At 49.4% G+C, this 71,797-nt stretch overlaps 2 pseudogenes; both read right to left on the bottom strand.

The window, feature by feature from the left end:
• Window positions 1–29,608: 29,608 nt before the first annotated feature.
• LOC144252177 (ribosome quality control complex subunit TCF25-like) lies at window positions 29,609–52,447 on the bottom strand (annotated as a pseudogene).
• Window positions 52,448–55,045: 2,598 nt separating this feature from the next.
• Window positions 55,046–61,756, bottom strand: LOC144252176 (heat shock cognate 71 kDa protein-like; annotated as a pseudogene).
• Window positions 61,757–71,797: the final 10,041 nt, after the last annotated feature.

Below are 71,797 nucleotides of genomic sequence, written 5' to 3'. Positions count from 1 at the left end.
CAGCAGAGTTTTACAAAACCTTTAAAGAGGAACTAACACCAATACTTTTCAAGCTATTTCAGGAAATAGAAAAGGAGGGAGAACTTCCAAATTCGTTCTACGAGGCCAACATCACCCTGATTCCGAAACCAGACAAAGACACTTCAAAGAAAGAAAACTACAGACCAATATCTCTAATGAACCTTGATGCAAAAATCCTCAATAAAATTCTGGCGAATCGGATTCAAATACATATCAAAAAAATTATACACCATGATCAAGTAGGATTCATCCCTGGTATGCAAGGTTGGTTCAATATACGGAAATCAATAAATGTTATCCACCACATCAATAGACTTAAAAATAAGAACCATATGATCATCTCGATAGATGCAGAAAAAGCTTTCGACAAAGTACAGCATCCCTTTATGTTCAAAACTCTAGAAAAATTAGGGATAACTGGATCATACCTCAACATTGTAAAAGCAATCTATGATAAGCCACAGGCCAGCATCATTCTGAATGGAGAAAAATTGAAGGCATTCTCTCTAAGGTCTGGTACAAGACAGGGATGCCCTCTCTCACCACTTCTGTTCAACATAGTCCTCGAAACACTGGCCAGAGCAATTAGGCAGACGAAAGAAATTAAAGGCATAAAAATAGGAAAAGAAGAACTTAAATTATCACTATTTGCAGATGATATGATTCTATACCTAGCAGACCCAAAAGGGTCTACAAAGAAGCTATTAGAGCTAATAAATGAATTCAGCAAAGTGGCAGGATATAAGATCAACACGCATAAATCAAAGGCATTCCTGTATATCAGCGACAAATCCTCTGAAACGGAAATGAGGACAACTACTCCATTCACAATATCCCCCCAAAAAATAAAATACTTGGGAATCAACCTAACAAAAGAGGTGAAAGATTTATACAATGAAAATTACAGAACCCTAAAGAAAGACATAGAAGAAGACCTTAGAAGATGGAAAAATATACCCTGCTCATGGATAGGCAGAACCAACATCATCAAAATGGCGATATTACCAAAAGTCCTATATAAGTTCAATGCAATGCCAATCAAAATCCCAACAGCATATCTTGTAGAAATCGATAAAAGAATCATGAAATTCATATGGAATAATAAAAGACCCAGAATAGCAAAAACAATACTAAGCAGGAAGTGTGAATCAGGCGGTATAGAGATACCAGACTTCAAACTATACTACAGAGCAATAGTAACAAAAACAGCATGGTACTGGTACCAAAATAGGCGGGTGGACCAATGGTACAGAATAGAGGACACAATAACCAATCCACAAAACTACAACTATCTTATTTTTGATAAAGGGGCTAAAAGCATGCAATGGAGGAAGGATAGCATCTTCAACAAATGGTGCTGGGAAAACTGGAAATCCATTTGCACCAAAATGAATCTGAATCCCTATCTCTCGCCGTGCACAAAAGTTAACTCAAAATGGATCAAGGAGCTTGATATTAAATCAGAGACACGGCATCTGATAGAAGAAAAAGTTGGTTATGATCTACACGCTGTGGGATCGGGCTCCAAATTCCTCAATAGGACACCCATAGCGCTAGAGTTAACAAATAGAATCAACAAATGGGACTTACTCAAACTAAAAAGTTTTTTCTCACCAAAAGAAACAATAAGAGAGATAAACAGGGAGCCTACATCCTGGGAACAAATCTTTACTCCACACACTTCAGATAGAGCCCTAATAACCAGAATATACAAAGAACTCAAAAAATTAGACAATAAGATAACAAATAACCCAATCAATAAATGGGCAAAGGACCTGAACAGACACTTCTCAGAGGAGGACATACAATCAATCAATAAGTACATGAAAAAATGCTCACCATCGCTAGCAGTCAGAGAAATGCAAATCAAAACTACCCTAAGATACCATCTCACTCCAGTAAGACTGGCAGCCATTAGGAAGTCAAACAACAATAAGTGCTGGAGAGGATGCGGGGAAAAGGGCACTCTTGTTCATTGCTGGTGGGACTGCAAATTGGTGCAGCCAATTTGGAAAGCAGTATGGAGATTTCTTGGAAAGCTGGGAATGGAACCACCATTTGACCCAGCTATTCCCCTTCTCGGTCTATTCCCTAAAGCCCTAACAAGAGCATGCTACAGGGACACTGCTACATCGATGTTCATAGCAGCTCAATTCACGATAGCAAGACTGTGGAACCAGCCTAGATGCCCTTCAATAGATGAATGGATAAAAAAAATGTGGCATTTATATACTATGGAGTATTACTCTGCATTAAGAAACGACAAAATCATAGAATTTGGAGGGAAATGGATGGCATTAGAGCAGATTATGCTAAGTGAAGCTAGTCAATCTTTAAAAAACAAATACCAAATGACTCCTTTGATATAAGGGGAGTAAACAAGGACAGGGCAGGGACGAAGAGCTTGAGAATAAGATTTACATTAAATAGGGATGAGAGGTGGGAGGGAAAGGGAGTGAGAAGGGAAATTGCATGGAAATGGAAGGCGATCCTCAGGGTTATACAAAATGTCATATAAGAGGAAAGGAGGGGCAAGACAAGATAATACAAATGGAAGAAATGATTTACAGTAGAAGGGGTAGAGAGAGAAAAGGGGAGGGGAGGGGAGGGGAGGGGAAGGGAGGGGGGATAGTAGAGAATTGGACAGACAGCAGAATACATCAGAAACTAGAAAGGCAATATGTCAATCAATGGAAGGGAAACTGATATGATACAGCAATTTGTATACGGGGTAAAAGCGGGAGTTCATAATCCACGTGAATCAACCGTGTAATATGATGTATTAAGAACTATGTAATGTTATGAACGTCCAATAAAAAAAAAAAAAAAAAAAAAGAAGAAACCACACCTAATTCTAGATTAAATAACATAGGAGAACAGTTAACAGCTCACCAGAAGAATTAATCCCCTCACCCCAAGTGCTGCTCTCCGACTCCATAGCCACTCCACTGGTATTTCAATTCTGCCATTGCCAAGACAGATTCTGTTTCCTTGTGCTACTGCTGGGGATCCTCGGGGGCAAGAGGTTCAGTCTGTAGTCAGGATAGCTGATTACTCATTCCAGGGGAGCCTCAGAGTTTTTCCTATCTGAAGCAGCTCAGTCATCACCAACTGAAATGAAAGAAATTAATGAGTGGAAAACAAAAATCTGCAGCATCCTTTAGAACTTTGGTGTACTTGGATGATAAAGGCAGTATGGTGCCCTACAGGGTCCTGATGTCACATTCTTCAGAACTTTTAGTTCATCAAGCACACCATCTGTGCTGAGTTTCTTCTCAAACCTTTATAAGTACACAAGACTGCTCCTTTGGAACAGTTCAAATGAAAATCTCCATGAATATGACAAATGAGGTAGAAAATAAGGAACTGTATAATACCAGTCATGTAATATTGTGAAGTACACAAAAATAGGAGAAAATGTAGTATGAGAAATGATAAAAATATTTAGAATCTTAAAAACGTAACATAATAAGTACTAAAAAGGCTCAATATATAGCACTTACAAGTTCAAGCTGGCTCTAATATATCCCTTCCAATGAAGTATATCTGGGCAATGCTAACCAAACATAAGGGATCTCTACACTCAAATCTCAGAGCACCTTATCTATCACTGTCTTATGGTGCTTATAATCTATAAATGCACTTATTTTACTTATTAAATAAAATCAGTGAATTCCTTAGAATTCATCCATAAAAGCTAATTCATCACCAAATTGGATGCCTCAAACAATGAAAGTTGGAACCGCAGATGGTTCACAAGTTTTCCAAAATGGCAAAAATTATAATTAGAAGTCTATTCCCCTATTCTTACCTGCCATCACCTCAAACCAGATGTCTAATCAGAAGCTCAGGCAGCCACATCTAAAACATACAATTTTCACAGAGAAGCTGCAGCCCTGTGGTTGGTCTCTGGCCTTCCACCTAGATAATGAACATGCCACCGCTTCTACTTTCTAGTCTCTGCTACCAGTACAGAGGTCAAGTCTATATATGCAAACTTCCAAAATCCTGGGTGCAGCCTACATTCCCATGAAAAGTTTTCACTCTGAATACTAGCTTCCACTTCTTTCAAATTGTCCCAACACATCCTTCACCAAAATGATATGCTTTTTCCTTCAGTTGAATTTAATACTAACTCTGGAGAATAAACAAAAAGGACAAAGATAATAGGCCACTTCATGATATACAAAGTGAAGGAGAGAGAAAGTAACTCACAGAGAGTGAAAGAGAAGGCCTTCCAGACATGACAATAGCAAAGGCACAGTGAGGAGTCCAGACCGTCCAAGTTTTCATCCAGAAGCTTGCATCCCCTCCTTAACTCAGTGAATTCTTCTGCAAATCACCATTCTGGGCAGAATGAGGGATAAAAGGTCACTGGGTTTAGGGTTGGTATGTTTTTTCCCATTATTTTTTGTACTATGTTTTTTAATTTTTATTGGTTCATTACTATGATACATAAAATGAGATTTTCACATATCTGAACATGCACACAATATAACAGTATGATTTGGCCAATTTCATTCCACAATATTTCACTTAAGTGTCCCTCTTCCCTGGACATTTATCTAATTTACTGGTCTACCTTCCATGTTCATGAGATCCACATCATCTTTTCTTTCTCTCTAGCTTCAACATAAAACAGAAAACAGATGTCCCCTGTTTTTCTATACTAGGCTTATTTTGCTTAATATAATGTTCTCATGTTTCATCCATTTTCCTGCAAATGACATAATTTCATTTTTCTTTATGCCTGAATAAAAGTATATATATATATATATATATATATATGTATTCCTCTTTAGATGTCATTAGGCTTTCAAAATAGAATTGAAATAATAATACAGTACCATATAAGTTTGTTCCAGACAACACAGCTAAGCGACACAGCTCCCACTTTTCCTCTGAAGCCCAAACATGCATAATAAACAATTTAAAAGAAGTAAGAAGGAGTTACTCAAGAGGAGGATATACACATAGGACTAGCTAGAAGAGGCATGGTGGGCATGGGTACATTAGCAATAGTTGACAGCAGATTTTCCAATTTTACCAGTACAGATTGAACATCCCTAATCCAAGAATCAAAAATCTGAAACTTTCTGATGTCAACTTGATGCCATGGGTAGAAAATTCCACACCTGACCTCATGCGACAGTTAAATGCAGGTTCACAAGAATATGGTATAAAGTTATTCTCAGGCTATGGGAATAGGGTGCAAATGAAGCATAAATGAATTTCATGTGTAGCTCTGGGGCCCATCCCTAAGATATCTCATTTTGTATATGCAAATATTCCAAAATCTAGAGAACATCTGAAATACTTCTGGTCCCCAGCATTTAGGTAAAGGGACAGTATTAACAACATTCAGGGTTAGATACACCCTGTTGATAATATGGTTGAGATTGAAAGAGTCTTGCACAGTGATGGACATTGTGAGCTCCATGCCTGGTAGAGAACAGGACTAGGGCCAGGGCATTCCCAGCTGTGAAAACCAAAATGTTCCAGATAATGCCAAATTTGCTCTGGAGTATGGTTACCATATTTAGCAACACATACTAAAAATGTACTCACCCCTTTTCTGAAATTCAAATTTAATGGGTGACCTGCATATTATCTGGCAAGCTATCATTGGGGGAGGAGCAAAGCTGTTGCCCTGGTTCACAAAGAAAGACTGGGTTAGAGTCAAACCATGGAGCTCCCATGGAAGCAACGTGCACCTCCAGCTTTCTTGGACTGCCCCACCTCTCCTATCCTGGGCTGGGAGGCTCACTTCTCCAAACACACTTCGATGGGCAGCTGTGCAGATGGCTCTGCAGTGACATGCCTCTCAATAGCCCCAGTTTACAGAACTGAAAGCACCTTCCCCTGTAAAACCTGCCTGATCTCCCTGCCTCCTCCATGGGTCTCTTCTGCCACCCTCAACTCCCTGCCTTTTCCTTTCTAATTAAGAGGCCTCCCAGGCAAGCCAGTCAGGAGACAAGGCAGTACTCACTTTGATTCCATTATCAACTGGCATCACTTGACTGCTTCCTTTAATGGCAGTCGTCATGGCAATGGGAAACCAGTCCCTACTCACTGTGGGAAACAAAACAAAATTAAGTGGTGTCAGGGGTATGTGCTAGTCAGGACAGAACCAAGGTAGAGCGTGTTGAACTTAAACAGAGGAAATCATGCTGAGGTCACCCAGGCTCCATCTTTAGCTTGGTGGCACATAGGGAAGAAAGAAAAGCTAAAACCTTGCCCTGGAAAAGCTCAGGGAAATGTGGTAGGTGTTTTCACATGGTTTATCCAACCATCTAAGTAATTTTCAATCTCATTATAAATAAACCCACACTTGAGAAGGTAAAGACAGTGCTTATCTAAGAAAGTACAATGAAGGAGCCATCAGCCTCAGCTCCACTCCCTTCCCTCCATATTCCCAGGATCCTCTCCATTCTTTCCCCTTTGCTCTTAGACTAAGACCACACAATCTGCTTCCTCTACAGCCAACACAGTTCTCTGCTCCAGCTTCTTCAGTTCCATCAAATTCACCATGTTCCACCAAACAACAAAGCCTCTGGCACATACAGTTCCCTGTCTGGAATGGATTTCTCTCTTCTCTAGCTACTTTACACCTCCACATACAAAGCCTACTCATATTTCCAGCATCTTCTTCAACATCACACCCTCAGGGAAGCCTTCCCTGATCCTCTATTCATGTGCAATTCTTCCTGTATTTCTGTGTGGCTCCTTTCTTTCTTTTTCTGAGGAGGTGATGGTACCCAGGGCTTCCTGCATGCTAGGCAAATGCTCTACCACTAAGCTACACCACTACCCACGTTTGGTACTCTTATGGTGACAAGTGCCCTCTGTAATTACTGTCATAATTATTCTTGAGAATCTTCCAGGGTCTCTCTTCCAGGAGAATGTCAGCACCAGGAGGGCAGGGGTTGAGCCTGTCTGGTTCACTGCTGGACCTATAGTACAAAACTCATGTCAGACACAAACCCCTCTAAAACTATTTTTAAGAGCCTCCAGGATTTGAACCCAGTTCTGGCTGAAGTACCTTGTGCTGATTCATTGGTCCGGGGACCTGATGGCTTCCTAGGTCAGCACTGGACAGATTTTCCAGGTTCGTAGCCTATACAAACTCCTTAGTGGCTTCAGAGACTCAGGCCAAGCTTGCAAGCTGATTAAGACACCCCTTTCAGAAAAAAAATGGTGAGGCTGTGGCAGTCAAGGACATGGCTCCTCTGAACCCAGAGGAAGGGGAAAGGGAAAACCTGATTTGGTGCTCAGATTTCTAAACAAGTGTTTTCAAATCTATCCCACTGAAAACTGGCTCTCTGACATTGGAAGAGATGTTCCTTGCCAAGAAAGTGAACAAAGGAAAAAAAATGGAGGAGGTCTACTGTGGGGACACAGATATTATTTTTTTAAAACCAAGCCTTTAGGGGAACCCATGCTCAAAAGAGAGCTCAAAGATTGCAAATCTGAACCAGTTCCCTTCCACTGGCCCTGTGTCCTCCAATCATTGCTTACTCTCTCCAGGCCTCAGGATTCCCATCTATATATCACAAAATATGCCCCCTCACATTCCAAGTTTGTGGCACTGTGTAGGAGGGGATGGAAGCCCTTGTGGTATGGATGGGTGAGTAAAAGCTTGGCTCTGATGTCAGACCTGGATGGTAACTCCTGAATTTTCCCATTCTTGACTGGATGATCTTGATCAAGTCATTGCCCCCTCTGAACCTCAAACTACCCACCTCATAAGCCTACTGTACATTCAGAGTATGGTACATACTATTCACTGGTAAATGGAAACTCTTATTCCCCAGCAACGCAGAATTTAGAAAGCACCACCAATATGCAACTTGGTGATGATTCCAGATCTAGAGTTCAACATATCTGTCCAATGTAGCAAGGTTAGGCCCCTGACCCTCCCAGGCACCAAGCAGGGCAACTACAGATCTCTCTGAGCATGATGAGTAGGCCTCAGTCTATAGCCAAACAGAAGGCTCATTCCAACCCCAAACATGTCTGACCACAGGAAAGAGTCCCAGACTTCTGGTCACTATGTGCAATGCATGCACCATAGCCTGTCCTCTAAACCAAGCTACACTGAGAAGAACTGTATTGGGACATTAGGACAATTGCATCCTACGTGTGAAAATTGAGTCCTAGAGAAGAGAAGAAACTGAGACACAGATCTGAGAGAGCTGGTGGCAAAGCTAGAACCAGGACATGAGCCAGAGCCCTCCCAGAAGCTTTGCTGACACTCTCCTGCCTGCCATTTCTCAATTCTGCCCTTCTGAATTAAACCAACCTGCAATTTCCTTATAAAACAGGGGTAATCAGAAAACCTCTAGGCCATTCCAAGGGATCCTGGATACCTTGCAAATTTCCTTATTGGAAAACACTAGAATGTACCACCAATCCTGGAGCTGATTCATAAAATAAAAGGGTAAAATCCAAACACAGAGACACATACAAACAACACATACACACCCATGCTCCCTGTGCAGAGGGCAGCAACAGATCCCAGTCTCCACGCTGCCCTAGAGGGCTGTCTGCCTCCACAGGGAGGGGATTCCTAGTTGTATTTGGTTCTGCCACTACATGCTTCAACCCCTAATACACACATACACACACACATGCACACACAACCATGCATCATCTTGGGCTGACCACTTGTAAGATGCAAAAATGCCTGCAGGGTGATGCCAGACTGAGTGATGGGGGGCTGACAAGGCAATGGTTATACACACATGACACACACACACACACATATACACACATAATCATAGCCTTATTCATTCACACATACTCATCATGAATCAAAGAAATACCGACTCACAAAAACAGTTCACACACAATCCTATATACACATACTTTCTAATACATGCATACTCCAGCCACATATCCTCACAGCCATGTGTGTGCACCCACTCACTCTGGGACCAGACATGGGAATGCTACCCTGAGCACCCACAACTATAAACAATCCCTACATCTACAGGCACCTGGGAGTTGGTTGGCGATGAATCCAGAAGCCAGAATAAGCTCCATGTGGGCCCAGGGGATCCCACACTCTTGAGGCGGCATGGGCTGCCAGGGTTCCTGTGCACCTGCAGCATCGCTCCGACATGGCGTTGGCTCTACAGATTCTTGTGCTCTGACGGCTACAGCGTGGGTTCAGGGCAGCAGCAGCGGCGGCACTGGATTCCCGCGGTGTGGGCTCCAGCGACAGCCTTGGCGGCGGTTCGGGCCGCTTCCGTGGCGGCTACAACTCCAGCTGGAACAGTTCCAGTAGCGCAGCTCCTCTGGCGCTCCAGCCCAGGCAACGGCTGCAGGGGCGGCATGGAGGGCTCCTGCTCTCAGGAAGCCACAAGGAAAGTGAGGGGGGCTGAGCTAACGGTCCTCCGGAAAGGGACTCACTCTCTGCCCTCACTACCGGTTTCTCATCAAGGGGCGTGGTGACATGCGCAGTTTATAAATTTGGACCAAGGCCTGGGTCAGGGATGGGGGGCTGTCTGTGGAAGCAAGACCTGGGTCAGTGATGGGGAGCTGGGTGGAGCAAGGACAAGGTCAGGGATGGGGAGCTGGGTGTGCAAGCAAGGCCTGGGTGAGGGATGGGGGGCTCGGTGGAGCAAGGCCAGGGTCAGGGATGGTGAGCTGGATGGAGCAAAGCCGGGGTCAGGGATGGGGGACTGGCTGTGGGAGCAAGGCCAGGGTCAGTGATGGGGGGCTGTCTGTGGGAGCAAGACCTGGGTCAGTGATGGGGAGCTGGGTGGAGCAAGGCCAAGGTCAGGGATGGGGAGCTGGCTGTGCAAGCAAGGCCTGGGTCAGGGATGGGGGGCTGGGTGGAGCAAGGCCAGGGTCAGGGATGGTGAGCTGGTTGGAGCAAGGCAGGGGTCAGGGATGGGGGACTGGCTGTGGGAGGAAGGCCAGGGTCAGGGATGGGGGGCTGGCTGTGGGAGCAAGGCCAGGGTCAGGGATGGGGGACTGGCTTTGGGAGCAAGGCCAGGGTCATGGATGGGGAGCTGGGTGGAGCAAGGCCCAGGTCAGGGATGGAGAGCTGGGTGTGGGAGCAAGGCCAGGGTCAGGGATGGGGGGCTGGGTGGATCAAGGCCATGGTCAAAGATGGGGAGCTGAGTGTTGAACAAGGCCATGGTCAGGGCAGGGCTCTGGCTGTGTGAGCAAGACCTGGGTCAGGGATGGGAGCTGGGTGGAGCAAGGCCAAGGTCAGGGATGGGGAGCTGGGTATAGGAGCAAGGCCTGGGTCAGGGATGGGGAGCTTGGTGGAGCAAGGCCTGGGTCAGGGATGGGGGACTGGCTGTGGGAACAAGGCTTGGGTCACGGAGGGGGAGCTGGGTGGAGCAAGGCCTGGGTCAGGGATGGGGGACTGGTGTGGGAACAAGGCCAGGGTCAGGGATGGAGAGCTGGGTGGAGCAAGCTCTGGGTCAGGGATGGGGGACTAGTGTGGGAACAAGGCCTGGGTCAGGGATGGAGGGTTGGGTGGAGAAAGGCCAAGGTCAGGGATGGGGAACTGGCTGTTGGAGCAAGGCTTGGGTCAGGGATGGGGAGCTAGGTGGAGAAAGGCCAAGGTCAGGGATGGGGAGGTGGGTGGAGCAAGGCCTGGGTCAGGGATGGGGAGCTGGGTGGAGCAAGGCCAGGGTCAGGGATGGGGAGCTGGCTGTAGGAGCACGCCTAGGTCATGGATGGGGAGCGGGGTGGAGCATGGCCTGGGTCAGAGATGGGGAGCTGGCTGTGGAGCAAGGCCAAGGTCAGGGATGGGGAGCTGGGTATAGGAGCAAGGCCTGGGTCAGGGATTGGGGTCGGGCTGTGGGAGCAAGGCCTGGGTCAGGGATGGGCAACTAGCTGTGGAGCAAGGCCTGTGTCAGGGATGGGGGGCTGTCTATGGAGCAAGGCCTGGGTCAGGGATGGGGGGCTAGCTGTGGGAGTAAGACTTGGGCCAGGGATGGGGGACTGGCCTTCGGAATAAGGCCTGGGTCAGGGATGGGGAGCTGGGTGGAGCAAGGCCTGGTTCAGGGATTGGGGAATGGCTGTGGGAACAATGCCAGGGTCAGGGATGGGGGACTGGATGTGGGAGCAAGGCCAGGGTCAGGGATGGGGGACTGGCTGTGGGAGCAAGGCCAAAGTCAGGGATGGGGAGCAGGCTTAAGGAGCAAGGCCAGGGACAGGGATGGGGGGCTGGGTGGAGCAAGGCCAAGGTCAGGGATGGGGAGCTGGGTGTGGGAGAAAGGCCAGGGTCAGGGATGGGGAGCTGGGTGGAGCAAGGCCTGGGTCAGGGATGGGGGACTGGCCTTCGGAACAAGGCCTGGGTCAGGGATGGGGATCTAGGTGGAGCAAGGCCAGGGTTAGTGATGGGGAGCTTGCTATGGGAATAAGGCCAGGGTCAGGGCAGGGGGCTGGGTGTGGGAGCAAGGCTTGGGTCAGTGATGGAGAGCTGGGTGGAGCAAGGCCAAGGTCAAGGATGGGGAGCTGCATGGAGCAAGGCCTGGGTCAGGGATGGGGAGCTGGGTGGAGCAAGGCCAGGGTCAGGGATGGGGAGGTCGCTGTGGAGCAAGGCCTGGGTCAAGGATGGGAAGCTGTGTGGAGCAAGGCCTGGGTAAGGGATGGGGAGATGGCTGTGGGAGCAAGGCCAGGGTCATGGATGGAGACCTGAATGGAGCATGGCTTGGCTCAGGGATAGGGGACTGGCTGTGGGAATAAGGCCAGGGTCAGGGATGGGGAGCTGGGTGGAGCAAGGCAAAGGTCAGGGATGGGGAGCTTGGTGGAGCAAGGCTAGGGTCAGGGATTGGGAGCTGGGTGGAGCAAGGCCAGGGTCAGGGATGGGGAGGTTGGTGGAGCAAGGACAAGGTCAGGGATGGGGAGCTGGCTGTGGGAATAAGGCCAGGGTCAGGGATGGGGGGCTGACTGTGGGAGCAAAGCCAAGGTCTGGGATGGGGAGCTGGCTGTGTGAGCAAGGCCAGGTTCAGGGATGGGGGCCTGGCTGTGGGAACAAGGCCTGGGTCAAGTTTGGGGAGCTGGGTGGAACAAGACCAGGTCCTGGATGGGGAGCTGGGTGGAGCAAAGCCAAGGTCAGGGATGGGGAGCTGGGTGGAGCAAGGCCAGGGTTAGGGATGGGGAGCTGCTGGGGGAATAAGGCCAGGGTCAGGGCAGGGGGCTGGCTGTGGGAGCAAGGCCTGGGACAGTGATGGGGAGCTGGGCGGAGCAAGGCCAAGGTCAGGGTAGGGGAGCTGGGTGGAGCAAGACCTGGGTCAGGGATGGGGAGCTGGGTGTAGCAAAGCCAGGGTCAGGGATGGGGAGCTGACTGTGGGAGTAAGTCTGGGTCAGGGATGGGGGGCTTGCTGTGGAGCAAGGCCTGGGTCAGGGATGGGGTGCTGGCTGTGGGAGTAAGCCTTGGGTCAGGGATTGGGGGCTGGCTATGGGAACAAAGCCTGGGTCAGGGATGGGGGACTGGCTGTGGGAGCAAGGCTTGGGTCAGGGATTGGGGTCGGGCTGTGGGAGCAAGGCCTGGGTCAGGGATGGGCAGCTGGCTGTGGAGCAAGGCCTGGGTCAGGGATGGGGGACTGTCTGTGGAGCAAGGCCTGGGTCAAGGATGGGGGGCTAGCTGTGGGAGTAAGGCTTGGGCCAGGGATGGGGGACTGGCCTTCGGAATAAGGCCTGGGTCAGGGATGGGGAGCTGGGTGGAGCAAGGCCTGGTTCAGGGATTGGGGAATGGCTGTGGGAACAAGGCAAGGGTCAGGGATGGGGGACTGGCTTTGGGAGCAAGGCCAGGGTCAGGGATGGGGGACTGGCTGTGGGAGCAAGGCCAAGGTCAGGGATGGGGAGCTGGCTCAGGCAGCAAGGCCAGGGACAGGGATGGGGGGCTGGGTGGAGCAAGGCCAAGGTCAGGGATGGGGAGCTGGGTGTGGGAGAAAGGCCAGGGTCAGGGATGGGGACCTGGGTGGAGCAAGGCCTAGGTCAGGGATGGGGGACTGGCCTTCGGAATAAGGCCTGGGTCAGGGATGGGGATCTGGGTGGAGCAAGGCCAGGGTTAGGGATGGGGAGCTTGCTGTGGGAATAAGGCCAGGGTCAAGGCAGGGGGCTGGCTGTGGGAGCAAGACTTGGGTCAGTGATGGAGAGCTGGGTGGAGCAAGGCCGAGGTCAAAGATGGGGAGCTGCATGGAGCAAGGCCTGGGTCGGGGATGGGGAGCTGGGTGGAGCAAGGCCAGGGTCAGGCATGGGGAGGTGGCTGTGGAGCAAAGCCTGGGTCAGGGATGGGAAGCTGTGTGGAGCAAGGCCTGGGTAAGGGATGCGGAACTGGCTGCGGGAGCAAGGCCAGGGTCAGGGATGGAGACCTGAATGGAGCATGGCTTGGGTCAGGGATAGGGGACTGGCTGAGGGAACAAGGCCTGGGTCAGGGATGGGGAGCTGGGTGGAGCAAGGCAAAGGTCAGGGATGGGGAGCTTGGTGGAGCAAGGCTAGGGCCAGGGATTGGGAGCTGGGTGGAGCAAGGCGAGGATCAGGGATGGGGAGGTGGGTGGAGCAAGGACAAGGTCAGGGATGGGGAGCTGGCAGGGGAATAAGGCCAGGGTCAGGGATGGGGGGCTGGCTGTGGCAGCAAAGCCAAGGCCTGGGATGGGGAGCTGGCTGTGTGAGCAAGGCTAGGTTCAGGGATGGGGGCCTGGCTGTGGGAACAAGGCCTAGGTCAAGGTTGGGGAGCTGGGTGGAGCAAGGCCAAGGTGTGGATGGGGAGCTGGGTGGAGCAAAGCCAAGGTCAGGAATGGGGAGCTGGGTGGAGCAAGGCCAGGGTTAGGGATGGGGAGCTGCTGTGGGAATAAGGCCAGGGTCAGGGCACGGGGCTGGCTGTGGGAGCAAGGCCTGGGTCAGTGACGGGGAGCTGGGCGGAGCAAGGCCAAGGTCAGGGTTGGCGAGCTGGGTGGAGCAAGACCTGGGTCAGGGATGGGAAGGTGGGTGTAGCAAGGCCAGGGTCAGGGATGGGGAGCTGGGTGTGGGAGCAAGGCCTGGGTCAAGGATGGGGAGTTGGGTGGAGCAAGGCCTGGGACAGGGATGGGGGACTGGCTGTGGGAACAAGGACTGAGTCAGGTATGGGGAGCTGGGTGGAGCAAGGCCTGGGTCAGGGATGGGTGACTGGCTGTGGGAACAAGGCCTGGGTCAGGGATGGGGAGCTGGGTGGAGCAAGGACCAGGTCAGGGATGGAGAGCTGGGTGTGGGAGCAAGGCCAGGGTCAGGGATGGGGGGCTGTGTGGATCAAGGCCATGGTCAGGGATGGGGAGCTGAGTGTTGAACAAGGCCATGGTCAGGGCAGGGCACTGTCTGCGGGAGCAAGACCTGGGTCAGGGATGGGAGCTGGGTGGAGCAAGGCCAAGGTCAGGGATGGGGAGCTGGGTATAGGAGCAAGGCCTGGGTCAGGGATGGGGAGCTTGGTGGAGCAAGGCCTGGGTCAGGGATGGGGGACTGGCTGTGGGAACAAGGCTTGGGTCACGGAGGGGGAGCTGGGTGGAGCAAGGCCTGGGTCAGGGATGGGGGACTGGTGTGGGAACAAGGCCAGGGTCAGGGATGGGGAGCTGGCTGTGGGATCACGCCTGGGTCAGGGATGGGGAGCTGGGTGGAGCAAGGCCTGGGTCAGAGATGGGGAGCTGGCTATGGAGCAAGGCCTGGGTCAGGGATGGGGGACTGGCTGTGGGAGCAAGGCTTGGGTCAGGGATTGGTGTCGGACTGTGGGAGCAAGGCCTGGGTCAGGGATGGGCAGCTGGCTGTGGAGCAAGGCCTGGGTCAGGGATGGGGGGCTGTTAGTGGAGCAAGGCCTCGGTCAGGGATGGGGGGCTAGCTGTGGGAGTAAGACTTGGGCCAGGGATGGGGGACTGGCCTTCGGAATAAGGCCTGGGTCAGGGATGGGGAGCTGGGTGGAGCAAGGCCTGGTTCAGGGATTGGGGAATGGCTGTGGGAACAAGGCAAGGGTCAGGGATGGGGGACTGGCTTTGGGAGCAAGGCCAGGGTCAGGGATGGGGGACTGGCTGTGGGAGCAAGGCCAAGGTCAGGGATGGGGAGCTGACTCAGGGAGCAAGGCCAGGGACAGGGATGGGGGGCTGGGTGGAGCAAGTCCAAGGTCAGGGATGGGGAGCTGGGTGTGGGAGAAAGGCCAGGGTCAGGGATGGGGACCTGGGTGGAGCAAGGCCTAGGTCAGGGATGGGGGACTGGCCTTCGGAATAAGGCCTGGGTCAGGGATGGGGATCTGGGTGGAGCAAGGCCAGGGTTAGGGATGGGGAGCTTGCTGTGGGAATAAGGCCAGGGTAAGGGCAGGGGGCTGGCTGTGGGAGCAAGGCTTGGGTCAGTGATGGAGAGCTGGGTGGAGCAAGGCCAAGGTCAAGGATGGGGAGCTGGGTGGAGCAATGCCAGGGTCAGGGATGGGGAGGTGGCTGTGGGGCAAGGCCTGGGTCAGGGATGCGAAGCTGTGTGGAGCAAGGCCTGGGTAAGGGATGGGGAGCTGGCTGTGGGAGCAAGGCCAGGGTCAGAGATGGAGACCTGAATGGAGCATGGCTTGGGTCAGGGATAGGGGACTGGCTGTGGGAACAAGGCCTGGTTCAGGGATGGGGAGCTGGGTGGAGCAAGGCCAAGGTCAGGGTTCGGGAGCTGGCTGTGGGAATAAGGCCAGGGTCAGGGATGGGGAACTGGGTGGAGCAAGGCCAAGGTCAGGGATGGGGAGCTTGGTGGAGCAAGGCTAGGGTCAGGGATTGGGAGCTGGGTGGAGCAAGGCCAGGGTCAGGGATGGGGAGGTGGGTGGAGCAAGGACAAGGTCAGAAATGTGGAGCTGGCTGTGGGAATAAGGCCAGGGTCAGGGATGTGGGGCTGGCTGTGGGAGCAAAGCCAAGGTCAGGGATGGGGAGCTGGCTGTGGGAGCAAGGCCAGGGTTAAGGATGATGGCTGGGTGGAGCATGGCCAAGGTCAGGGATGGGGACCTGGGTGTGGGAACAAGGCCATGGTCAGGGCAGGGGACTGGCTGTAGGAGCAAGACCTGGGTCAGGGATGGGAGCTGGGTAGAGCAAGGCTAAGGTCAGGGATAGGGAGCTGGGTGTGGGAGCAATGCCTGGGTCAAGGATGGGGAGTTGGGTGTAGCAAGGCATGGGTCAGGGATGGGGGACTTGCTGTGGGAACAAGGACTGAGTCAGGTATGGGGAGCTGGGTGGAGCAAGACCTGGGTCAGGGATGGGTGACTGGCTGTGGGAACAAGGCCTGGGTCAGGGATGGGGAGCTGACTGTGGGAGTAAGTCTGGGTCAGGGATGTGGGGCTTGCTGTAGAGCAAGGCCTGGGTCAGGGATGGGGTGCTGGCTGTGGGAGTAAGGCTTGGGTCAGGGATTGGGGGCTGGCTGTGGGAACAAGGCCTGGGTCAGGGATGGGGAGCTGGGTGGAGCAAGGCCTGGGTCACGGATGGGGAGCTGGGTGCAGCAAGGCCTGGGTTAGGGATGGGGGACTGGCTGTGGGAACAAGGCCAGGGTCAGGGATGGGGGACTGGCTTTGGGAGCAATGCCAGAGTCAGGGATGGGGAGCTGGGTGGAGCAAGGCCAAGGTCAGGGATGGGGAGCTGGCTGTGGGAGCAAGGCCAGGGTTAGGGATGATGGCTGGGTGGAGCAAGGCCAAGGTCAGGGATGGGGACCTGGGTGTGGGAACAAGGCCATGGTCAGGGCCGGGGACTGGCTGTAGGAGCAAGACCTGGGTCAGGGATGCGAGCTGGGTAGAGCAAGGCTAAGGTCAGGGTTAGGGAGCTGGGTGTGGGAGCAAGGCCTGGGTCAAGGATGGGGAGTTGTGTGGAGCAAGGCATGGGTCAGGGATGGGGGACTGGCTGTGGGAACAAGGACTGAGTCAGGTATGGGGAGCTGGGTGGAGCAAGGCCTGGGTCACGGATGGGTGACTGGCTGTGGGATCAAGGCCTGGGTCAGGGATGGGTGACTGGCTGTGGGAGCAAGGCCCAGGTCAGGGATGGAGAGCTGGGTGTGGGAGCAAGGCCAGGGTCAGGGATGGGGGGCTGTGTGGATCAAGGCCATGGTCAGTGATGGGGAGCTGAGTGTTGAACAAGGCCATGGTCAGGGCAGGGCACTGGCTGCGGGAGCAAGACCTGGGTCAGGGATGGGAGCTGGGTGGAGCAAGGCCAAGGTCAGGGATGGGGAGCTGGGTATAGGAGCAAGGCCTGGGTCAGGGATGGGGAGCTTGGTGTAGCAAGGCCTGGGTCAGGGATGGGGGACTGGCTGTGGGAACAAGGCTTGGGTCACGGAGGGGGAGCTGGGTGGAGCAAGGCCTGGGTCAGGGATGGGGGACTGGTGTGGGAACAAGGCCAGGGTCAGGGATGGAGAGCTGGGTGGAGCAAGCTCTGGGTCAGGGATGGGGGACTAGTGTGGGAACAAGGCCTGGGTCAGGGATAGAGGGTTGGGTGGAGCAAGACCAAGGTCAGGGATGGGGGACTGGCTGTTGGAGCAAGGCTTGGGTCACGGATGGGGAGCTGGGTGGAGCAAGGCCAAGGTCAGGGATGGGGAGGTGGGTGGAGCAAGGCCTGGGTCAGGGATGGGGAGCTCGTGGAGCAAGGCAGGTTCAGGGATGGGGAGCTGGCTGTGGGAGCACGCCTGGGTCAGGGATGGGGAGCTGGGTGGAGCAAGGCCTGGGTCAGAGATGGGGAGCTGGCTGTGGAGCAAGGCCTGCGTCAGGGATGGGGGGACTGGCTGTGGGAGCAAGGCTTGGGTCAGGTATTGGGGTCGGGCTGTGGGAGCAAGGCCTGGGTCAGGGTTGGGCAGCTGGCTGTGGAGCAAGGCCTGGGTCAGGGATGGGAGGCTGTTAGTGGAGCAAGGCCTGGGTCAGGGATGGGGGGCTAGCTGTGGGAGTAAGGCTTGGGCCAGGGATGGGGGACTGGCCTTCGGAATAAGGCCTGGGTCAGGGATGGGGAGCTGGGTGGAGCAAGGCCTGGTTCAGGGATTGGGGAATGGCTGTGGGAACAATGCCAGGGTCAGGGATGAGGGACTGGCTTTGGGAGCAAGGCCAGGGTCAGGGATGGGGGACTGGCTGTGGGAGCAAGGCCAAGGTCAGGGATGGGAAGCTGGCTCAGGGAGCAAGGCCAGGGACAGGGATGGGGGGCTGGGTGGAGCAAGGCCAAGGTCAGGGATGGGGAGCTGGGTGTGGGAGAAAGGCCAGGGTCAGGGATGGGGACCTGGGTGGAGCAAGGCCTAGGTCAGGGATGGGGGACTGGCCTTCGGAATAAGGCCTGGGTCAGGGATGGGGATCTGGGTGGAGCAAGGCCAGGGTTAGGGATGGGGAGCTTGCTGTGGGAATAAGGCCAGGGTCAGGGCAGGGGGCTGGCTGTGGGAGCAAGGCTTGAGTCAGTGATGGAGAGCTGGGTGGAGCAAGGCCAAGGTCAAGGATGGGGAGCTGGGTGGAGCAAGGCCTGGGTCAGGGATGGGGAGCTGGGTGGAGCAAGGCCAGGGTCAGGGATGGGGAGGTGGCTGTGGAGCAAGGCCTGGGTCAGGGATGGGAAGCTGTGTGGAGCAAGGCCTGGGTAAGGGATGGGGAGCTGGGTGTGGGAGCAAGGCCAGGGTCAGGGATGGAGACCTGAATGGAGCATGGCTTGGGTCAGGGATAGGGGACTGGCTGAGGGAACAAGGCCTGGGTCAGGGATGGGGAGCTGGGTGGAGCAAGGCCAGGGTCAGGGATGGGGTTGTGGGTGGAGCAAGGACAAGGTCAGGGATGGGGAGCTGGCTGTGGGAATAAGGCCAGGGTCAGGGATGGGGGGCTGGCTGTGGGAGCAAAGCCAAGGTCTGGGATGGGGAGCTGGCTGTGTGAGCAAGGCCAGGTTCAGGGATGGGGGCCTGGCTGTGGGAACAAGGCCTGGGTCAAGTTTGGGGAGCTGGGTGGAGCAAGGCCAAGGTCCTGGATGGGGAGCTGGGTGGAGCAAAGCCAAGGTCAGGGATGGGGAGCTGGGTGGAGCGAGGCCAGGGTTAGGGATGGGGAGCTGCTGTGGGAATAAGGCCAGGGTCAGGGCAGGGGGCTGGCTGTGGGAGCAAGGCCTGGGTCTTTGATGGGGAGCTGGGCGGAGCAAGGCCAAGGTCAGGGTTGGCGAGCTGGGTGGAGCAAGACCTGGGTCAGGGATGGGGAGCTGGGTGTAGCAAGGCCAGGGTCAGGGATGGGGAGCTGACTGTGGGAGTAAGTCTGGGTCAGGGATGGGGGGCTTGCTGTAGAGCAAGGCCTGGGTCAGGGATGGGGTGCTGGCTGTGGGAGTAAGGCTTGGGTCAGGGATTGGGGGCTGGCTGTGGGAACAAGGCCTGGGTCAGGCATGGGGAGCTGGGTGGAGCAAGGCCTGGGTCACGGATGGGGAGCTGGGTGCAGCAAGGCCTGGGTTAGTGATGGGGGACTGGCTGTGGGAACAAGGCCAGGGTCCGGGATGGGGGACTGGCTTTGGGAGCAATGCCAGGGTCAGGGATGGGGAGCTGGGTGGAGCAAGGCCAAGGTCAGGGATGGGGAGCTGGCTGTGGGAGCAAGGCCAGGGTTAGGGCTGATGGCTGGGTGGAGCAAGGCCAAGGTCAGGGATGGGGACCTGGGTGTGGGAACAAGGCCATGGACAGGGCAGGGGACTGGCTGTAGGAGCAAGACCTGGGTCAGGGATGCGAGCTGGGTAGAGCAAGGCTAAGGTCAGGGATAGGGAGCTGGTTGTGGGAGCAAGGCGTGGGTCAAGGATGGGGAGTTGGGTGGAATAAGGCATGGGTCAGGGATGGGGGACTGGCTGTGGGAACAAGGACTGAGTCAGGTATGGGGAGCTGGGTGGAGCAAGGCCTGGGTCAGGGATGGGTGACTGGCTGTGGGATCAAGGCCTGGGTCAGGGATGGGGAGCTGGGTGGAGCAAGGCCCAGGTCAGGGATGGAGAGCTGGGTGTGGGAGCAAGGCCAGGGTCAGGGATGGGGACCTGGGTGGAGCAAGGCCTAGGTCAGGGATGGGGGACTGGCCTTCGGAATAAGGCCTGGGTCAGGGATGGGGATCTGGGTGGAGCAAGGCCAGGGTTAGGGATGGGGAGCTTGCTGTGGGAATAAGGCCAGGGTCAGGGCAGGGGGCTGGCTGTGGGAGCAAGGCTTGAGTCAGTGATGGAGAGCTGGGTGGAGCAAGGCCAAGGTCAAGGATGGGGAGCTGCATGGAGCAAGGCCTGGGTCAGGGATGGGGAGCTGGGTGGAGCAAGGCCAGGGTCAGGGATGGGGAGCTGGCTGTGGAGCAAGGCCTGGGTCAGGGATGGGAAGCTGTGTGGAGCAAGGCCTGGGTAAGGGATGGGGAGCTGGCTGTGGGAGCAAGGCCAGGGTCAGGGATGGAGACCTGAATGGAGCATGGCTTGGGTCAGGGATAGGGGACTGGCTGTGGGAACAAGGCCTGGGTCAGGGATGGGGAGCTGGGTGGAGCAAGGCCAGGGTCAGTGATGGGGTTGTGGGTGGAGCAAGGACAAGGTCAGGGATGGGGAGCTGGCTGTGGGAATAAGGCCAGGGTCAGGGATGGGGGACTGGCTGTGGGAGCAAAGCCAAGGTCTGGGATTGGGAGCTGGCTGTGTGAGCAAGGCCAGGTTCAGGGATGGGGGCATGGCTGTGGGAACAAGGCCTGGGTCAAGTTTGGGGAGCTGGGTGGAGCAAGGCCAAGGTCCTGGATGGGGAGCTGGGTGGAGCAAAGCCAAGGTCAGGGATGGGGAGCTGGGTGGAGCGAGGCCAGGGTTAGGGATGGGGAGCTGCTGTGGGAATAAGGCCAGGGTCAGGGCAGGGGGCTGGCTGTGGGAGCAAGGCCTGGGTCAGTGATGGGGAGCTGGGTGGAGCAAGGCCAGGGTCAGGGATGGGGAGCTGACTGTGGGTGTAAGTCTGGGTCAGGGATGGGGGGCTTGCTGTGGAGCAAGGCCTGGGTCAGGGATGGGGTGCTGGCTGTGGGAGTAAGGCTTGGGTCAGGGATTGGGGGCTGGCTGTGGGAACAAGGCCTGGGTCAGGCATGGGGAGCTGGGTGGAGCAAGGCCTGGGTCACGGATGGGGAGCTGGGTGCAGCAAGGCCTGGGTTAGTGATGGGGGACTGGCTGTGGGAACAAGGCCAGGGTCAGGGAAGGGGGACTGGCTTTGGGAGCAATGCCAGGGTCAGGGATGGGGAGCTGGGTGGAGCAAGGCCAGGGTTAGGGATGATGGCTGGGTGGAGCAAGGCCAAGGTCAGGGATGGGGACCTGGGTGTGGGAACAAGGCCATGGACAGGGCAGGGGACTGGCTGTAGGAGCAAGACCTGGGTCAGGGATGGGAGCTGGGTAGAGCAAGGCTAAGGTCAGGGATAGGGAGCTGGGTGTGGGAGCAAGGCCTGGGTCAAGGATGGGGAGTTGGGTGGAGCAAGGCATGGGTCAGGGATCGGGGACTGGCTGTGGGAACAAGGACTGAGTCAGGTATGGGGAGCTGGGTGGAGCAAGGCCTGGGTCAGGGATGGGTGACTGGCTGTGGGAACAAGGCCTGGGTCAGGGATGGGGAGCTGGGTGGAGCAAGGACCAGGTCAGGGATGGAGAGCTGGGTGTGGGAGCAAGGCCAGGGTCAGGGATGGGGGGCTGGGTGGATCAAGGTCATGGTCAGGGATGGGGAGCTGAGTGTTGAACAAGGCCATGGTCAGGGCAGGGCACTGTCTGCGGGAGCAAGACCTGGGTCAGGGATGGGAGCTGTGTGGAGCAAGGCCAAGGTCAGGGATGGGGAGCTGGGTATAGGAGCAAGGCCTGGGTCAGGGATGGGGAGCTTGGTGGAGCAAGGCCTGGGTCAGGGATGGGGGACTGGCTGTGGGAACAAGGCTTGGGTCACGGAGGGGGAGCTGGGTAGAGCAAGGCCTGGGTCAGGGATGGGGGACTGGTGTGGGAACAAGGCCAGGGTCAGGGATGGAGAGCTGGGTGGAGCAAGCTCTGGGTCAGGGATGGGGGACTAGTGTGGGAACAAGGCCTGGGTCAGGGATGGAGGGTTGGGTGGAGCAAGGCCAAGGTCAGGGATGGGGGACTGGCTGTTGGAGCAAGGCTTGGGTCAGGGATGGGGAGCTGGGTGGAGCAAGGCCAAGGTCAGGGGTGGGGAGGTGGGTGGAGCAAGGCCTGGGTCAGGGATGTGGAGCTGGGTGGAGCAAGGCCAGGGTCAGGGATGGTGAGCTGGCTGTGGGAGCACGCCTGGGTCAGGGATGGGGAGCTGGGTGGAGCAAGGCCTGGGTCAGAGATGGGGAGCTTGCTGTGGAGCAAGGCCTGGGTCAGGGATGGGGGACTGGCTGTGGGAGCAAGGCTTGGGTCAGGGATTGGGGTCGGGCTGTGGGAGCAAGGCCTGGGTCAGGGATGGGCAGCTGGCTGTGGAGCAAGGCCTGGGTCAGGGATGGGGGGCTGTTAGTGGAGCAAGGCCTCGGTCAGGGATGGGGGGCTAGCTGTGGGAGTAAGGCTTGGGCCAATGATGGGGGACTGGCCTTCGGAATAAGGCCTGGGTCAGGGATGGGGAGCTGGGTGGAGCAAGGCCTGGTTCAGGGATTGGGGAATGGCTGTGGGAACAAGGCCAGTGTCAGGGATGGGGGATTGGCTTTGGGAGCAAGGCCAGGGTCAGGGATGGGGGACTGGCTGTGGGAGCAAGGCCAAGGTCAGGGATGGGGTGCTGTCTCAGGGAGCAAGGCCAGGGACAGGGATGGGGGGCTGGGTGGAGCAAGGCCAAGGTCAGGGATGGGGAGCTGGGTGTGGGAGAAAGGCCAGGGTCAGGGATGGGGAGCTGGGTGGAGCAAGGCCAGGGTCAGGGATGGGGTTGTGGGTGGAGCAAGGACAAGGTCAGGGATGGGGAGCTGGCTGTGGGAATAAGGCCAGGGTCAGGGATGGGGGGCTGGCTGTGGGAGCAAAGCCAAGGTCTGGGATGGGGAGCTGGCTGTGTGAGCAAGGCCAGGTTCAGGGATGGGGGCCTGGCTGTGGGAACAAGGCCTGGGTCAAGTTTGGGGAGCTGGGTGGAGCAAGGCCAAGGTCCTGGATGGGGAGCTGGGTGGAGCAAAGCCAAGGTCAGGGATGGGGAGCTGGGTGGAGCGAGGCCAGGGTTAGGGATGGGGAGCTGCTGTGGGAATAAGGCCAGGGTCAGGGCAGGGGGCTGGCTGTGGGAGCAAGGCCTGGGTCTTTGATGGGGAGCTGGGCGGAGCAAGGCCAAGGTCAGGGTTGGCGAGCTGGGTGGAGCAAGACCTGGGTCAGGGATGGGGAGCTGGGTGTAGCAAGGCCAGGGTCAGGGATGGGGAGCTGACTGTGGGTGTAAGTCTGGGTCAGGGATGGGGGGCTTGCTGTAGAGCAAGGCCTGGGTCAGGGATGGGGTGCTGGCTGTGGGAGTAAGGCTTGGGTCAGGGATTGGGGGCTGGCTGTGGGAACAAGGCCTGGGTCAGGCATGGGGAGCTGGGTGGAGCAAGGCCTGGGTCACGGATGGGGAGCTGGGTGCAGCAAGTCCTGGGTTAGTGATGGGGGACTGGCTGTGGGAACAAGGCCAGGGTCAGGGATGGGGGACTGGCTTTGGGAGCAATGCCAGGGTCAGGGATGGGGAGCTGGGTGGAGCAAGGCCAAGGTCAGGGATGGGGAGCTGGCTGTGGGAGCAAGGCCAGGGTTAGGGCTGATGGCTGGGTGGAGCAAGGCCAAGGTCAGGGATGGGGACCTGGGTGTGGGAACAAGGCCATGGACAGGGCAGGGGACTGGCTGTAGGAGCAAGACCTGGGTCAGGGATGCGAGCTGGGTAGAGCAAGGCTAAGGTCAGGGATAGGGAGCTGGTTGTGGGAGCAAGGCGTGGGTCAAGGATGGGGAGTTGGGTGGAGTAAGGCATGGGTCAGGGATGGGGGACTGGCTGTGGGAACAAGGACTGAGTCAGGTATGGGGAGCTGGGTGGAGCAAGGCCTGGGTCAGGGATGGGTGACTGGCTGTGGGATCAAGGCCTGGGTCAGGGATGGGGAGCTGGGTGGAGCAAGGCCCAGGTCAGGGATGGAGAGCTGGGTGTGGGAGCAAGGCCAGGGTCAGGGATGGGGACCTGGGTGGAGCAAGGCCTAGGTCAGGGATGGGGGACTGGCCTTCGGAATAAGGCCTGGGTCAGGGATGGGGATCTGGGTGGAGCAAGGCCAGGGTTAGGGATGGGGAGCTTGCTGTGGGAATAAGGCCAGGGTCAGGGCAGGGGGCTGGCTGTGGGAGCAAGGCTTGAGTCAGTGATGGAGAGCTGGGTGGAGCAAGGCCAAGGTCAAGGATGGGGAGCTGCATGGAGCAAGGCCTGGGTCAGGGATGGGGAGCTGGGTGGAGCAAGGCCAGGGTCAGGGATGGGGAGCTGGCTGTGGAGCAAGGCCTGGGTCAGGGATGGGAAGCTGTGTGGAGCAAGGCCTGGGTAAGGGATGGGGAGCTGGCTGTGGGAGCAAGGCCAGGGTCAGGGATGGAGACCTGAATGGAGCATGGCTTGGGTCAGGGATAGGGGACTGGCTGTGGGAACAAGGCCTGGGTCAGGGATGGGGAGCTGGGTGGAGCAAGGCCAGGGTCAGTGATGGGGTTGTGGGTGGAGCAAGGACAAGGTCAGGGATGGGGAGCTGGCTGTGGGAATAAGGCCAGGGTCAGGGATGGGGGACTGGCTGTGGGAGCAAAGCCAAGGTCTGGGATTGGGAGCTGGCTGTGTGAGCAAGGCCAGGTTCAGGGATGGGGGCATGGCTGTGGGAACAAGGCCTGGGTCAAGTTTGGGGAGCTGGGTGGAGCAAGGCCAAGGTCCTGGATGGGGAGCTGGGTGGAGCAAAGCCAAGGTCAGGGATGGGGAGCTGGGTGGAGCGAGGCCAGGGTTAGGGATGGGGAGCTGCTGTGGGAATAAGGCCAGGGTCAGGGCAGGGGGCTGGCTGTGGGAGCAAGGCCTGGGTCAGTGATGGGGAGCTGGGCGGAGCAAGGCCAAGGTCAGGGTTGGGGAGCTGGGTGGAGCAAGGCCAGGGTCAGGGATGGGGAGCTGACTGTGGGTGTAAGTCTGGGTCAGGGATGGGGGGCTTGCTGTGGAGCAAGGCCTGGGTCAGGGATGGGGTGCTGGCTGTGGGAGTAAGGCTTGGGTCAGGGATTGGGGGCTGGCTGTGGGAACAAGGCCTGGGTCAGGCATGGGGAGCTGGGTGGAGCAAGGCCTGGGTCACGGATGGGGAGCTGGGTGCAGCAAGGCCTGGGTTAGTGATGGGGGACTGGCTGTGGGAACAAGGCCAGGGTCAGGGAAGGGGGACTGGCTTTGGGAGCAATGCCAGGGTCAGGGATGGGGAGCTGGGTGGAGCAAGGCCAGGGTTAGGGATGATGGCTGGGTGGAGCAAGGCCAAGGTCAGGGATGGGGACCTGGGTGTGGGAACAAGGCCATGGACAGGGCAGGGGACTGGCTGTAGGAGCAAGACCTGGGTCAGGGATGGGAGCTGGGTAGAGCAAGGCTAAGGTCAGGGATAGGGAGCTGGGTGTGGGAGCAAGGCCTGGGTCAAGGATGGGGAGTTGGGTGGAGCAAGGCATGGGTCAGGGATCGGGGACTGGCTGTGGGAACAAGGACTGAGTCAGGTATGGGGAGCTGGGTGGAGCAAGGCCTGGGTCAGGGATGGGTGACTGGCTGTGGGAACAAGGCCTGGGTCAGGGATGGGGAGCTGGGTGGAGCAAGGACCAGGTCAGGGATGGAGAGCTGGGTGTGGGAGCAAGGCCAGGGTCAGGGATGGGGGGCTGGGTGGATCAAGGTCATGGTCAGGGATGGGGAGCTGAGTGTTGAACAAGGCCATGGTCAGGGCAGGGCACTGTCTGCGGGAGCAAGACCTGGGTCAGGGATGGGAGCTGGGTGGAGCAAGGCCAAGGTCAGGGATGGGGAGCTGGGTATAGGAGCAAGGCCTGGGTCAGGGATGGGGAGCTTGGTGGAGCAAGGCCTGGGTCAGGGATGGGGGACTGGCTGTGGGAACAAGGCTTGGGTCACGGAGGGGGAGCTGGGTAGAGCAAGGCCTGGGTCAGGGATGGGGGACTGGTGTGGGAACAAGGTCAGGGTCAGGGATGGAGAGCTGGGTGGAGCAAGCTCTGGGTCAGGGATGGGGGACTAGTGTGGGAACAAGGCCTGGGTCAGGGATGGAGGGTTGGGTGGAGCAAGGCCAAGGTCAGGGATGGGGGACTGGCTGTTGGAGCAAGGCTTGGGTCAGGGATGGGGAGCTGGGTGGAGCAAGGCCAAGGTCAGGGGTGGGGAGGTGGGTGGAGCAAGGCCTGGGTCAGGGATGTGGAGCTGGGTGGAGCAAGGCCAGGGTCAGGGATGGTGAGCTGGCTGTGGGAGCACGCCTGGGTCAGGGATGGGGAGCTGGGTGGAGCAAGGCCTGGGTCAGAGATGGGGAGCTTGCTGTGGAGCAAGGCCTGGGTCAGGGATGGGGGACTGGCTGTGGGAGCAAGGCTTGGGTCAGGGATTGGGGTCGGGCTGTGGGAGCAAGGCCTGGGTCAGGGATGGGCAGCTGGCTGTGGAGCAAGGCCTGGGTCAGGGATGGGGGGCTGTTAGTGGAGCAAGGCCTCGGTCAGGGATGGGGGGCTAGCTGTGGGAGTAAGGCTTGGGCCAATGATGGGGGACTGGCCTTCGGAATAAGGCCTGGGTCAGGGATGGGGAGCTGGGTGGAGCAAGGCCTGGTTCAGGGATTGGGGAATGGCTGTGGGAACAAGGCCAGTGTCAGGGATGGGGGATTGCCTTTGGGAGCAAGGCCAGGGTCAGGGATGGGGGACTGGCTGTGGGAGCAAGGCCAAGGTCAGGGATGGGGTGCTGTCTCAGGGAGCAAGGCCAGGGACAGGGATGGGGGGCTGGGTGGAGCAAGGCCAAGGTCAGGGATGGGGAGCTGGGTGTGGGAGAAAGGCCAGGGTCAGGGATGGGGACCTGGGTGGAGCAAGGCCTAGGTCAGGGATGGGGGACTGGCCTTCGGAATAAGGCCTGGGTCAGGGATGGGGATCTGGGTGGAGCAAGGCCAGGGTTAGGGATGGGGAGCTTGCTGTGGGAATAAGGCCAGGGTCAGGGCAGGGGGCTGGCTGTGGGAGCAAGGCTTGGGTCAGTGATGGAGAGCTGCATGGAGCAAGGCCTGGGTCAGGGATGTGGAGCTGGGTGGAGCAAGGCCAGGGTCAGGGATGGGGAGGTGGCTGTGGAGCAAGGCCTGGGTCAGGGATGGGAAGCTGTGTGGAACAAGGCCTGGGTAAGGGATGGGGAGCTGGCTGTGGGAGCAAGGCCAGGGTCAGGGATGGAGACCTGAATGGAGCATGGCTTGGGTCAGGGATAGGGGACTGGCTGTGGGAACAGGCCTGGGTCAGGGATGGGGAGCTGGGTGGAGCAAGGCTAGGGTCAGGGATTGGGAGCTGGGTGGAGCAAGGCCAGGGTCAGGGATGGGGTTGTGGGTGGAGCAAGGACAAGGTCAGGGATGGGGAGCTGGCTGTGGGAATAAGGCCAGGGTCAGGGATGGGGGGCTGGCTGTGGGAGCAAAGCCAAGGTCTGGGATGGGGAGCTGGCTGTGTGAGCAAGGCCAGGTTCAGGGATGGGGGCCTGGCTGTGGGAACAAGGCCTGGGTCAAGTTTGGGGAGCTGGGTGGAGCAAGGCCAAGGTCCTGGATGGGGAGCTGGGTGGAGCAAAGCCAAGGTCAGGGATGGGGAGCTGGGTGGAGCGAGGCCAGGGTTAGGGATGGGGAGCTGCTTTGGGAATAAGGCCAGGGTCAGGGCAGGGGGCTGGCTGTGGGAGCAAGGCCTGGGTCTTTGATGGGGAGCTGGGCGGAGCAAGGCCAAGGTCAGGGTTGGCGAGCTGGGTGGAGCAAGACCTGGGTCAGGGATGGGGAGCTGGGTGTAGCAAGGCCAGGGTCAGGGATGGGGAGCTGACTGTGGGTGTAAGTCTGGGTCAGGGATGGGGGGCTTGCTGTGGAGCAAGGCCTGGGTCAGGGATGGGGTGCTGGCTGTGGGAGTAAGGCTTGGGTCAGGGATTGGGGGCTGGCTGTGGGAACAAGGCCTGGGTCAGGCATGGGGAGCTGGGTGGAGCAAGGCCTGGGTCACGGATGGGAAGCTGGGTGCAGCAAGGCCTGGGTTAGTGATGGGGGACTGGCTGTGGGAACAAAGCCAGGGTCAGGGATGGGGGACTGGCTTTGGGAGCAATGCCAGGGTCAGGGATGGGGAGCTGGGTGGAGCAAGGCCAAGGTCAGGGATGGGGAGCTGGCTGTGGGAGCAAGGCCAGGGTTAGGGCTGATGGCTGGGTGGAGCAATGCCAAGGTCAGGGATGGGGACCTGGGTGTGGGAACAAGGCCATGGACAGGGCAGGGGACTGGCTGTAGGAGCAAGACCTGGGTCAGGGATGGGAGCTGGGTAGAGCAAGTCTAAGGTCAGGGATAGGGAGCTGGGTGTGGGAGCAAGGCGTGGGTCAAGGATGGGGAGTTGGGTGGAGCAAGGCATGGGTCAGGGATGGGGGACTTGCTGTGGGAACAAGGACTGAGTCAGGTATGGGGAGCTGGGTGGAGCAAGGCCTGGGTCAGGGATGGGTGACTGGCTGTGGGAACAAGGCCTGGGTCAGGGATGGGGAGCTGGGTGGAGCAAGGCCCAGGTCAGGGATGGAGAGCTGGGTGTGGGAGCAAGGCCAGGGTCAGGGATGGGGAGCTGGGTGGATCAAGGCCATGGTCAGGGATGGGGAGCTGAGTGTTGAACAAGGCCATGGTCAGGGCAGGGCACTGGCTGCGGGAGCAAGACCTGGGTCAGGGATGGGAGCTGGGTGGACCAAGGCCAAGGTCAGGGATGGGGAGCTGGGTATAGGAGCAAGGCCTGGGTCAGGGATGGGGAGCTTGTTGGAGCAAGGCCTGGGTCAGGGATGGGGGACTGGCCTTGGGAACAAGGCCTGGGTCAGGGATGTGGAGCTGGGTGTAGCAAGGCCAAGGTCAGGGATGGGGAGCTGGCTTTGGGAATAAGGCCAGGGTCAGGGCAGGGTGCTGGCTGTTGGATCAAGGCTTTGGTCAGTGATGGGGAGCTGGGTGGAGCAAGGCCAAGGTCAGGGATGGGGAGCTGGGTGGAGCAAGGCCTCGGTCAGGGATGGGGAGCTGGCTGTGGGAGCAAGCCTGGGTCAGGGATGGGAAGGTGGGTGGAGCAAGGCCTGGGTCAGGGATGGGGGGCTAGCTGTGGAGCAAGGCCTGGGTCAGGAATGGGGGCCTGGCTGTGGGAGCAAGGCCTGGGACAGGGATGGGGAGCTGGTTAGAGCAAGACCTGGGTCAGGGATGGTAGCTGGGTGGAGCAAGGCCTGGGTCAGGGATGGGGGATTGGCCTTGGGAACAAGGCCTGCGTCAGGGATGGGGGACTGGCCTTGGGAAGAAGGCCTGGGTCAGGGATGGGGGACTGGCTGTGGGAGCAAGGCTTGGTTCAGGGATTGGGGTTGGGCTGTGGGAGCAAGGCCTGGGTCAGGGTTTGGGAGCTGGTGGAGCAAGGCCTGGTTCAGGGATGGGGAGCTGTCTGTGGCAGGAAGACTTGTGTCAGGGATGGGGAGCTGGGTGGAGCAAGGCCTGGGTTAGGGATGGGGAGCTGGGTGGAGCAAGGCCAGGGTCAGGCTTGGGGGGCTGGCTGTGGGAGCAAGGCCAGGGTCAGGGATGATGAGCTGGGTGTAGCAAGGCCTTTGTCAGGGATGGGGGACTGACTGTGGGAGCAAGGTACAGACTCACAAGGTGGGTCAGGGATGGGCGGCTGGCTTTGGGAGTAAGGCTTGGGTCAGGGATTGGGGGCTGGCTGTGGGAGCATGGCATGGGTCAGGGATGGGCTGCTGGGTGGAGCAAGGCGAAGGTCATAGCTGGGGGGCTGGCTGTGGGAGCAAGGCCAGAGTCAGGGATGGGGGCTGGGTGGATCAAGGCTATGGTCAGGGATGGGGAGCTGGGTGTTGAACAAGGCCATGGTCAGGGCAGGGGACTGGCTGCGGGAGCAAGACCTGGGTCAGGGATTGGAGCTGGGTGGACCAAGGCCAAGGTCAGGGATGGGGAGCTGGGTATGGGAGCACGGCCTGGGTCAGGGATGGGGGACTGGCTGTGGGAACAAGGCCTGGGTCAGGGATGGGGAGCTGGGTGGAGCAAGGCCAAGGTCAGGGATGGGGAGCTGTGTGTGGGAGCAAGGCCAGGGTCAGGGATGGGGAGCTGGGTGGAGCAAGGCCTGGGTCAGTGATGGGGGACTGGCTGTGGGAGCAATGCTAGTGTCAGGGATGGGGGACTGGCTGTGGGAGCAAGGCCAAGATCAGGGATAGGGAGCTGGCTGTGGCAGCAAGGTCAGGGTGCAGGATTGGGGCTGGCTTTGGGAGCAAAGCCTGTGTCAGGTTGGGCCTGACTGTGGGAGCAAAGCCTGTGAGCAGATCCCCCAGCAGGACCTTCTGGAGCATAAGAGGCTGTCTCTCAGCTACTGATGGACAGTCCACTTCCTGAAGGGAGGGCATACAGGTCTGCGACTTTGAATCAGTGCTGTCTGTGCTCCTCAGCTGACTGAGTTGCTCAGTGTACATTTGTGTCTGCAGAGACCAATGCAGAGGACGAAGGCTGGCTAGGGGATGGGGATTCTGGGGTGGACCCCCATAACACGTTTTCTTTCATTTATGTTTTCTTTTTATTTCTGGTACTGGGGATTGAACCCAGGGGTACTCTACCACTAAGCCACATCCCCAGCCTTTTTATTTTTCATATCTTATATATATTTTTAGTTCTAAATGGACACAATACGCTGAGTTGTTGAGGCTGGATCCCCCTCCTCAGCCTCCAGAGTTGCTGGGATCATAGGCTGTGCCACTACACCTGGCTGACTCCTCTGTATTTTTTATGAGAAACATGAAAAAGGTGATATGTGCCAATGCAGAAAGTGGAACATACCAGCAACAAGAGCCCCTCTGCCCACAGCCAGTGCCTGTGGGTCATGCTGTCTGACCTTAAGCCCTGCTGCCCACTCCTGTCAAAAGGCATCTCGTGAACCTCATGTCTTAGGCCAGAGGCCATTTACTTGACCCACCAGTGTTTCTCTTCAGACGTAAGGTGACCCATATGTGGACACAGACTCCAGGCCTTCTTTAGGGGACAGTAACCAACATCCCCAGGGGTTTCCTGTCTCCGAGATTGCCACCAGGCTGAAGCAGGTTTCCAGGAGACAGAGCCACACACACACCCTGACCCTGCGGTGCAGAGCGTACCTGCCACCCCTCCACTGCCCTGAGGATAAGCGAGGGCCCCCAGGAGGCGACGAGGATGCCCACCAGGAGTTATCCCAGCAGGGCACCAAGGCTCTACCTTATCTCAGCATCTGGTCCAAAGAAGCGGTGATTGGAGACAGTGGCATCGGGCCACACACTGCAGTACTCGAGCAAGGGCATGAGGACTGCAGGAGGAAGCAGAGGCTCAGGTGCTCAGTGGCCAGGACAAGGACCCGGGGCCCTGTGGGCCCTGATCACAGACACGACTGGAGTCGTGACGTCACAGAGGCTGCAAGGCCACGGGGTCCTTGAGTCTGACCAGCGTTCCGAGATGCTGCAGGGGGAGTGGCTGAGGATGGGGGTCCACAAAGGATGAGCAGGTACCTCTGCACCCTGGAGGCAGACCCTTGTCCTCCAAGTGCCCTTCCCCATCTCAGGGAGACTTGCCATCACCCTTCAAGCATGAGCAACAGACCCTAGGCAGACTGGTTGGAGTGGGGTCGGCCAGTGCCCTGGAGGAGGTGACCCCACAGGGCCCCAGGGTAGGTGACCCCACAGTGGCCAACACATGGTCATGGGCTCTGGGTGTTCAGTCCTCTGGGTCAGGGCCTCTCCAGCTCTAGTACTGTCCCCATGCAGTACTCTCCGGCTGAGTAGGCAGGGCTTCCCTACACTGCCCACATGCCGAGACCCTGCCAGAGGCAGCTGCTGGGAAAGCCTGCCTACCAACTGCCTCCCAGGGACAAGCCGCAGTAGGGTTTCTCCTGAGGGATAGCCATGGTAGCTCTGTTATTCAACGTGGGCCCAGTGGCCCTGTGTCCCCCACCTCGGCTGGCCTACCGAGGGCTCCCAGTTGCATCGAACCCGAGGGGGACAGAGGTGGCTGCTGGGATGATGGGCTGAGCCCTGAGTTGGTGAGCTGGCTCTGCTCCTGACAGGGAGCTCTGGACACTGCAGGTGGGTCTGCCTGTGCTCACGTCCACCCAGTGCTGGGGCCTCTCCATGGCTTCGTCAGAGCCAACAAAGCAGTGCTTACTCTGGGACTTCCCCTCAGAGGGGCAGTCACCGAGTGTGTGCACACCTCTGTCACAAACACTCCTACCCTCAAGCGCAAGGACGGCCTCCTCTAGAGGGTCACTTCCTGCGTGCTTGTGGAGAAGGTTCGCCACCCACCGCCTGAGTAGGCAGCAGCCCCCTGGGCCTGCCCTGGGTGCAGATAGAGGCCTAGTGTGTGGGGGGGGCACCCTGGAAATGCAGGGCTGTACCACACACTGCCATTGGATCAGGTCCAGGCCCCGCTCAACCCTCTGCTGCTGTTTCTCTCCCTAACACAAAACACCAATGTGCATACCCTGTATCTCTCTCCTGCCCTGTAACTAACAGCAAAGTTAGTGGACACACAGTTTGTCCCTCACCCAAGGCCCCCTCCCACCTGGCTGGCATGCAGTTGGCCTCCTGAGGTGGAAAATCAGCTAACTGCAACATCAGCAGTTTTTAGGCTGGCTGGAGAACACATCTTTCTTTAAGTACAAGGCAGGGCTGGGATCAGGTCTCCACCCTCAGGAAGAACTACTGCACAGGCCAGCGTGGTACCTACCTCCAGGGAACATGGTGAGTGCCTGCTGGATCAAGAGGGAGGCCTTCTCTCTGGCAGAGCTGAGCTCATGCTGGGGGAGGTCTGTCTGCTGTCTCAACAGGAAGTATGCCAATGCAACCGAGAAGGCAAAATTTGGGAGCTGCGACAGGTTCCGATGAGCCTACAAGGGAGCAAGAGGCCAGGTGAGGGGCCTTCCCTCTGTCAGGACCAGGTGCACCACAGTGAGCTGACAAAGCGGGCCACCCCCACACCTGGATGGAGGACTTGCTCCACCTGGGGGTCTTCAATGTGCAGAAGGGCAACGTCAGTGGGAAAGAGCTCTGTTGAGCCCCCCAGGCTCAGCACTGTGGGGGACAGGAGCGACTCCCTCTCCCCACACAGCAGGGTCCAGAGTGAAGGCAGCCAAGCTATGACTGCCCCCACCTAGAGGGGCCACTACCCTCTTCAAACATTTCCCCGCCTTTCTCTGTGTGCGATGTAACAGACATGATCTACTCCATGCTTTTCCATTAACAGGGAATGCTCATCTCCACAGAGTTCTGTAATCTTATAAACCACCACAAACATTCCTCTGTGGCTGGTTCTGGGGACCCCGTGGGTTTCTTATAGCCATTCTCCTGAGCTCCTGGAATCTCTATAAACTAGATCCCTGGAAGTGAGACTTCTTGGCCAACTGTATAAAGAGTTATGTGATTTTAAATGATTTACCTGTTTTTCATTACTTATTTTTTATGAAAAATGTTTTTCTTTATTCACGAAAAATATGTACTGTGAAAGGTTCCAGCAGAAAAGTAGAACAAGTACAGGCTCCTCCCCCTCCTCCCCTCCTAGGCCTGAGCCCCCTCTAGACAAGCTCTGTTCAGCTGTTTGTCCCACTCAGTTTGCAGCAGCTACACTAAAGCAAGAGGTGAGACTGATCTTCACAGGTGGAGCCTGACCCAACACACCTACACTGCTGCTTCGACTTGTGTGCACACCCCACCTGTAGCAAGATAGTGCATGCTCTCTAGCACTCAGTGGAGACCAAGACAAACCCCACTCTCCTGGGTCTGGGGCCCCAGGATGGCAGGTGGCATTTATGTGCGACTCTGACCTGGAACATGTAACCAATCGTGACTACCCAGACTGTCGTCCTCACACTCAGGACCTAGGGTCCCTGTCAGCCCTGCATCACAACTTCCCTCACTGAGTGGCTGTCCCTTTCTGTGCCTAGCATGCCCAGCTCTGTGGTCTGCCTGACTGTCCATTACTAAGCACCATCTCTACACGCACACTTGATGCAGTCGTGTGCTCATCTTGGGGTTCTGATGCAAGGCTGCTTCCCTCTGGGAAGACCTGATTCTGCTCAACAGCAGAGATGAGGGAGACTAAAGGGCAGGAGGTCCCTGGATCCCACCCTGGCTCTGATTCATGGCCTCACCATGGCTACTAGTCACACTGCAAGCGCACACCTACCTCCCACTCCTGGAAGAGGCGGATCAAGTACTCATAGTTCCGGGCCCGCAAGGCCAGGTGGTCGACAAGCAGCAGCATGCACAGCGGGTCCTCATGTGGCTCAAGGCTTCGCAGGCAGCACAGTGAGGGAAGAGCAAAGAGAGCAAGGAAAATGTCAGGGCCCAGAGTCTCTGCAGCCCAGAAGCCCCTGCCGTGAGGACTGGCAGGAGTGGATCCCTGGTGGACACTCACCTCAGGATGAGCTTGCAGAACTCCAGTGCGGTGCACGGGCAGCCACGCTTCTCCAGGAAGCTCATCTGCTTGTAGAGGGCCAAGTAGAAGCTCCTACATCCAAAAAGGTCCATGTGAGTTCAAGTGGCAGCAAACAGCAGAGCAGCCTCTGAGGGCCACCTGGCTCCACGCCAGTGTCCAAGTCCTCATACGAGTCTGCGAATGCCTTTTGTGTCTGGGGAGAAGCTTTGTGTGTGCCTGAAGTGCTGAACACACACCAATGTACTGAAAGTTTTTTAAAAATTTTTGTTGTTGGGGCTGGGATTGTGGCTCAGCGGTAGAGCGCTTGCCTAGCACAGTCGGGACCCGGGTTCGACCGTCAGCACCACATAAAAAAAAGGCACTGTGTTGTATACATCTACACCTAAAAAACCAAATATTTAAAAAAAGGGTTTAAAAATTTTTGTTGTTGTTGTAGATGGACAGAATATTTTTTATTTTATTTATTTTTATGTGGTGCTGCTGAAGATCAAACCAGTGCTTCTCATGTGCTAGGCAAGAGCTCTGCCACTGAGCTACAGCCTCAGCTCCCTGAAAACCAAGCTTTTTGAAATCATTATCTTGCTTTTGGTTTGCTACTTATTATTCAAGGGAAATGAGCTAAAAATGGTTATAATTATGATCTTAATTTACCCTCAAATTTCAATGGCGCTACTGTTGGGTACATAAAGCTGTGTGACTTTAGTCATCCTGTAGACTTATTTTTAGAACTGAGAGTTTACTAGAAAAAGAAACCAGTGGAGAAAGTCTAGACAGAGTGACCGGTGCAGCCAAGTTGCTGCACTGAGACAGGGCATGGTGGCCATAAGGTGGGGGCCATGCCACAGCCAAACAGCGCTGCCCAGAGCAGCAAGAATACACACAGGACAGCAGGGAGACTGCTGCGGTCATGCAGGCTTGCCTCGGGGCTGATGCCAGAGGTGGTCAGCACAGAAATGTCATAAAGCAGAGCATAGACCCAGGTCTGCTCTGTCAGGCTGAATCTGACTTACGCATCACTGATTTAAGAATCAAGACACAGGCCTGTGAGGCCTGCAGAAGTATCCCAGGCCCACAGGGAGGGCTGCCCTCAGGAGAGGCAGCTCACCTGTTCTCGGGTCTGCGGTAGTCCAGCCGGCGTGTCCCACTGGTGAGACTGAACAGGGGGTGGAAGGCACACTCCATGCTGTACAGCGCTCGCTCTGTGGGCAGCAACACAGAGGCAGGAGTCAGCCACAGTAGGCGCCTGCAACTCCCAAGACCCCAAACAAGCGAAGCACTGGAAAGAAGGGGTCCCAGAATTGGGGCCCTGCAATGGGACCTCCTAGGTTTCCCTGGTGCCACGGCATTAATTGCAGGCACAGAACTTGTGAGCCTGAATGAGAAACGCCCTCGACACCATGGGGTGCAACTGCCACATGTCCTGTTCATGCCCAGTCCCCAGGTGATACAAACACGGCCCAGACACCCACAGCAGCGTGCGCGCACACACAGAAGAGCAACCAGAACCACCAACTGATGACGGATTCGCCAACCACGTCTGTCCAAAGGGGGAGTACTATCCAGCCAAGAGCACACTTAAACCTGGGTCACACCACACATGGGGCACACAACCATGGGCAGAGACCACGCACAGTGCTTCCACTGAATGGCTCCCCACACAGGTAGGGCCACGGAGAGTCTGACCAGAAGTCAGGGGTTCTGGGGCCTGGGGGAAGATAGAAGATGGCAGGCTGTTTTCCTGGAATGGACTGCAGTGATGGCTGCCCAGTTCCAGGACACACTAAACCAGGCATGACACACCTTCCACAAAGTGCTACATGACAACGTCCTGCCACCTGCATCTGCTCTAGTGGAGAGAACAGGCAGGCTGCACTGCCTACTGGGTCTTACCTATGAGGTCTCGTGCCATCTCCTGATCCTCTTGAAAGCAGCAGGCATCACTGAGCTGCAGGAGTTAGTCCACATGGTAGGGGCTTGTCTGGAGCAGAACCTACCAGAAAAGAAGGGCAGCTCTGGAGGAAGGTCACAGGCAGGGACCCACAGGACACCCCTGCAGTCCACCAGGACCTGTGCACACCAGGAGACATGATCACCAGGTGACAGATGAAATTCCCTTTGGACTCCAGGTGTGCACTGCTATTACCCAGCCAAGGCCTGGACCTGGCTCCAGGTGGGAACTGGGGACCCTGCCTGCCCAGTGGGGCTGTCTTGGCTCCCAGGTCTCAGGACAGAGGACTGAAAGCAAGCAGGTTCCCGCCCCCCCTACGTGGGGGACATGGGGCCAGCAGGATCTACATGCTCCCCCTGCCTCCCCAGTGAGGCCCAAGACAGAGGCAGCACCTGGGAAGGACCATAGTGCCACTACACGCAGCTCCCAGCAGGACAGCACCTGAGTGCCAAGTCTCCTGAGTGCCAAGTCTCCACAGTGCCCCTCGGTTCCAGGGGCCCCACTGCCAGGGGAGCAGCTGCCCGGGCACTCGCCCTCCACCCACTGGCAGCTGCGGGGCCCACACACCACAATGTTGTTTGGCTTCATGGAATCCACGGCCACCAGGAACTTGTGCTGTGCCTGCTGGTACTCCTCACTGTGTTCAAACGCAAAGAAAGAAAGGCCTTTTTTCGATTCCAACAGCCGCATAGACAGACCTGGCAGGTGAGAGTGCACAGAGAGGGTGTGCTGGAGGCCAGGACATGGCACCTCTACAGAGCACAGTAGCCCCAACAGTCTCCCTTGTGCTGTTCTCAGAAAGGACTCTGTGATACCAACTCACTCATCTGAGGGGCCTCACAGGTCACCCAGGCCTGGGGCTGGGCTGCCTCTGGGCCAGAGGCTGACGTCCGGGGACTCTCTCAGAACACCTGGGCCTGCTTCCCACTGCTTGCTTGGGCTGTCCCGGGAGCTGGCCTCCGTCTGCTTTCCACAAAGACTCACTTCTCTATAGAATTCAGATGAGCTCTGGGAAAGGATGGAGCCGAAGTGGCCCAGGACAACAAACTTCAGGGATGGGAGCATGGAGGTCCATCTGGGTGCCCGATCACGTCTGGTTGAGACCAGCAGCCAGGGTGGCTGTGAGGGGCTGGGGCAGGAGGCGTGCAGTGGGCACAGGGCCAGGTCAAAAGCCTTGGCAACGTGTAACCCCTGACCAAATACGGTTCTGCTCCTTTTGTGTGACTGTATGGAGGGACCATTTCTTCTGGTTAACCTGAAAAACTCAGTCTGCTAAGACAACCGCTAAATGGCCAATGGTTCTCATGGGCTTCCCCTGAGCTACTCCCTCCTGAGAGCCCGGCCCAAGGTCCAAGTCCTGCAGATTGAGACAATGAGGCCCTATCTCTACCATGTTCGGGTTCCTTTGCTAGAAGGGCAAGAGGCCTGGTGGGAACAGAAGATACATGAGAGGCATCAGGGTTGATCCTACAAGCACAGGTCCCGAACTCCCAGGCGATCCTCACTGGGAGTCCAAGGGGATTCTTCTAGAATCCCAACCCCACAGGCACAGCAGGTGAGGTGCATTGGTTACCACCCTCCACACATGTCCTCCACACACCCATGACCTCTTCTACAGTATGTGCCCCATCAACCTGCAGAGGGCTGTCTGGATGCTTCTCTATGCTGTGCAGCCGATGCCCAGAGAGGGCATTCACTTCCTACCCTGCACCTTCTGCATGGCTGTTTTCTTTAAACATAAAACTATCATACATTATTGATTTTTAAAAATATTTTTAGTTCTAGATGGACACAATACCTTTATATTGCTTATTTAGTTTTATGTGGTGTTAGGAATCGAACCCAAGGCCTCATACATGCTAGGCAAACGCTCTACCACTGAGCTACAACCCCAGCCCCCAAATTATCATAATGTGAAAACAAACTCAAGGGCTGAGGATGCAGCTCAGCAGCAGAGCCCAGCCTGGCATGTGAGGCTTGGAGGGCTCAGGCTCAGTGCCAGCACACACACAAAAAAAAAAAAACACTTAAAAATGCAAGCCTCTGTTCAGCTGCTTCCTGTAGCATGGCACCCAGAGGACGAGGCAGATGGCACGGAAGTTGAGAGCTTCTGCACAGGCCAGGCCAGCTGGGGACATACAGGCTGCTGCACCCTCAGGAACTTTATACCTCACACGTAGCTGTACATGGTGCTGCAAGGCCCACCTGGAAGGCACTGAGGCCAGCGTGCCAGCCCCCTGCTGCAGGAGTGACAGACTCACCTGGCTTGCTGTACTGCGGCCAGGTGCTCTTGGGGGTTGTCAGCCACGTGCACTTGGGTTATACACGCTGCCTCTGTCGCGGCCTGGGGAGGAGGAGACAGGCACAGCTTTACCTCCATGGGTCAGGGACCAGGCTGGCCACCCAATCCCTCCAGCTCTCCCTGGAGGCAGAGCAGTGGGCAGGGGGCACACAGGGAGGGAGAGCAAAGCACTGCTGCGTGAAGAGGGGACCCCAGCTGCGACCTGTGCAAGCAGCTACCATCAGATCCAGGGGAACAGGGAGGCCAACAGTCCAGCAGGAAGGCAAGAAGGACAAAAAGGAAACAAAAGTGAAACCCTAGAACATGGTGCAGAGCAGGAGCTCAGGGCCACTGCAATTCCCTGAGCAAACGAGCTGCTTCCTGTGGGACAGGCTGCACAGGAGGAATGCCTGGCCATGGCCAGAGGCAAATTAGGGAAGTGGACCTGTGACCCACACCCCAGCAATATGACTCCAATCTTTGAAAAGGAAAACATGGAAACAATGAGGAAAACTGAGGAGTAATTTGGCATATTTCTGCAAGGAAGAAGACCGAGAGCAGAGTGTTGAGGGTCCTCAGGCACCCAGCTCCCTGCGACTCTTATGTGAGCGACAAGTTGAGGGTACCAGGCCCCCTTTGGGCAGGAGTTCTTAGCTGCTGTTAGGGGGTCTGGCTCCCTTGCCAGGTGGCATCTTAGCCAGGCCTGGAAGGGCTGCACCCTGAGCTGAGTGATGGGATGTGGATGTGTGTAGACCAATCTCTAGGCTTTTCAACAGTGCCCTATTTCACTAAAACAAAACAAGGAATAAGGAGCTGGACTACCCAGAACAGGACAAAACAGCATCTTTCTTTTCTGAAAAAGAGACATGAAAACTGTGTGAGAAGAACAAATACACAAAAAGAAAAGCATGGCCAGAGGCTGAAAGGCACAACATGGCACAACTCTGCACACGCAGCAAACAGTGGAAAGGAAACCACCGGTGCCTGGAAGTCTACAGCATCCTGGGCACCACCAGGTCTGTCTGAGGTGAGCTGCCAGCCAGAAGTCTAGGGGAGGAGGCAGCCCTGATGGATGCTGGAGGGAGGGTCAGGAGGAGCACCTTAAGGGTCGTGACACTGGGGGTGTGGAGACAGCACAGACAGGGGGAAGGGAGCAGACCCCATCTGTATCAGGAGGAAGTCAGATTCCCCCCAAAGATCAGTGCACAGCTATATGGAAACCCTGAATGGTCACCAGGAGGGAGGAACAGAAAGGAGCTAAGGTTTGGTCTCTGAACAACAGGACAAGGGTGGGGGACCAAGAAGGAGGGAACCACAGCTTTTCACTGGACATACTTCAGTAGGACTTAAATTTTTGAAGAAACAAACAACAAAAAAGTGTGCTACTATAAAGGTAGTAAGTGAGCTGACCTGGTTACAGACCTGTGGTCCTGGCTGCCTGGGAGGCTGAGGGGGAGGTCCATGCAGACTCATGAGTGTGCGACCAGCCTGGGAAGCACGGAGGGCCTCACCTCAAAAATAGATACATAAAACTGAAATATGTGCAGGGGGCAGCTCAGAGGTGTGTGGCTCGGAGGTGTGTGGCTGTGGGTTCACTCCCTAGCACCACAAACACTAAAAAACAAATGTAATTATTAACTAATGACTGATAATAACTATAATTTACAAAAATAAGATGATGCAAAAATGTAACACAGGGGCAGGCAGACAGAGCTGGGCTGAGCGGCAGAACTTGGCCTGAGCAGCACAGGTAGTGGCTCATGTAAGTGCTTTTCACAAATAACCCAAAACACACAGAAGTCAGAAACCCATGAGTCCTCAAACACTTAAAAACAAAAATACAAGGCAAAAACTGTTAAACACAAGGAAAGTGGGAACAAACGAAGTCTGAAAATAATCCTTGGCCCACTCATGACCCAACAGACACCAGTCAGACAAGGGCGCCGCGTGCACACCTCACACAGTTTCAAGGCACTGTGTGGTCACGGATGTAGCTGAGGACGACCGAGTGCAGGTGGGCCTCGGTGGCACCATTCCTGGGAGGGCAGCTGGGCAAGGCGCAGGTACTCGAGGAAACCCACAGTGGGCCACTTCTCGGAGGGCTGCATGGATGCAGGGGGCCTGCAGCCAAGGTGTGGACACGCCTATCCTTGGCCTAACAAAGAACCCTGTGCATCAGGCACAGAAGACACCTGGGACTCCGACATGCCAAAGCCAGCACAGCTTCCTCGAGAGGCGTGCAGAAAGGCCTGAGGACATGGCCACAGGTGATCAGAATAAGAGGGAACATTTCTACACTGCTTCAGAGTTTTAACAAAAAGCATTCAGCTCTATAATCAGAAAATACATACTTAAAAAGACACAAACTTCTGGATGTTTCGGTAAGGAGATGGAGAGTGGAACTCCCACCTCCTACAGAAAGTCCCAGGATGGGCCCTGACTTCCCCTGGAAAAGCCAAGGGACACTCCACTGCCTGCTCACCATCAGCTGACACTGCAGAAGCTGACTAGCCAGGAACGAGTTAGGTGACATAAAACTGATCTCAGAACCCAAACTTTTTGTCATTTTTCCTGCTGGTGGAGAAACAAAATGGATCTGGCTAAAATTTCAGGATTCAAAGTTTAACAGCTTTTAGGACCCTTTTAAAAATATGAGGTGCACAGTTGAGAAGGTGTGAAACAGCCTGGCCTCCTGGCGTCTCAGCCATCTGCACAGGCCCTGGAAGGGCTCCATCTGTCCAGTGTGGCTTTCAGTACTCTCCCCCAGGGTTTTCAATGGCTGCCCCACCCATAAGAAATGAAAGCAGGTAAAAACAGCTTGAGAATGCAGCTACTGTGGGCCTTACCTTTGCTCCCCCAGGACCGCTCGAGCACCAAAATACCATTTCAGTTCTGTGTCTGGATTCAAGTGTCTAGAATGTGGGAAATGTGAGGAAGAAAACTTAAGTCAGGCTTTCCTACAATGTCTCAAAATTGCAGAAAGCTAAGTAAGAGTCCAGCCAAAGAACAATGATTTTGGGCTTGAAAGGTGATTTCTAGGCCTGCTTTCTTTAAATCTGCCACCTGCAAAAGGACCTGACCATGACTGGCCCCATGGGGCACCCAAGGGATGCAGTTGGTCACTGCTAGGAGAGAACCTGCGGGTCCAGTGTTCATCTGCCAGGCTTCGTACAGGGAGCATGCACCCTGACGCAAAGTGGAGGGCCTCAACAATACAGGCATCTTGCTTGTCAAAGCTGGCAAAGATCAGGTTTCATTAAGCACCCACCAGACCAAGAGATGGGTGATCATCCAAGGGTGACACTACACTGGTACAGCTCAAAACGCCTCATGAGACATACAAAGGCAAGCTGTTTGGAAGTCCTGAGCTGGGCATGATGGTGCCACACCCGTGTCTACTCAGAGGCCAAGGCAGGAGGACTCCTTGTTAGAGGTTGCCTCAGCTACTTAGCAAGCCCTAAACAAGCTAACAATACCCAGTCTCAAAATCAAAAATAAAAAGGAGCCAGGTGCAGTGATGCTCCGGTATGATCCCAGCATCCAGGAAGATCGAAAATTTGAGGACCGCCTCAGCAAATTAGTGAGGCCCTAAGCAACTTGGTGAGATCCTGCCTCAAAAAAATAAAAAGGGCTGGGGATATGGCTCAATGGTAAAGCACCCCTGGATTCAATCCTCAGTACCAAAAAAAAAAAGTCCTTTGAAACACAGATGTCTTTTCCTTACTTCTTTCTCCTTTTTTCTACTTCTTAAATGTTTAATAATGAACTCTTAACACTTCTAAATAAATAAAGACAGCAAACTGTCCTCTTTCTAAATCACTCCTCCGCGTCAAAATCAGAGGCCGAGGCCATACCTGTGCTCCACATACAGGACATGCTTCCTGGAGCTCAGTGGTGGGCGACCCGGGCGGCTGAGCCCACTGCCATCCTCAATCCTCTCCAAGATGTGGTCGATATCCTCCATCCCACTTTCCTAAAAGCCCAGAAGGAACTGTTAATCACCACACTGGCTTCACTCCAAGTGCTGTGACAACCAATAACAAAGAGTTACTTTGAAAAGTTATTTGGTATGTACTTTCTAAAAGATGATCTAACTCAGAAGGAGGAGATGTATTATAGGAGGAAGCTCAGAACCATCACTAATCCAGAAGGCCCTGGGAACCATCGGGCCAGAGAGCCACACTTCATGTCTCACAGGTGAGCTCACATCCTCAGGCGAATGGAACTGGGACCTGTGACTCCAACTGAACAGCAACAAAGCTACCACCTCTCTTCAGGATGAACAATGAGACAAGGAGGATCAAGGCAAGAATGAAACGTGCTGACTGAGGGGGATCTGGTCTGTGGGCTTCCACACCCAGCACCCCTCGTGCACTGGCGGGATGACGGCTGGGTGAACAGCAACAGGAAGCAGGGCTGGGAAGGGACTCTCCCTGCAGAGGGCAGCTGGGACACGGAAACTAGGAGTAGGCCATGACAACCAAGGAACAAAGGGGCAAATCACAAGCAAAACTGTAGGTGACTCTTCTTTGTCCTTGACCTCTTAGATAGTTATACTCCTGACAGGAAAAAATGAAGACATCAAATAAAATGGTCTTCTCCCAGCACCACCGTGAGGGACACGGCCCAAGGGGCACGGAGGGATTGGGTAGGGGCTAGTCAAGTCTGGTCGCATACCGAGGCTTCTCCTGTACTGTTTTTCTTATTTTTCTGCTTCTTCTTCCAGAGTTTTCCACTTGCATTAGACTAATAAAAATAAGATGTTTTAATCAATGGAGAGAGAAGCAAACTCTTAAACAATGAGAACCAAAGCAGCAAGCCAGCACCACTTGGAGCACCTGCGGCCCCTCACATCCTTCTGCAGCAGGACCCTGCCCGTACCCCCTGCTGTCAGTGTGGCCTCTCTCTCCCACCCTGCCCTGCTGCAGAGCTGGTCCAGGATGCCTGGGGCGCCCACCTGCCCCTGACTGGGCCAGCTCCTCTGGGCAGCGAGAAGCTCCTCAGGGACGCTTCACCAGAAGTGGTTGCTCCCAGAAGGCACAGAGCTGCCTGGAGCACAGTGGGCAGCAGGCAGGGCAGGGACCTGCATGCAATACCCCTGGGGCTGCCACTGATCTCAAGGACTTTAGCACAAACTTCATCAGGGATCCCACAGAATCAGCCAAAGCAAATTCAGAAAATTATACCTCCAAGAAAAATCCGACACAGGTGGCATGTGGCAGGATGCCACAGCCCTTCCCTGACATGCCAGCCTCCTTGTTACCATGGGGTCCCCATACCTGCTCCGGGGGTGCAGCCTTGGCCACATTTCCTTCCCGCTTGGTCTCTGGGTTTCCACGCTGAAACCTTCCTTTGTTCCCTGACACTGCAGCATCTGTTAACACACAATCAGACTTCTCTCCGTTCACTACCGGGTCGTCCTCAAGATCCTCGACATTTATCTGGTGAAACAAGCCGAGGTCATTTCTGCACAGGGGTCACAGTGTACGTTACGAAGTAGAGCTGAGCCAGATGTGAAGACAACTTGCCATGCCTGTCACCCCAGAGACTCTATTTGGGAGGCTGAGTCAGGAGGAAGGCAAATTTGAGGCCAGCCTGAGCAACCTCAGTGACAAAGTGAAAAATAGAGGGCTGGGGGTATAGTTTAGTGGTAGATCACCCCTGAGTTCAATTCCAATACTTCAAACTAAAAAAAAAGGGGCGGGGGCTGGGGATGTGGCTCAAGTGGTAGCGTGCTCGCCTGGCATGCGTGCGGCCCGGGTTGGATCCTCAGCACCACATACAAACAACGATGTTGTGTCCACCGAAAACTAAAAAATAAATATTAAAAAAAGGTGCGTATTATAAGGATTATAATTTTCTAATATTGTTCTTGTTCATGTTAAAATAATTTTGTCCTCAAGTCTGATGAGGCAATTCTCCTGTCCCAGCCTCTAGAGTTACTAGGGTTACAGGCATGACCACTATGCCCAGCAGGGAGTTTTGTTCTTGATGCAATTAACATCAAATGACTAATTGTTGTCACCACTCTGGAAAACAACATGGAGATTCCTCAGAAAATCTGGAGTGATACCACCATTTTACACAGTTATCCTACTCCTCAGTTTATACCCAAAGGACTAAGTTCTATAATGATACAGCCACATCAATGGTGATAGCAACTCAATTCACAATAGCTAAACCATGGAACCAACCTTGGTGCCCTTCAACAGATGAAAGAACAAAGAAAATGTGATTTGTATGTATATATATATATATATATATATATATATATATATATATATATATACACACACACACACATATATGTATATGAGTATATATATATATTTATATACATATATAAAAAATATATACATTTATATTTCATTGTGTGTGTGTGTGTATATATATATACACATACATATGTGTGTGTGTGTATATATATGTATATATATATACACACACAATGAAATATTAATCATCTTTAAAAAAGAATAAAATTATGGCATTGCTGATAACTGGACAGAGCTGGAGAATATGATGCTAAGCAAAATAAGCCAATCTCGAAAAACCAAAGCGGAATATTTTCTCTGATATGTGAATGCTAATTCATAGCAAGTGGGAGTGGGGTGGCTAGGAAGACTAGAAGCGCTCTGGATTATATAGAGGGGAGTAAAAGGAAGGAAGGGGGGATGGAGGTAGGAAGAACAGTAAAATGAATCAGACATTATAACCCTATGTGCACATATGACTACATGAACGGTGAAACTCTACATCATGTACAACCAGAAAACAAGAAGTTATACTCCGTTTATGTATGATGTGTCAAAATACATTCTTTTTTTTTAAAAAATTACTTTTTAGTTTTTAGATGGACACAATATTTCATTTTTTTGTGGTGCTGATGGAAACCAGTGCCTCATGCATGCTTGGTAAGTGCTCTACCACTGAGCCACAGCCACAGCCCCAGCCCCTGTCAAAATGCATTCTACTGTCATGTGTAACTAATTAGAATAATTTTTTAAAAAATTTATTTATATATGACAGCGAAATGCATTACAATTCTTATTACACATACAGAGCACAATTTTTTCGTATCTCTGGTTATATAAAAAGTATATTCATACCAATTCATGTCTTCATACGTGTACTTTGGATAATAATGTCCATAACATTCCACCATCATTTCTAACCCCATGCCCCCTCCCCTCCCTTCCCTTCCCACCCCAATGCCCTATCTAGAGTTTGTCTATTCCTCTCACTCTCTCCTCCCCTACCTATGAATCAGCCTCTTTATATCAGAGAAAACATTCAACATTTGCTTTGGGGGATTGGCTAACTTCACTCAGCATTATCTTCTCTAACTCTATCCATTTCCCTGCAATGTCATGATTTTATTCTCTTTTATTGCTGAGTAACATTCCATTGTGTATATATGCCACATTTTTTAATCCATTCATCTGTTAAGGGCATCTAGGTGGTTTCCACAGTTTAGCTATTGTGAATTGTGCTGCTATAAACATTGAGTGGCCGCATTCCTGTATTATGCTGTTTTTAAGTCCTCTGGGTATAGAACGAGGAGAGGGATAGCTGGGTCAAATGGTGGTTCCATTCCCAATTTTCTAAGAAATCTCCATACTGCTTTCCTTATTGGCTGCACCAATTTGCAGTCCCACCAGCAGTGTATGAGTGTTCCCTTTTCCCCACATCCTCACCAACACTTGTTGTTTGTATTCATAATAGATGCCATTCTCACTGGAGTGAGATGAAATCTTAGAGTAGTTTTGATTTGCATTTCTCTGGTTGCTAGTGATGATGAACACTTTTTCATATATTTTTTGACTGACTGTATATCATCTTCTGAGAAGTTCAGGACAAATAATTAAAAAAAAAATAAAATGACTATCACAGGTGTGGTGGTACATGCCTATAATCCTAGTGGCTGAGGCTGATCGCAGGTTCAAAGCCAGCCTCAGCAACTTATCAAAGCTGTAAGCATCCTAGTGAGAACTTGTCTCAAAAGAAAAAAAAAATTGGGGCTGCAGTTGTGGCTCAGTGGTGGAGCGTTCACCTAACATGCGTGAGACACTGGGTTCAATCCTCAACACCATATAAAAATAAAATAATAAAATAAATATATTGTGCCCACCTATAACTAAAAAAAATTATTAAAAAAAAAGAAAAAAAAATTTAAAAAGGGCTGTGGATGTGGCTTAGTAGTTAAGCACCCTTGGGTTCAATTCCCAGTACCAAAGGGGGAAAAAAATCAAATGACTATCAAAAATAAAGATGACACAGTGTTGGCAAGTTTAAAACCACCACAGCATTTCAAGTCTTTATTCCAGCCTAACAGCAGCAGCCTGAACACTGAAATTTATTTTTTTTTTGGTTATTTAATAGCACAATTTAAATGTATTTCAATTACCATCAGGGAACAGGAACTATACTGTACACAAAAACAAGACAGACATACACACATAATTCTTTGAAAGGGACTGAGGGAAAATTTTTCAATGCAATAAAGTAAACTCATGATTTTTAGGTATCTGGTTTCCACCAGCATGTCAAAGTAGCCACTGGTCCCAAATACTAAGACGTCCTGCTGCATAACATCATTTCTCAATGGCTGCACTGCACTGTCACCCCTTAGCATTTGTGCGTGCGCAGGGGGGTGGGGGAATGTTTCCAGTCCCCTCTATGGAATGTGTTGTGTTTGCACAGAGCCTGTGCACACCTGTGTGTTCTGCCTAACTTAACTCAAATCCTGTCTCAGTAGCCTGCACACTGTGCTGTTCAGGGAGCGATGACAAGAAACACATTTACACACAAGAAGCACAGCTGTGAATTTGAGACATATTTCAACCTGTGGTTGGTGGGAGCTGCAGGTATGGAGGGCCAACTGCATCAGGTTACGTGCCCCCTGTAAGCAAGCCCGCCCACCACAGCACTTAGGTCAGTTATAAGGTCAGGCCAATGCATTCACGTTCCAGCTGTGTAGTCATGAAGCAGCTCCATGTCATGCACACCTCTGCTTCCTCATACAGAACACTAACAAATGCTGTGTGTACAGGCACATATGCATGGTGCTGGGGATCAAACCAGGGCCTGTGCATGTGAAAACACTCCTATTATTTCCACCTATGAGTTATAAGGGCAAAAACCCATAGAACACTTGAATTGACTGAATAGAACCTCTTTGGAAATCCATAGGCAGCAGCAAGATGAGCAGCCACATGTCTGGCCAGGTGTCAGTGCTCCATGCTCACAGAGCAGCCTTGGAATCCACCACAGGCAGCAAAATGTGAAGAGACGGTTCACAAAAGAAGACAAACAGGGGCTGGGGTTGTGACTCAGCGGTAGAGCGATCACCTAGCCACATGCGAGGCCCTGGGTTCGATCCTCAGCACCACATAAAAATAAAATAAAGATATTGTGTCCATGTACAACTAAAAAATATTAATAAAAAGAAGACAAACAAATGGACAATAGGCACATGGAAAGACACCCAACAACATCTTTATTGAAATGTAAATCAAAAGCCAGTGAGGAGCACTGTCCCTGCTGAGGGATGGGGGCAGAGGCTGCCAACACCAATTCCCTGGAGGCTGGAGCACCTTCAGCCTCACACAGCCCATAGGCAGGTGGGATAAAACGCTGGAGGAGCGCTCAGCACCTGCTGGTCCAGGTATACGCATCCACTCCCGATGCAGCAGTTCTCCCTGTAGATGCCCCATCAGCCAAAATGAAACCCAAACCCACAAAACACCTGTCCTTAGAGCTCAGCAACTCCAGGCAGAGCAGCCCCCAACCAGAACTGAGTCAGACCCCTGAAACACCACGGATGAACACCCTGCAATACACTGCTACTCAGCAAGAAGGAGCTGACCACGAAAACCCACAGCCTGCATGAAACTCAAAAGCACAGGCTAAGCAAGCGAGGACAGAAGGAAAGAGCACATTCTGGAAGACTCTGCTAGTGGGAAATGCAGACACAGGCAGGACTCCACACACGCAGGGAAAGGGGGCACACGCTGCAGGTGGCAAGCTCTCAGAATGTGGTGTGGCACTCATGCTGTGCATGCCTCTGTCAAGACTCACTACATACCCCTGGGGTGCATCTGACGGCACTTCATCTGACTTAACTTCAGTAAGCTGTCTTTAGGACCCCCTGACTGAGACAGTAAAGGTGATTTCTAACCAAAGCCAAAGGAACACCCATGAGCCATGCATGACACCAAGGTCCACACTCTAGGCGGCAGGTGGGGACCAGGCCTATAGGTGTCTGCGTCCATTTCCCCGGGAGGCTTTTCTTCTAGAAAAGCTCTCTTGCTTCCTCCATTTCAACATCACATCATTTCCGTACTTGCTGAGTGCCCACTGAGGGCCCAGCATCTCTTCACCACAGTCCCACAAGGCCAAGGAAAGCATCCCAAAGCTTTCATCAGGTATCTCATCGATGCTCCTACATCCAGAAGAGGTGGATCCCACATTGGAATGGAAGTCACTGACTCTACAGCCCAGGAGCCTGCACCCTGAGGAAGACATGCCTTCGGTCTTCCAGGAGGAGCTCTGTGCATGCCTGCTGGGTGGTGGGGACACACAGCTAGCAACAAAGTCCTTTCAGGAAGCAGACACTTCAGCCCCAGGAAGCAACCCATGCAAAACACAAAGAACAAACAAGTAATGTATACAGTATGTTCGCAGGTAACTGCCAGAAGATGGAAAAGGGCCAGAATAGAGGGAATGGGACTGTAGGGCAACTGTGACCATAATCAGTCTGTATGGCAGTGTGACGGGGAAGAGACTCTGCCTCTGAGGGAGGAAAGATCCAACCATGTGTTGGTACTTGAACGTGGGGAACTGTAGGCATAGAGGGCAGCAAAGGAAGGGCAGTGTGGCTGAGCAGAGCAGGCTAGAAAAGCGAGTGAGGAGAGCTGTCTAGGCAGCCTGGACAAGCAGAGGTGGAGACTGGGAAGAATGGGTCACAACCCTGTGCACTTAGAGCCACACAGGACTTTTCAATGGTTTGCACAAATGTCAAGAGACCAGGGACATCTTCCAGGTGGCTGATCTTGGCATGTGGTTTTCAACAGAGACAGGGAAGCCTGAGGAGCAGGTAAGCCCTAGTCTGTAAGGTCAGGTGCATTTGGACACATGGATACAGATATAGAGCTCATGCACAAATCCAGAGACTGGGAAGGGGACCTAAGTCAGTGATACTAATACCCTCAGAAAGCAGGGGCCGGGGGTGCAGTTTGGTGGAAGAGGATACTTAGCATGCACGAGGCTCTGGGCTCAATTCCCAGCACCAAAATGCAAGATCCCAGCAACTAGAGAGGCTGAGACAGGAGGACCAACAGTTTGAAGCCAGCCTCAGCAATTCAGTGAGACGTGCAGCAATTTAGCAAGACCCTGCTTCAGTAATAAAATGCCCCTGATTCAATCCCCAGTACAAAAGTCAAAACTAAACAACAACAACAACAACACAACAAAACACCCCACACAACAAGCAGAAGGCTTACACAATCACAAAGCCCCAAGCCAATCTCTTGGACCAGAGTGATTTCAAGGAGGGATTCACATAAGCATTATTTTTTCCCATTCAGACATACAATCATCTCTTCTTTTTTTTCATAACCTTGAACACCTCTATTTCTCTATTCACCCACCAATTTTCACCAGCAGGGACAATATCATTGTGTGGTTTAGAGAGCACAGGTTCAAATAAAAAAGCCTAAATTTAATTATGTGTATGTGGTTTTTTTCCTGTTTTCTTCTTTTGCAGTGCTAGGGATGGAGCCCTTGCCTCCAATGCCTGAGGCAAGGGATCCAGCACTGAGCCACAGCCCAGTATAAATTGAAGATGTCACCGCTGCTGTCAACATCACCCCACTTCCCAAACTGTGAGGAAGAAATGAGTGGTACCCAGAACATGTAAATGCCCTCCGCCTGGGAGTTATTCTTAAAGACAATCTGGAGGGCATTTGAATAAGGACAAAAGGTTTGTGAAGTGGCAGACTTCACAACTGATCCTGAGCTGGTAATAATGGGACAGGATGAAAAGTGGTGCACCCTGAGAGTTGTCAGAAACAGGACTGGCAAGTTTAAGGGCAAGTGGTGTGCTGTCTTGGATGTTTTTAAGTCATCCCTGGAGAGAAGGGAGTGAAAGTCCAAGGCAGATAGTAGTTGCCAAGTGTCCATAATTAGGGATCCCAGGGATGGACACATGAAGTACCTGTACTACCATATTTCTGTGTTTGAAATTTTCCATAATAAAAAAGATAGAAAGAAATAGAAAGCTGGGGAGAGTTACTTTCAGGCTGAGAAACAGAAGAGGTCGGGTACAGACATAGAATTCAAAGAAGGGAATTCAGTCCCACCTCCACCAGACTATGGGGTTAGACCAGCTCTTAAGTGGCAAGGTCAATAACTTTTAAAGCAAATCCCCAAACTATCTAAGGACAATTTCCATACTCCACAATGTCTTTTAACATTATAGCCTTTTAACTTGCCAACTCGATAAAAACTCAGGGGCAACTGAGACTGATACAAGGTGAGCAAAACAGTCATGCTACCTGCCAGCTCAGAGAAGCCACTATCAGATAACCCATACAAACGAGAAACTACAGATGAGGCCCGTACTAAGGGGAAAACATCGTGGGACCAGCGGGCATTTCACTTTCCTTTACCTCCCTGTAGCGGACACCTAGGTGAGGGAGGCAGGAAGGAGCAAGATGCAACATCCCCGGTTAGGCAGAGGTGTTATGAATAAACTGAAAGGTTTTGGAGATGCTAAACTATGAAATCTAGGATGACCCGAATCAGGAAGCCCTGCCCCACCCCTTCACTGCAGCGCAGTCAACAGCCGCACTCTGCCCTGGCACTCTGCCCCTGGACGCCGCTGCCCCACCCTCCCCTCTGCAGTGAGGGGACCCCTCCTTTCTGACGCCGCCCCTGCTCACCCCAGCCTCACTTCTAACATCACACACCACCGTCCCCGCAGCAGCAGCCGCCCTCCCTGCAGCAGCGCAGTCCCATCATTCATCCCCTTCACTGCGACCCCCTTAGCCGGTCCTGCCCGCCACAACCCCTCCAACCGTACAAAGCCACACCCTCCCCGCTGTAGTTCAATTTCATCAACCCACCCCAGCTTTCCCCTTTAGTCCCACCCCTGGAGTTCAGAGCCACACCCTCTTAGCGAAGCCCCCGCCCTGCCCAATGCAGCTCAGTATCGTCACCTGGGCCCTTAACTGCTCGCCCCGCCTACTTGGCCCTTAGCCCCGCCCCTTATCGGCACAGCCCCACCTTCTCCTCGGCGACCCTACCTGCCCTCGACACCGCCCCTGCTCGCCCCGGTCCCGCCCTAGCCCCGCCCCTTACGTCTGGCCCCGCCCTCTCCACTGCAGAGCTGCCCGTAGCCCGGCCCCACCCATGACATCAAGACCCCGCCCACCAGTTCACCGCAGTACAGACCCCACTTTACACCCACCCCGCCCTCCCATGACGTCACGCTCCGCGCCCCCGCCCCCAGTTCCCACAGGTTGCCCTGCTCCTCACCAGCTCCAACCGTTTGTTGACTTGGACACCCTCCTTCCCTGAGCCCCTGGGGCGCCGGCTCACCCGGACCCCGTTTTGGTCCTTCTTCTTCTGTGTCCCCATCATCACGGAGGACAAACTGCAGGGCGCAGGGCCCCAGGGGCTCCTGGCCGCGCTGTTCCCCTCTCAGCCTCTGGAGGGCCCGTGGCGACATAGGACGCAACGGCCTGTAGAGAGAGAGAGAGAAGGAAGAGCAGAAAAGAGAGCGGCCGGGGAGCCTGCGCACTGAGGGCGCGCTGGCGCGAGGCTGGCGTGTGGCGCCTGCGCGCTGCGGCTAAGGTCTTAGCATATTCCTGAGTGAGCGTCCAGATACTTCACTTTCCTCATCTGAAAGGTGCAGTGAGGACCATACCACCTCAGGGTGTGTGTGAGGAGGCAGGTGCTCAGCACAGTGCCTGCCTGGAGCCACCAGCTCCCATGAGCTCCAGGCACATCATCTCCTTGGAGAATGAGGGCAACAGGCTGAGACATTTATCTTGGTGTCCTCAGCCTTGAAAGGGTTCAAGGTGGGTTGTACATATGTTATGGTTAGATAGAAGATAGCCCCCAAAAGCTCATGTGTGAGAAAATACAAGAAATTTAGAGGTAAAATGATGGGGTTATGAGAGTCTTAACCTAAGCAGTGCATTAGTCCCCCTATAGGGATTAACTGGGTGGTGATTTTAGACAAGTAGGGTGTGGCTCCGGAGGTGAGTGCCTGGGAATATGCCTTTGCACTATATATTTTGTCCTTTGTGAGAGGAGAAGTCAGTCTGTTTCTCTGCTTCCTGGGGCAATTTCCCCAGATGCTTTCCTCCAGGACACTCTTCCACCATGATGTTCTGCCTCACCTCTGGCCTAAAGCAATAGACCTGGCCATCTATGGACTGAGACAACTAAAACTGTGAGACCCAAATAAACTTTTCCTTTCTAAAATTATTCATGTCAGTTCTTTTGGTCACAGTGGTTAAAAAAATAGACTAAAACCTTGTATAACCAGTTTCTAAACAGACACTCCTTAAGTGATTGACATGACTATATACAGAGTTGAGGAGAATACAACCTAAAGTTTAAGGCAAAGGAGACAGGCACAAATTGAAGGTAGAGGGGCCAAATCTTAATTTTTCTTTTAGTTATCCATCAGGTATCATTAGGCCAAGTGAAATCAGTGCTTTCTAACCCAAGTCCTTGTTATGATTGGAAGCTCTGACTAATCCATTCTTTGTGGTACTTTTCATGGTTGATCGTTCATGAGTTAAGGCATGAGAAATGCATCTTTCCTTTGTGTCTGTGGTAGTCTCTAACTACTGGTATACTGGTGGTCCCTACTCCCTGGTATAGCTCACACCATTTATAAATATTAAATAGAAAAAAATTTCATAAGTCTTATTATTTCTTTGTGACATGTCTGATTGTATCTGTGCATGCCTGTGTCTACCATGGTGTGGCTCACGATATCAGCAATGAACTAACAGCTTCTATCTCTCTCCTCCCTCCTCTTTCCCCTTATATCTTTTCCTACATCACAGCTGGAAAATGAACTGGAATTTTAAATTCATTGCTTATAATTGGGGAGAAGCACTAGAAAGGGTATAAATAGAATTCTTTCAGAGTTCGATACATCTCCATTTAACAGCTTCTTGATTTAATTTATGGTTGTAGAACATATTATAAATATTGGACTGTAATCATTTTGCATGCTGAGACTGCCAAGTGTTTTTGCTTATTGTACATTTATTTAACAGCTACTTACAGATTTCCTACAACATGTCAAGCATTTTTTATTTGTTCCTACTTTTATTCATAAAATTAAATAATAGGTTTTGGTAGGACTTTTAAAATTAGGCTTCTACAAAATCAAAACTAATAGTTGGCATAAATAGGAGAGATTTATGGCTATTTTACCATTTCAAAATGTGGTACTTTATATCTACATAGAAGCACATTGATATTCTAGTCTTTAATTAGAAGAACAAAAGGATTTCTGCTTAGTGTTGCAGGCACTGTTGATCCAGCATACACTGTGGTCTTCTCAGTCACATTAAATCCTAGGTCATGGAATGGTATATATTTTTTCTCTTTCCCTTTTTCTTTTGGTCACACTGGAGTTTAAACCCAGGGCTTCACTCATACGAGGCAAGTGCTCTTCCACTGAGTACACCTTCAGTCCTTTGAAGCATTTTTATTTGGGGACAGGGTCTCATGAAGTAGCCCTCCAACACCCTTTTTGTAACCCTCCCACCTCAGCCTCCTGAGTATCTGGGATTAAAACATGTGACAGGGCTTGCAGTCACATTATCTCCTTGAAACTTCCCCCCCGTCTTTTATTATGTCTAAAGAGGATCTTATCCATTTCTCCACATTCTACTGCATGTTGAAGGATCACTGTTTTATTTTTTAAAACCTCTAGATTCTCCCTCTTCCTCATTTTATAGAATGAAATTCCAGTTATGTACTGAAAAGGTACTACAAACAGCACCTCTTTAATTGGTCTAATGCTTAGCTCATTATCTCCCTCTAAAGGCTCTTTCCTCTGTAATTCTCTCCCCATTTCTTTTTCCCCTTCCTTCATCTTTATCTCCCTCTCTGCATTCCTCTTCTTCTGTTCTTACTTTCATCCCACCCTCCCCGATTCCTACTCTATTCATCGTTTCCCTTCCACCATATCTCTCTTTGTGTAAATTCATGATTTATACACTGGGCTGCTGGGCCCTGGCTCAAAAAGGTGGGACAACAGATGGACGGACAGCGGTCTTGACATTGTTTGGATGCCTTATCTCTGAGGTTTGATGCCTGAACTGTTCTTCCACTTCTCTTCAAGAACTGTAAGGAAGAACCCAAGAGAAGAGAAACCACAGGCCTGTTCAGTCAGAGGGGACACGGAATGAAATAGTGGCATACTCACTAAGTCAACCTTCCAAACATGCCGCTGAGCTACCAGGACAGGCGAGCAAGTAGATGGGCTTTCAGAACAGTCCCTTCCACAGGGAGAGAAGAAAAATCCCTCCCAATCTTGCAGTGCATGGTTTTCAGGCACAGTCATCCAGTGTCTAGGACTACTGTGTTGCCTCGTAGGTAGGAAGTGTCTTTCCTCTCTCTGCCTGTTCCCCACCCCATGCTCCTCTGTCACCCCTGCTTGGCTGGACTAACTCCCCACAGGGCCCTTTCCAACTTTTGCCCCTCTATGTAGGAAACAACATGCATGGTCAAGACGCTGAGCTTTGGATCAGACCAGATCTGGACATCATTTCTCAAGTTCCTGCTTCACCTCCTCCTTGGCAGGTGAGGACTTGGAAGACAGTTCACCCCTAAACCTCTGTCTTCTCATCCATTAGGTGGAGGAAGTTACCTTTCTCAATTATCCCAAGGGTTGACTCAGGTTCTGGTGGGAGAAACCTCGAGAATTTCCAGAGCCTGACCCATGGTTATCATTGCTGATCCCTGTACCTTTCCTGCTCCCCAGCACCCCAGAAGGACTCAGCACTCAGAGTGCTCTGCACACACTGCTCCAAAAGCATCCTTGGCTATTTTATTTGCCTTCACAGAGACATGTCTGATTGATCTTGGGTCCCCAGTGCCTATGGTTGTTTATATATAAAGCGGGGGAAAAATAAGATGTTCTATTTGGAATCATCAGAAGTGTTATGGTTAAATTGTTTCAAAGGTGCCATAAAAGAGGTGTAAACTGTTTTTCACATTTTTAGGAAACAAATGGTTTAAGGATCTAAATATTTAGAATTATCCACATGGAGATCCTGTCATAATAATAAATGACTAGAAAGCCATCAGTATTTGCCTTCGACTTTCAAATTTTGATGAGTCCTTTAAGCTTTTTTTTCCCTAAAATTTCTCAAGTTTATGAAACTAGTCTGATCGTGATTTCACAGCAAATTTTCCCTCTTCATCTAACATGAAGATTAAATTTGAAGTGTTTAAAAGATAGATGAACTGCTACAGGACAAAAAGGTAATTAAAAATGATGGCCATTGTCCATGAAGGCACACAAATTAAGGGATTGCCACCCAGGAAAGCAATTCTATCAGTGATGAATCTGGCATTTCACTTGACTACCTATCCAGTACAAATATGGGAGAGTACCCAAGTTGACCCAGTGAACAGACAGCTTGGGCCATTCGTCTCTGGCAGTATGGCAGAGAGAGATGACCTTTACTTAACATTGAGAATAACTCTACCCCTTCTCCTGGCCAAAATAAGGAAAATATGCCAATGCCTATTGACAATCCATTTGCAGAAGTTAGTGAATGTTTGGTCTAAGTCAATGATATCTTTGCCTTTTTGAACTTTCTTTTACAAAATAAAGGTCTTCCGTAGGCCACCTTGGACACTGGACAGGACCACACACCAAGGATGGATGCATGACAAATTTATAAGTAACTTTTATCTGTTTTTTTTTTTTTTTTTAGTTTTGGTGTTTTGGTTTTCTTACTCAAACAGTCATCTAAATGAACATAGAGAGATACCAAGTTGCCTCCACCACTTTCTTGCTGGATAACAATCTACTTTCATTCCTTCAGGTATTTAGAAAATGTTGACTGTTGTCAGCAGTCCAACAGATAAATGGTTCCAAAACAAATCCTAAATCAAGCACTGCTTCTATATTTAACCCCTTCCCTCCCAAAGAGGCCCGTGGAATGATTTGTGCAAAGATCTGAAGTAAACAATATCGGATCCAATGTCCAACCCTTCAAAGAAAAGGGTTTCAGGGAAGTTAAATCCCCAAACTTGCCCTCCTTTTCAACCCCTCAGTCCGTCATTATCAGGACTTTCTTGTCACCGACAGGATTAGTGGTCATCACTTCAACAACTAAATCAGAATTTTCGTGTTGGGTTAATTATGACAATGTCATGAGTCAAATAGCTTATGTGATTGAAAGGCACGGACAAAATCCATCAACCACACACACTGTGGGCAATAGACTACACCAGAAATGTTCTTGATTAAAAGTTGGCCAGATATTGGCAAAGTTTATTACATGATGAGAGAATTTTCAATCTACATAAAAATGAATATGTAATAGTAACTGATGACTGATTTTTAGGATACTTTCATTGTTCATTTATAAGATTCATTTATTTTAAGTAAAATAAATTATTGTAGATCATTTTAAAACCACAGAGAATAAACAAAAAAAGCCTAATATCACCCCTAAGCCATCACCCAAAGACAATTGCTCTTAAAAGTCTGATATAAAACCTTCTAAGTTTGTGTGTTTATTTGTGTGTAAGTAGTTAACAAGTAATGATATCATACTGTAAATACAATTAAGTGTGCCTCATTTTTTAGACATTATATTGTGCCATTATATAGTTAATAGGGGTATAATATTGCTTCCTATGGATGTGCTATAATTTATTTCTTTCATAGGGAAATGGTGTATGAACAAATTTTATTGGGTGAGTCACAAACTTGGAGGACTGCTTGTTATAGCAATCATCACATCCTGATTATCACACTTATTTTAGTGGCAATGACACTAAGTCAAACCCTATAAACATAAACTTAGCAGTTTGTTTGAAACAGGATGTTCTAAACCATCCTTTAATTCTTACTGAATTAGTAAATTCCTAAAATCAATCTGAAGATGTATTTAAAAGAGGATGTGGGGGGAAAGGTACACTCATACATTGCTGGTAGAACTGCAAACTAGTGAAGCCAATAAGGAAAGCAGTATGGAGAATCTTTGGAAAACTGGTTATGGAACCACCATTTGACCCAGCTATTCCACTTCTCAGTCTATACCCAAAGAACTTAAAAACAGCATATTACAGGGACACAGCCACATCAATGTTTATAGCAGCACAATAGCTAAACTGTGAAACCAACCTAGATGTTCTTCAGTAGATGAATGGATAAAGAAAATGTAATATATACACACAATGGAATATTACTCAGCATTAAAAGAGAATAAAATCATGGTATTTGCAGGTAAATGAATGGAGTTGGAGAATATAATGCTAAGTGAAGTTAGCCAATCCTAAAAAATCAAATGCAAGATGTCTTCTCTGATTTAAGGATGCTGATTCATAATGTGGTGGGATGGGGCATGGGAGGATTAGATGAACTCTAGATAGGGAAAAGAGGAGGGAGGAGAAAGGAGGGGGCATGGGGGTAGGAAATATGATGGAATGAGATGGACATCATTACCCTAAGTATATGAATGAAGACATGAATGATGTGACTCTACTTTGTGTTCAACCAGAGATATAAAAAATTCTGCTCTATATATGTAATATGAATGTAATGCATTCTGCTGTCATATATAACAAATTAGAATTTAAAAAGTGAAAAAAATCAAGATTACCATATAATTTCCTTTCAAGTATTTTATTTTATGATTAATTATATGCAAATATTGCCTAATGTTCAATCATTCTGGGATATTAGAATAAAAATTCCCTGACCATTCTGAACAATTATTTTAATGTATTGCTAAATTCAATTTGCCATATTTCATCTTGAAATTGAAGACTCAAATTGTCATATACTTTGACCTATTGAGGATTTTTTTTCCAATTTTAAATAGTTTTATTTAAGACATTGCATTTTCCATTTGCAATACAGTGCTTATAAAGTACAATGTTATTTCCTTTACCCGTGTACCCGTTCTATATGCAAATATTGAGAATGCCCAGTAATTTTCTATAGAAGCAACTTTAAATTTGCTACAAATTTGAGCCCTTCCATATTTTACTGTGCAGAACAATGCTACATCTGTACTTGGGCTAACTTTATCAATCTCTTCAATAGTGGGCCCAGAGGAAGTACCACAAGAGAGGTGACCCTCCAGGATTTCCTCCTGGCATGCCTCCTGCACTCTGGAACAGCTTGGCGATGGTGGGGTTGCAGACCAGCTCTTTCTGCTGATGTTTAATTCTTCCTTCTCTGCAGACTGATTCTTTTTTTTTATGTTTTTATTTTTTTATGTTTTATTTATTTTTTATCGGTTGTTCAAATCATTACAAAGCTCTTGACATACATTAGATTCATACATTAGATTCAAGTGGGTTATGAACTCCCATTTTTACCCCAAATACAGATTGCAGAATCACATCGGTACACATCCACATTTTTACATAATGCCATATTAGTAACTGTTGTATTCTGCTACCTTTCCTATCCTCTACTATCCCCCCTCCCCTCCCCTCCCATCTTCTCTCTACCCCATCTACTGTAATTCATTTCTCTCCTTGTTTATTTTCCCATTCCCGTCACAACCTCTTATATGTAATTTTGTATAACAATGAGGGTCTCCCTCCATTTCCATGCAATTTCCTTTTTCTCTCCCTTTCCCTTCCACCTCATGTCTCTGTTTAATGTTAATCTTTTCTTCCCGCAGAAAGCTGGGAATGGAACCACCATTTGACCCAGCTATTGCCCTCCTCGGACCATTCCCTGAAGTCCTTAAATGAGCATACTACAGGGATACTGCCACATGGATGTTCATAGCAACACAATTCACAATTGCTAGACTGTGGAACCAACCCAGATGCCCTTCAATAGATGAATGGATTAAAAAATGTGGCATTTATACACCGTGGAGTATTACGCAGCACTAAAAAATGACAAAATCATGGAATTTGCAGGGAAATGGATGGCACTAGAGCAGATTATGCTTAGTGAAGCTAGCCAATCCCTAAAACACAAATACCAAATGTCTTCTTTGATATAATGAGAGCAACTAAGAACATAGCAGGGAGGAAGAGCAGGAAGAAAAGATTAACATTATGCAGTCTGATTCTTATCCAGCCAGTCAATGATTTCATTACATTTGTCAAAATCTTGCATTTATCTTCATCATTTATCTTGCCTTGAAGTTTCTCATCTTCAACAGTCACTTCCGTGTTGAATGCATAAGACTCCAGCAAATTCTTGGATGACATATTGTCCCTCTGCTTTTTGTCTTCAGCTTTGTACTTTTAAGCTTCCTAAGCCAGGTTCTCAATGTCCTCCTTGCCTGAACAATCTCTGTCATTAGTGATGGTAATCTTGTTCTTTTTTTCTGTACTCTTATCTATGGCAGAGATATCGAGGATGCCATTGTCATCAGTATCAAAAGTGACTTGAATCTGAGGAACACCAAGGGGTGCAGGAGATGTGCCCGTGAGTTCAAACTCGCCAAGCAGGTTGTTATACTTAGTTATGGCATGCTCACCTTTATGTATCTGAATGAGCACACCATGCTGGTTATCAGAGTAGGTCGTGAAGCTCTGTGTCTCCTTGGTAGGAATGGTGGTATTGCACTTAATAAGGACAATCACAACTCCACCAGAAGTTTCAATACCAAGGGAAAGAGGAGTGACATCCAAGAGCAGCAAATCTTGAACATTTTTAGGCTTATGTTCAGATAAAATGGCTACCTGGACAGCGGCACCATAAGCAACAGCATCATCAAGGTTGATACTTTTATTCCGTTCTTTTCCACTGATGAAGTCCTACAGAAGCTTCTGAATCTGGGGGATATGAGTAGAACCACCCACCAGTACAATATCATGGATATGTAACTTGTCTAACTTGGCATTTCAAAGAGATTTTTCTACAGGATACAGGGTGCCACGGAACAGGATTCAACTCTTCAAATCAAGCACAGGTAATGGAGGTATAGAACTTGATTCCTTCATAGAGAGAATCAATCTCAGTACTAGCCTGTTTGCTGGAAGAGAGGGTATGATTAGCTCTTTCACATGCAGTATGGAGACGTTGGACAGCTCTTTTGTTTTCACAGATGTCCTTCTTATGCTTTCACTTGAACTCAGAGAGAAACATTGACCACAGGGTCATCAAAAACTTCTCCACCCAAGTGGGTGTCTCCAGCTGTGGATTTGACCTCAATAGTGAAGATTGACACATCAAAAGTGCCACCTCCTAAATAAAAATTTGCACATTTCTTTCAGCTCCAACCTTTTTGTCTAAATCATAAGCAATAACAGTGGCAGTTGGCTAATTGATTACCTAAGTACATTGAGACCAGCAATTGTTCCAGCATCTTTGGTTGACTGATGCTGAGAGTCACTGAAGTAAGCTGGCACTGTGACCACAGCAATGGTAACAGTAGGCCAGTGGTAAAGGTAGGCCTCTTCAATTTCCCTCATCTTTGTCCCAACCATAAAAGATACCTCCTCTAGATAGAAACTTTTTGTCTCACCCTTGTATTCTACTTTGACTTTGGGCCTTCCTGCATCATTCACCATCAGTGCTTCATATTAGACTGGTCAACAGCATCATCAAATCTCTGCCTTGCCAGATATTTGGCATCAAATACTGTGTTGGTGGGGCACATTACAACCTGATTCTTTGCAGCATCACTGATCAATCATTCTTTGCCAATGAAGGTGAAGGTGACATAGCTTGGGGTAGCTGGGTTCCCCAATCATTTATAATTATCTCCACTTTTCCATGCTGGAAGACACCCACACAAGAGTTGGTGGTGCCAAGATCAATGCTGACTGCAGGTCCCTTAGACATGGTTCCATAGGCCAGAATATTCCATAGGCCAGAATATACTTTCCGAAAAAAAAAAAAAAAACATGCAAATCTCAAAAGCTGCCACCACATTCAATGATCTGACCTATTGTTTTTAAAATTTCACTTTTCCTTGGTGTTCTTCCTTCACTATATATTTAAAGGTATTTCTATAATATTTACTCAGGGTTATATTTGCTTTGTATAATCCATTTTTTCCCAAGGACAATTTATTATTTAAATATTCTATTTCTTTTGTCAGTTTTGGACATTCATGATTCCTCTGAAAATTATCTATTTTGTGATTAGTATATTTATTCATGAATTCTATTGCTTTCTTGCTTTTTCTTTAAATTCAGAATTTTTGATCAGAAATCAAAACAATTTCATTGCTGGTTCTTAGTGATATAAACAAAATTATTAAAGAGACTTATTTTCCCCAAAGGAGATAATTATAAATCATATTTATTTGGACATTTTTCTTAACAATCTGACTTATACTGTCTTTTACTTGTTTCTCAATAATAAAAAGAACTTGAAAATTTTCCTAATGATTGTTTAAGCAGATTACATGTCACACAAATATGAGAGAATTGGTGTCAATATAGCAATAGCAAATCTTAAAGACCAGTGCTTGTCAGCTGAGGAGATGCTCAATTTTTTTTTTAAGAAACCAATGAATGGGGGACAAAATTATTATTGCTTATACTCTCTTCAATGTGTTTCCATTGGCTGTTTGAAAATTGAAGAAGAAAGTGGTTCCAGTTTGATAAATTTTAAATTATATTAAAAAATGACCAAACATGGTTCTTTGTAGAATATATAGATTCTATGATAGTTCAGCTGAGTTCTTTAATTCTGTACCAAACCTAGGATTTGCTAAGCAATCTATTTTCTTAAACAAATTTCCAATTATTAAACATTGTCTATGTATGTTCATTTATAATATAATAAAGTATAGTTTTTTAAATATCTTCACCCTAATAAAATATATGTTAGTATAAAAAGTTGGAAATACTCAAATTGCCTAAGGTGGAAAAAGCCCCTAAATCTTGAAGCTAGTTATCCCTTTATATAGTTTGGAAAAACAAAACCTTATTTAAACATAGCTTGGAAAATCAAATGATTAGAAATACCAATGTGAAGAATGAAGCATAAGTCTTCAAAGCTTTTAGTAATACAAGCTTTTCATTCACAATACTTCATCATTGAACACCTGGGTGGTAAGCAGATGGTAACAATTTTATGTAAGAATGTTTAATATTCATAGCACAAAGAAACTTCTTGTCTCAAATTTTCTTGGCAAAGGCATATCTTCACAATACATCAAAAGTAGGTAATGATTCTGATTAGAATCCCTGTGGTGAAAAGATATATGGCTCTGTTCCAACTGCTCTCATTATTATCCCTCAGCCTAGAAGTGGCAAGGTGTGCTTTTTATTGACAGAAGAGAGTGAACCAATACTGATTTTTCTTCCATAAGTTGAAGCAAAGGCCAGACAGGCTCCCTCACTGTCAATAAGAAGATAAAACTATTCTCTAATAGGACAAGACCAAAGTTTTCTTGATCCCTTCTTTCTTGAGAGAGAGAGAGAGAGAGAGAGAGAGAGAGAGAGAGAGAGACTATGTCACACATATATGCAAGCTAATGTCCAATTTTAGTATCAAGATAGCACTTGTGTCCCTATCTTTCTGAAAAAAGTAAAATAAAATAAAATAAAAATTCAACACATTTTTTTTTACAATCAATTTCCTACATTCTCTGTCAAAAATTAAAAGCTTTACTTCAGTGGTCACATGCACGTTCTTGAATCTAATTCTGTTTTTCAAAAACAGCTTCTTCTGTTTTCTCAAAGTGTTCCTGTCACATGACAAATTTCCTAGAAGTGGTGAATAATTTAAGAAAGGACAATAAATAGGCTTTGGAAATATTGTGCTTTGAAAAGCAATGATGAGACACCTCTTGAACGCTTGGGTGTTTGTGGGGATGCCAAAAGATACTGCAAATTTTATTTATACTAATCATGAGTAAAAAGGAAATTGTCTTGATTCTTTGACAGTATTTATTGATTGATAAATACCTCTACAAAGCAGGATTCATTGATTCAATTGAATGTTAAAATAATATTTATATGACAATTTTCTTGAGGTTAAAGATATATAGAACATTCTAAAAATCATTTCCTCTGTACTTCAATTTTTTTTTTCTTTCATTTCTCCCCTTCTAAAGAATCAGAATAAATCCTGCAAAGATTCTGTTCTGATAAAGTTACATTTGACAACTGTCTCCTCAGAGTTGACTGGCTAAAATAATCTAGAATCTATACCAACAGCTAAAAATTTATCTTGTTCTATGAAAACTTTTTAACATTTAATTCCACACAGTAGTAACAAAACTGTATGTGTTTGGACAATCGTAATTTTAATATCTTCCTCCTTTTCAAAGATTTTGATGATACCTCAAGAGCAGTTCTCATTGAGGGCATTTTCTTTTCTGTCAATAGATAGCTTTGAGACTCAAAGCAAGCCATGGCTCCTCTCTTTTAGTTGTTTTCTTGATGTTTCAATTCAAAAATATAAATAGTCTCACTAATTTGCATTATTATAGTAAATAAACAATTATGAAATAGTTTTAGATTTCCAGAAAAACTGCAGAAATAGTACAGAATTCTCACAAATCCTGCACTCACTGTCCCCTAATATTGACATCCTACTTAACCACAATATAATCATCAAAATTAAGAAATTAGTATTGTCACATACTATTAACTAAATGGCACGCCTTATTTGGATTTCACCAATTTTTCTCTAATGTCATTTCTCAAATCTTGCCCAGGATGTCTCATTGCATTTATTCACCAAATCTTCTCTGTCGCTCTGATCTGTGATGGTCTTTTCTTGTTTTTATGATTCTAAGAAGTTTGAAGAGTACTTGTTAGGCATTTTGTAGAATGTCTCCATATTTGTCTTTGTCTGATACTTTGTCATGATGAAGTGGTATTATGAGTTTGGGGGAAAATGCTCAGAAATGAAGAGTCCCTGTGATCTCATCATATCAGTGAATAGGTGGGCACATGGTCACCACATGGCTTGTCCTTGGTGATATTAATCTGGATCACAAGTTAACATAATGTGTGCCAGGTTTAAGGGCTGTTAACTTGGTATACTCTAATTTTTTGGAAGTAAATTGCTAATTCCAGCTCACACTTAAACAGAGGAGAGTTAAGTTCTTCTGCCTAGAATTGGGAATTATCTAAAGGTATCATTTGGGTAGAGAGAGAAGATGGGAGGGGAGGGGAGGTTGGATAGTAGAGGATAGGATAGGTAGCAGAATACAACAGTCACTAATATGGCAGTATGTAAAAATGTGATGTGTAAACGATGTGATTCTGCAACCTGTATTTGGGGTAAAAATGGGAGTTCATAACCCACTTGATTCTAATGTATGAAATATGATATGTCAAGAGCTCTGTAATGTTGTGAACAACCAATAAAAAAAAGGTATCATTTGAATTTTTTTGGAACCTCCCTTCTCATATCATTTGTTTATTTTTTCAATAATGTGTTTATAATCTTGTGGAATTGTGGGAATTTATTTTATTCTTGAGGTCCAATTCTTAGTTCTAATGCCATCATTATCTATTTTGCTGCTCATATTATCCTAGTTTTGGCTACTGGGAGCTCTTTCAGTTGGGCTCCTGTGTTCTTCTATCTCTATTTTGTGTTGTTTGGGTTGTTTTGGAGGTTCCTTCCTTCCTTCCTTCCTTCCTTCCTTCCTTCCTTCCTTCCTTCCTTCCTTCTTTCCTACTTTCCTTTTTTTTAAGGCATTCTTACTTTCTGGCAAAACAAATGCTCCAATATCATCTTACATTCATCCTACTCAATCTTTGATATGTCATTTTCCCCCAAGAAGCCCTGGTTATGTTATTTTAAAATGTATGTGATTTAAGACTTTTTAAAGTGATTATTTTATTTCAAGCAATTTAGAGTTACAAAAAATTATGAAGATATACATGATAGTAGAGTATATTTTGACATATTATATATACATGGAGTGTAACTTATTCTTATTAGGACCGAACATCTTATATCATTATGGTGCTTTGCTACAATTAATAACAAATAACAGAGTTGGGTGCAGTGGTGCATGCCTGTAATCCCAGCGGCTCTCAAGGCTGAGCCAGGAGGATGGTGAGTTCAAAGCCAACCTCAGCAAAAGCAAGGCACTAAGCAACTCAGTGAGACCCTGTCTCTAAATAAAGTACAAAACAGGGCTAGGGAAGTGGCTCAGTGGTCAAGTGCCCTGGAGTTCAATCCCTGGTAATCTCAACAACAACAACAATAACAAAACAAATACCAATACGTTATTACTAACAAATATGTGTTCTGAATTTAGATCCCCTGAGTTTTTACCTAATTTCCTTTTCTGTTTCAGGACCCATCTGGGATACTGTTACATTTAAACTCAGTCTTCCTAGATTCCCAACTATGTAGGCTGTGACAGTTTCTCAGACTTTAGTTTTGATGACTCTGTCATATTTGAAGAATAATGGTCCAATCTTTGGTACAGTGTTCTTATTTAAGATTTGCCACAGTATTATTTACCCTCAACGTGATATATTATCCTTGGTATTGACTTTTATCATCTGGTTGAGGCAGGATTTATCAGGTTTCTATACTGTGAAATTATTCTTTTATATTTCTTTTTATACTATACTCTATGGAAGGCAGTCAGTATGTACAAGCCACAGCTGAGGAATGGAGAGTCATGTGCCACTCCTTGAAGACAAAGTAACTACATATATTATATGGAATTCCTCTGTCTGTGAGATTAGTCTGCTATCTACCACTTATTGATTTATTCAGGCACATATATCTGAATGGACTAGGGTATATTTATTTTATTCCTATGAGTTAAATATAGATCTACTTTATTTATTTTCTTGCTCAAATGATTCTAGCTTTAAACAAGAAAAAAATCACCATGATCTCTCCAGCGAATAATTGCATACTCATTCAATGTATAAAAATAAGTATCCCGAAAGACTATCCTCAGTAATGATTAAAGGCTATTGATTTATCTTTCTATAATTTAGGCCCTGTAGCAAATACTTATAAAATGTTTTTGAACCTAAAACCTTACAAAAACATATTAAAAGATGTATAAATAGAGGCCAAGTTTACCCATCTCTAGTACTGTATATACATGTTCAGTTTCACTCAATTATATGACACATCAAACATAGATATAAAAAGTAAAATAATTTAATTAGCTATTGTAGATTTCTTTTATAAAACCAAATTATAGCTGAGGAATTTCATTTCAATTTTTTGTTAACATTATCATAATTCTTTTTTTCGTTTTGAAATTAGTAACACAGACTTTATGTAACTTATGCTGCCATAATAATCCATATTAAAAATAGGAATTTAAACATAATGGAAATAAAATTAATTTAAAAAGAAGAAAAGAAAGCCAATAAAATGTAGCAGTTCCCTATCTCAATTTGTGGGACCATTTTTCTCAGTAAAGATTTTTTTTAGGTTATGTCGTACATATCTTTCAAATGTCTTACTAGACTTTCACATGGGTGAAATCATGTGATGTTGATACATTCTTTTGATAAAACAAGAATTTTTTTGTGATTCTAATATACACTGAATTTTCCAGAGCTATAACTACACATAAAATGAAGAAAGTTTTTGGTGAGAAATTAACAAAGTTGTTTATCTCTTCTAGATGTGTTTGTGTAAACGGATTTATTTTTAATCATTTTTGTTGTTGATTAATATCACATACCACTTAATTTTAACTTGAGTGCTTAATGGTTAAAATTAATATGGTATCATCATTAAAATAGCAAGGAGAAATAAAAGGGAATAATTTATAATACAACTATGTTTTTTCTGTCTAGGAATTCTGAATTGAAAATACTGGAAGGTAAAATGAAGTGATCATATGATTGTTGAAAGTATTTGTAAGAAAATATTTGTAATGAGGAAAATAAAGACAATAAAAAGAAAAGTAAAAGGATTAAAACAAATAATTACAAGCCAGAGTGAACTTTACATAGTGAGAGAATGATGTAAATAGCTTAGTCGAAGATTTTTGTTCTGAGAAAGATTACTAATTGTTAAAGGGGAGAAATAAGGAAGTACAATGTTTTTTCAAACAAGCTTGTTTTCTAATTTAAGCATCAAACTGCTTTCTGACTTTATGAGATAGCCTTTTGATAGATATAACAGCAAATACTTTTTTATCTAAAATCACAACATGTATCAAGACCACATTCACCATATTCAGTCTCTCATTCCTAAAAATAACCTAAAAACTCTACCTTCAGTATTTGATAGGAAACAGACAGTAGATTCTAGTAGTCAACTTTCCATTCCTATAATCAACTTAATAATAGAAACCATTTATTTTGACTCACAGTTTTAGCAGATTTCAGTCTATGATTTGCCATTGATTTTAGGTCTCTGGCCAGGGGCACAGCACAACTGCTCACTTCATAGCTGTGAAGCAAAACAGAGAGGAGGAAGGAACCAGTGTCCCCCTTTCCCATTCAAGAGCAGGCCTCCAGTAACCAGAAGACCTCCCATCAGACCCCACCCCTTTAAATTTGTATCATTTCCCAATAGCACTGTTAACTGAGTGCAAAGCCTTTAGCATATGGATCTTTAAGTGACACCCAAACCACAGTAGGTTGGAACAAAGGTAAAATGGTAAAAGAGTCTACCCAAAGTGATGCTGCAAATCCACCAGGACAATACCAGATGAAAATGAAAAAAGCAATAGATAATACAAGAATAAATGTTTTACATAAGAAAATTTAACAAAATAGGTTACTTACCATTATGCTACAGTACATGAAAGATATTAAGTTGGCAGAAATATGAAATATTTCATTTATTCACTTCATTAATGAAATTTAACATGTCTCTGATATTTTAATATTTCATTCACATAAAAGAATGGGTCTGAAGTCCCCACTCTTGTATATACCTGCCAGAGGTATTACGGTTTCAGTAGCTACACTACTTCTGTGAAAAACTTTTCCTGCATAAAACTTGCATTAAAAATTAAAATGCTACAATAATTACCTTATTTCTAAAAGTGTATGAAAGCCTCCACTATGTTTACCAGATATTCAATAAATCAACCTTGCTCTCAAGGTTTTTAGCTCAATTAACCATTTCTGTAAAAGTTGGCTAGTAAGTATCATCTCTGTTTCAAATTAGTGTACTAATTTCCTATTTAAGTTCAAATGGACTTTTTAAGATCCATTAGCTTATCTTCTTAAGAGTCTCCAAATGAGAATAAATCATTTTCTAACCAATACTTATAAACTTATATAACAGCCTACAAAAAAAAAGCAGCTAAAAATTCTAGGTCAGCAAGGAAATAAAAAAAGTAAAAGTAAAGCAATGTATTTCATGTAAATGTCATTGAGAATACTATAAGCAATATTAAAATATAAAATATAAAAATATATTAAAATATACTACTATAATATATTAAAATATACTACTTCTTTGGTACATAGTAAAATATCAGTAATATTTTGAATTAAGACATGGATGAAAGAATGACAGATAATTTTATTTTTGCTTTTGAGTAATAAAGTATTTCATGTTTCTCTTTAAAATTTGACAGAAACTAACTTTCTTTTCTCTCCAAATGTAAGTATTCCCATTTTTAACCATTTTTAAAAATTTTTGATTTGTTATATATAACAACAGAGTGCATTACAATTCATATTACACATATAGAACACAATTTTTCATATCTCTAGTACACAAAGTAGAGTCACATCCTTCATATCTTCTTATATGTACTTAGGGTAATGATGATGATCGCATTCCACCATCTTTTCCATCCCTATGCCCCATCTCTTTCCCTCCCTCCCCTTTTCCTCTTTGCCCTATCTAGAGTTGGTTTAATCCTCCCCCCGCCCCGCCCATTCCTCCCCACAGCATGTTATAGATCAGCATCCTTAAATCTGAGAAGACATTCGGCATTTGGTTTTTAGGATTGGCTAATTTCACTTAGCATTATATTCTCCAACTCCATCCATTTACCTGCAAATGCCATGATTTTATTCTCTTTTAATGCTGAATAATATTCCATTGTGTATATATGCCACATTTTCTTTACCCATTCATCTACTGAAGGGCATCTAGGTTGGTTCCACAGTTTAGCTATTGTTAATTGTGCTGCTATAAACATTGATGTGTCTATATCCCTGTAGTATAGCAAGGAAATTTTTAAAGAAAGTTAAATTTGTTGATAAACTGATGATAATGTTGTTCACTATAAGGAAATCTGCATATCATTATAAATTTAGGAGAAACTGATCTTTTCAAATACATTAAAAACCTGTGTCAAACAATTTTATATTTTAATTTTGATGTTTAATTTTTATTGGATAAAAATCTGTATAATATTAAATATTGCACAAAACATCATAAAAGGGGCATAGAAATTGTATCCGTTGCATTTCTTTCTTTGTTGTAGTGTCATCTGTCCAACAATTATATTTTGTTAATTAGTGTGCATATAGAGTTCACTATAATTTGTTATTATCTGTGCTATTCCATAATTGTCAGCTAGAACTTTATTCTATCAATGTGATATTTGGGGGGAATATTCTGGTCATTGTATTTACAATTTTCAAGCTTTTTCTTAAAATCATAGAAGCATGATATATTTTGCCAACTTTAAAAGGGTGTTTCTTTGGAGAATATGTTTTTAATCTAAACAGCTTTGTTTGTTTCATCAGAAACATAATGTATTGGTAGAACAGGCACAATGACAATGTGAACTGCTCATTTGTGGGCTACGTTTTAAAATCTGCTCTCAAACATTCAGTGGGATGTTTTCGTTACTCACATTTTTATATCTGTTGTTTTAAAAATAATAGCTTAAGATGTATTTTGCAATCTCACATAAGTGTTGTTCTTTCTTTTTTTTTCTAAGAAACAAGGTCACACATAGTGCTAGGGTTATGAAATCGGGCTTCAAAGACTAATTAATGTGTAGATGGGATCGATATAACTAAAGAAATTAATACCCCAAAAGAAGAACGTGTTTTGTTTAAAAAAATAGTTTGAGATCCCACTGTTATTAGATAACATTAGCATCTCCCTCCTCACAGGCCAAGATCTTCACTCCCCAGATAAACCATGAGACTAAAAAATTTCCCCCATCCCAAACCCTAACCTATTTCAAAAATGGTCCTCTAGAGGCGCCAACTTTCTCGGTATTTTACAGCAGGGATTGGGGGAGACAAAAGGTTTTATACACTGTTCTTTATGGGCTGTCACTTTGATCACCTTTCCCCCCAGTTTCTGGTCTTCTGCCACATGACACAGGCTTTCTCCTATCGTTCTCTCAGCATCTCGCCTATTATGCAGCATGTAGTACACTTTTAACTGGATGAGTAAATGGTTTCTTCACAGACTGAATCCTTAGGGCTACCACAATTTCTCTTCCAAAGTCCACTATGTAGGGAACGTGCCTGAACGACTACACCAGTAGATAAGTAGATTACCTATTTTCTTTGTTTCTGTTTTTTTTTTTTTTTTTTTTTTTGTTGTTGTTGTTTTGTCCTAGGGATGAAACCCAATGGTGTTTTACCTCTGAACCACATCCCCATCCCTTTTTCTTTTTTATTTTGAGACAGAGTTTTGCTAAATTGCTTAGGGCCTTCCTAAATTGCTGAGGCTGGCCTCGAACTTGTGATTCTTTCTCAACCTCCTGAGTCTGGAATTAGATGCTTGTGCCAACATGCCCAGCTATGATCATTTTTTTTATCTACTACTTTATACATGTATTCGACTTTTAAGAAACTAACCCCCCTTGATAGCCTTAATTCTCTGGGGGAAAAATCCCAATACCTGATTTATAAATTCACTTTAGACACAATTCATTCATATGAGTGATCTTCAGTAATAATTAAATCAAAGAAGACAGAAAAAGAAGTAACAGTAGCAAAAAGTTTATTTTCATTGTTTCTTCCAAAGTGTCTGGTTTTTCTTTCC

Source organism: Urocitellus parryii, unplaced genomic scaffold (assembly GCF_045843805.1).
Source record: "Urocitellus parryii isolate mUroPar1 unplaced genomic scaffold, mUroPar1.hap1 Scaffold_37, whole genome shotgun sequence".
Lineage (NCBI taxonomy): Eukaryota > Metazoa > Chordata > Mammalia > Rodentia > Sciuridae > Urocitellus > Urocitellus parryii.
This window is presented reverse-complemented; position numbering and strand designations above follow the sequence as displayed.